At 45.4% G+C, this 70,776-nt stretch overlaps 2 protein-coding genes across 3 annotated transcripts in view; both read left to right on the forward strand.

The window, feature by feature from the left end:
- The first annotated feature begins 1,312 nt into the window (after nt 1-1,312).
- On the forward strand, nt 1,313-45,984 carry Mettl16 (methyltransferase like 16). Of its 2 annotated transcripts, none has more exons than XM_032912313.1 (10): nt 1,313-1,436; nt 3,687-3,814; nt 14,224-14,423; nt 17,702-17,842; nt 22,885-23,000; nt 26,033-26,175; nt 32,408-32,477; nt 33,551-33,640; nt 44,131-44,304; nt 44,444-45,984. In XM_032912313.1, exons 2-10 carry the CDS (start codon nt 3,687-3,689, stop codon nt 45,041-45,043), a joined length of 1,662 nt encoding a protein of 553 aa, XP_032768204.1. In that variant the 5' UTR covers nt 1,313-1,436; the 3' UTR covers nt 45,044-45,984. The 2 variants fall into 2 exon arrangements, with proteins under 2 accessions (XP_032768204.1, XP_032768205.1); XM_032912314.1 differs by lacking the exon at nt 1,313-1,436 and adding an exon at nt 1,497-1,718.
- Nucleotides 45,985-58,729: 12,745 nt separating this feature from the next.
- Mnt (MAX network transcriptional repressor) overlaps nt 58,730-70,776 on the forward strand; it is a 15,094-nt gene continuing 3,047 nt past the window's right edge. Inside the window, exons 1-6 of the mRNA XM_032912442.1 lie at nt 58,730-59,246; nt 64,373-64,958; nt 65,426-65,467; nt 65,605-65,716; nt 70,271-70,463; nt 70,665-70,776. The exon at nt 70,665-70,776 is cut by the window's right edge and continues 3,047 nt beyond it. Coding sequence (XP_032768333.1) covers nt 59,174-59,246; nt 64,373-64,958; nt 65,426-65,467; nt 65,605-65,716; nt 70,271-70,463; nt 70,665-70,776 — 1,118 coding nt within the window. The 5' untranslated portion in view covers nt 58,730-59,173. The remainder of the gene's footprint in view (nt 59,247-64,372; nt 64,959-65,425; nt 65,468-65,604; nt 65,717-70,270; nt 70,464-70,664) is intronic.

The raw sequence follows: 70,776 nt of genomic DNA on the forward strand, positions 1-70,776 counted from the left end.
GGTGGCTCAAAGTCCTGATTGCTTGAGGGAATCAACTGGGCTCCCAGAAGATAATTATTCCTGCTGCAGCATACAGCGCCCTCTATCCAGGTAATGAACCTCTGTGTGTATAGAAGAGGCAGTCCTGTCCTTCGAGGCCTAACATTGCTGCATGAAAGTACTTATTGATCAGTCCTATTGTTCCAGGAACACAAGGTGACTGACTCCTTATGAGACAACTGAAACGCTCTTTGGGCGATTTGGAACAGAACATTTTAAAAATTGACGATGAAATGCCTGAAGGTGCTAGATATGAAATGCCGGATTTTATCCTCTTGCCTTGTGAGTCCAAACAGATTCAATGCATTTTAGCCAAATCTGTTCCTTTTTGAAAAGAAAAATTAAAAAGGGGGTTTACTTTTATGTGTATGGGTGTTTGCCTGCATGTTTGTGCGCCACGGGCACGCGTGCCTTGTGGAAGGCAGTTGGGACTAGAGTTACAGTTCGTTTTGAGTCACCATATTGGGGCTGGAACTCGAACGTGGGTCTTTTGTTAGAGTAGCTAGGGCTCTTAACTGCAGAGCCATTTCTCCGTCCCCATCCCACAAAGCAGTTTTTTTTTTTTTTCTTTTTTTTTTGAATTGGGGAGGAAGACAGGGCCTTATGTGCTATGCTAGGCAAGTGCTCTACCACTGAGCTAAATCCCCAACCCCCTCAAAGCAGTTTTTAATTGCCATTTATCTGTCCATCTCACAGGTTTATCTGTAATTACTGTGTCATCACCACATAGGCTTGCTGTGCGGTGTTAACTGCCATCACACCCAAGAGTAGCCTTTTCTAGCCTTCCTATTTCCTGCCCAAGACTAGATTTAGTACGATTTAATAAGGATGAAGAAGGGGTTGGGGATTTAGCTCAGTGGTAGAGCACTTGCCTAGCAAGCGCAAGGCCCTGGGTTCGGTCCCCAGCTCCGAAAAAAAAAGAAAAGTTAAAAAAAAAAAAATAAAATAAGGATGAAGAGAGCTGATGAAAGCTACATTTAAAAAAAAAAAAAGTTTACAGCTTGGTGGAGTAGCTCACTCCTGTAGTCCCAGCACCCAGGAAGGCCAGGGGAGGAAGATGGTTCCAAGTCCCTGACCAGTCTCCATGGCAGCAGACAAGAGAGAGCATCCCTCCAACTGCCAACCGAAGACTCCCTGTTGACCACTCCCCCCAAGCCCTGGTGAAAACAGGCTTCCATTTCTAAGTATCGCGACAGTTCCTTCTTTCTTTAGGCTCGGCCAAAAGTCTCGCGAGAGTAGCCTATCCAATCACGGCGCTGAGTGGCTGCGCAAGATGGCGGCGCGCTTGGAGCGTAGCATCTGCGTCTTTAGGAGCTTGGCTGTGTGAGTGGGTTGGGATTCTGGGCTTTTGCAGGCCCAGCCACACACTCTGTCCAGCTACTACATTGGCCTACGAGGTGCGTGGTTCAAAATCTCTTATTCGGTTGCGCACAAGGATCGCGTGAGAAGTGGACCATCTGCTTTTATCCTCTGGTTCTCGGATCCTCAGGGGCTTAGCGTTGGATCAGAAGCCGGGGACCTGGGGCGGGTGTGTGCGTGAACGCAAGCGGTAGGTGGGAGGAGTTGAAGGAGAGAGTTCCTCATCACTCTCCTAGGCTGATGTTTAGAGAGCGCTGAAACCGAGGCGGGAAGACGTGGATGAGCCAGAGAAGTGGCGGAGGATAAGTCAAATTTATGAGGTGGGGGCGTGAAGAGAAAACGGAAGTGTTGGGGCCGAGGTGGGAGACATCTGTTGAGTTTTCTGTTCTTAAAACTTAAAAAAACAAAACAAAACTTTGTACGTATAAATGTTTTGCCAGCATGTATGTCTGCACCACGTGCACAGTGCAGGCAGAGGCCAGAAGAGGATGATGTCATGGGACTGGGTTACCAGATGGTCGTGAGCAGCCATATGGGTGCTGGGAATCAAACCCAGGTTCTTTGGAAGACTAGCCGGTGCTCTTAACCGCTGATCTAACTCTATAGCCTCCATAGAAATGATGTGTGGAAGAGATAAAGGCCAAGAGGAATCCAGGAAATATGAAGTTTTAAAGAGGAAAGAAAGAAGGCTGGCCTCAAGGCCTTTTGGATTTTGGACCCACTCCGATGAGCCTCTTTTTGTTATTGTTGAAACTCACCTGGGCTGCCTGTTCAGAAGGAGAATGCTATGTCTCAGCGGCATATACAGTGGAAAATGTTTCATAGTCATTCCTTCATTTCCTTTGGTGTTGATGACTGAACCCAGGGCCTTGCACGTGCTAGGCACATGCTCTCTCACTCTGAGCTACATCTCCTGGTGACTTTATATTCTTTCCAGTCAACAAATAGTTGAGTGCCTCCTCTTACAGACCCTGTTTTAAGTATTTGGGAACCTCAGCGAACAAATATATTCCCTCATTGAGTTTACTTGTAGGGAAAATTTTAAAAATTAAGGCAAATGTTCACTAAATGTCAAGTGAGTAAATTCCAAAGACAGAAGTTAGGATGGGAATGGAGTGTGTGTTCTAGCCACTGAACATTTTAGCCAGATGCCTAAGGAAGACTAAACTGGCATTTGACTGAAGACCTAGGGTGGGGATATGTTCAGGGTATGTGCATTTCAGTGGGGAGCACAATCCAGGCCAACTGAACAGCCTTGGGTACAGAATGAGTTCCCAGTCAGCCTGGGCTACTGGAGACCTTGTCTAACAGCAATAAGAAGAAAAAGACAAGTACAAGTAGTCCTGAGGCACTTGGTTGGGAAGTGGCTCAAAGGCCAGTCGCAGGAACAGAGTAAGCTGGTACTAGCAGACACTGTTAACTTTGAGGAGTGGGATGGATAGATAGAAATCCAGAAGTTAGTTATCTTGGGTGTAGCAGTCCTTGGTAGAATATGTGTGAGACATTGTGTTAAATTCCAGTTGAAAATTTTTTTAAGCAAAAGTTAAAGAATCAAAAGGAGTGACTTTATTGAGTGTGTCTGTTATAATCTGAACAAATAGTATAGAAAAATGAGCTGAATTGGCCAAGGTTGTAACTTAACTTGAGTCACATATGTTGAGAGTACGTACCTGCAAACTGTACTCTTTAATGTGTTGCAGAGTCCTAGCACATCAGCATCTCCTAAATTTGTTAGAGGAGCGCCTTTCTTTTTGCCCAGCATTACACTGAAAGAAAACCATTTATTTTGGTATTCTCGGGGCCCGGGCACTGTCCTCAGTTTATGCTGTTTTTTTTTTTACTCCCATGTCTATAAGGGGCATTGAAATTAGGGAATTGAAATTGCTATATAGTGAGTGTCTACCATTTAGTGTGTGTGTGATTCTGGAGATGGAGCCCAGGGCCTTGAACATGTTGGCAAGTGCTCTGCTGATAGCTATATGCTCTTGAGGGGTGGGGCAGGCTTACTGAGGGTACTGCACTGGCTGCAAGTTGGACTGACTTGCTTTACTATTTGTGTGTTACTTGCTTGTTTCTGAGGGGGGTCTCACATTGTAGTCAGACTGGCCTGGAATTCACTGTGTAGCCCAGGCTTGTTGCAAGCTTAGTGTGATCCTGCCTCTGCCTCTCAAGTACTGGTGTTACAGTCGTGAATGTACTCCTGTCCCCCATCAGGAGTGCTTTTTGGAACTAAATATGCTGATTTCCTCTCTATCTTTCTCACAATCTCCTCTTCTCTCTCTTTAAAGATGGCGCTAAGCAAATCAATGCATGCAAGAAATAGATACAAGGACAAACCACCTGACTTCGCGTATCTGGCGTCTAAATATCCAGACTTTAAGCAGCACATTCAGATAAATCTGAATGGGAGAGTAAGGTAGGTAACTCATGAAAAGTTATTAATCTGTATGTATCATTTGAGTATGATCTGAGTGGCTGTGATGTGACAGGAAGCATGCTGGACAAAGAAGACCGGAATGGTAGCTATGTACATCATATGAAAAATCTCACATGACTTTGGGCAAATGGATTATCCACCCTGGAGGCCAATTTTTACATCTAACAAATGAGAAAATTGGCAAGTCTCTTAATGGCTAACTTCCTACTTCTACAACAGAGATGCCAATGTAACTCGGGCTAGGATTGTGTTTTATGTGATCCCAGTGTTTGGTGAGTGTCAGAATGTCTTATTTTGAGGAACATGATAACTAGAATGTTAAGACTGTTGCAAGGATGTAGCTTGGTTGTTGCAGTTGACCTGGCATTCATGAAGCCCTATCTCTAGCCTTGCATAAACCAGGGGTTGTGGAGTACACAGTGGTGATGACAGCACTTGGGAAGCGGAGGCAGGAGGATCAGTTCACGGGCATCTTTGCCTACATATTGAGTTTGAGGCTATACTGGGTTATTTGAGACTATTTCAAAACCAAAGAATGCAGAAATGATGATAAATGATGTAAGAATGTGAGAAAATAAGTGTGCTATACCTGAGGTCATAGATGCACATAAGACCATGCCAGGCTTGTCAGCAAGTATTCTTAACCCACCCCAGCATGGTCTTCAGTCTTTTGTTCATAGTTTTGTGTACCAGTTGGCTTTCTGTTGTTGTAGTAAATGGCAGTCATAGGAAGAGGGAAGGCTCGGTGCTGGGACTGTGCTCTAGACAAAGTGACTTAGTTGCTGAGGTTTGTGTCATGACTAGAAGTGTCTAAGGAACGGCTCACCATAACTTAGGCACTGGGAAGTGAGAGGAAAAGGAAGAGGATCTCTGAGCCCCTTTGGAGGCCTGTCCTTAATGACTGAAACACAGGTGCTAACGCTTCCTAATTGTGCCACACTACGGACTGAACCCTGTTTTGTTTGTTTGTTTTAAATCTCTTGAGTTCAAGGCCAGCCTGGTCTTGACCAGACTCACAGAGTGAGTTCCATGACCTAGCTTCATGAATGCTATACTGAAATCCTGCCTGGAAAAAACAAAAACAAAAAAGTAAACAAACAAGAAAGAAATTCATAGTTCTGAGGGCTCATGTTGGGGTTCTGGCATCAGTGAACAGTTATTTATTTATTTAAATTCAGTCTTTATGACTAAAGAATAGTCCTCAAGGGCTGGAGAGATGGCTCAGTGGTTGGAGCACTGACTGCTCTTCCAGAAGACCTGTGATTGGTTCCCAACAGCCATGTGTTGGTTCACAATTGTCTGTAACTCCAGTTCCAGCTGGTATGACACCCTCTTCTGGCACTGCAAACATGTGGTTTAGACACACATGTAGACAAAAGGTCCATACACATTATAAAAATAAAGGAAATGAATAGTCCCATATCAGGGAAAGCTACTCTGTGTGTCTGTGGGGGTGGGTGGCTTTGTGCTTGCTGTAGCACACATATTGAAGTCAGAGGACAACTTGCCAGAAGTTGGTCTCTCCTGCCATGTGGGTTCGGGGATGGAACTGAGATTTTTGGTCAGGTTTGGTGGCAAACTCCTTTATCTCTGCCACCCTAAAATTCAGTCTTTTATTTTTAAAATTTTTTTATGCGTATGGGTGTTTTGCCTACATATATGTCTGCACCACATGTGTGTCTGGCACCCATGGAGGTCAGAAGAGATTCTGGCATCAGATCCCCTCAACTCGAGTTACAGACAGTTGTAAACTGCCACGTGGGTGCTAAGAATCCAACCAGGGTCCCTTTGGAGGAGTGGCCAATGCTCTTAACTACTGAGCCATTTCTCCAGTCCCCCTGAAATTCAGTCTTAATGATTTGTATGACTTTATCCACTTCTAATGCTAGTGTGAATACAGCTTATATGTGTTAGTTACTAAAGCTTAGTTTTGGGTGGCAGTCACATTGTTTTCTATGTATAAGTCCTTCTTACCTGCTGTCCTTAGTTTACTAGCAGTAGCTGTAGTCGCATTGTTTTCTATGTATAAGTCCTTCTTACCTGCTGTCTTTAGGTTACTAGCAGTAGCTGTACTAAATGTTGACAACAAATGGAGAAAGTCACTGACATGCCTTTTACTGCTTTGTATAACTGTGTTTGTTTTAATGTATTCATATGAGATGGACATAGTATGTGGGAGTTCAGAGGACAACTTGGTGGAATGGGTTCTCTCCTTCCACCTTTATATTGGGTGCTTTACCCAAGGAGTTGAATTACTTGTGTCCATGTTGTTGTCGTCATTGTCGTCATCGTCATCCCTTTCCCACCCCATGAGACAGGGTCTCTGTGTAGCCTTGGCTGTCCTGGAACTTGCACTGTACTGTAGACCAGGCTGGCCTCCAACTCAGAGATCTTCCTGCCTCTGCCTCTGCCTCTGCCTCCTGAGTTCTGGGATTAAAGGAATGTGCCACCATTACCTGGCTAGCTGTGCCCTTTAATTGTGTTAAAGAAACCACTTTTTGGATGAGGCTGTATTCTACTCCTTCTCGGTACCTCTCAGCAGACAGTGTAGAGCCATGGTGTCACAGCAGTGCTGTTGTCTCTTGCCAGCACTTCAGATTCAAAGTTAGTAGCTCTGGATTCTTCCTATGGATTTTCCAGTTTCAGTTCTCCAAAACTGATTTTAGACATAGCCTCTCCACCTGCATTAGGCAGGTGGCGACACGCAGGTAAATCTCAGGTTCAAGACCACGCTGGCTCACAGAGCAAGTTCTAGGACAGCCAGAGAAGCAATGTCTCGAGAAAAACCAAAAGGCAAGAAAGGAGGGAAGGCCCTCCCCCCTTTTCATAGGATATTGTATCATGGGCTCCTTAATATTGCTTAATAAACTCAGTAGACGGCTTTTTTTTTGTTGTTTAAATATGCTCCCACATAACTAGTTTTTTACAGTTGAATCTGGATTGAAAAGAATACTTTTTTCATTTCTTCAAATTCTACTCTTACAACATAGTCTTTACCTTGCACTGAGTTTACTTACCAGTTTCGTCATATAATGCCTTTCCAGACCATACTCTTTGTAAACATATACAAATCCCTTGAAAGTAAGCAGAGTGCCTTACTGCTTGCCTCAATAGTTGTGCATGCGTGCGTGCGTGTGTTTGATTGTGTGTGACCTCTCTACTTTTTAAATCTTTACTCCATAAATCTCTTTTTCACTCTGTATGGGGGAAGAGAATGGGGGGGGTGGACTTCTGTGTAGCCCAGGTTAGTTGTTTTTTTTTTTTTTTTTTTTTCGGAGCTGGGGACCGAACCCAGGGCCTTGCGCTCGATAGGCAAGCGCTCTACCGCTGAGCTAAATCCCCAACCCCCCAGGTTAGTTTTGAACTAGCAATTATTCTGCCCCAATGTCCTGAATCCTGAAATTACATGTGTCTGTGTCTAGCCTCTAATCTTACTCATTCACTCACTCACTCACTCACTCACTTACTTTCAAATTTGCACAGACCTGCCTGCTTCTGCCACTGCCTCCTAAGTGGTGGGATTAAAAGTATGTGCCATCATGCCCAACTTACCTTCTGTACTTTATCATAAGGAAATTGTATGTTCAGAATTGTGTTTAAAGAGATACATTGTTTCATTTGTTTTATGCCTGTGTGTGCCTGACCTTAGTGTACATATCTGCACTGTGTGCGTGCAGGAACCTTCAAAGGTCAGAATAGGGCATTGGATTCTTTGGTACGGGGTATGTTATAGATGACTGTAGATGGTGGGAATTGAACCTGGGTCCTCTGCAAGGACAGCTAGTGCTCTTAACTGCTGAGCCATCTCTCCAGCTCATAACAGATATATTCTAAGAACTTTGTAGAGAATGGATTGCAGAGAGAATTAAGGTAACTGGGAAATGAAATCTCAGATTAAGATATTAGTGGCCTATCTAGGTGAAGGCAGTAAATGAAACTCACAGAAATTCCCAAGTATAACCAGGAATGTGTGGTAGAAATTAGGAAGAGAAGAGCCAAGTGTGAAGCCTGAGGGAAGGTGGGAGAGCCATTAGTGAGTATAGAGCAACAGATAAGCTACTTTAGGAAGATGCTTTCAGTTGGGTATCTGAGGACCTTGGAACACCTGAGTGGAATATTTAATAGGCAATGGACAATAAGTTCAAAGAAAGGGGCACCATGATTGTGGGACGGTTGTTCGTTAAGGGCAGAAGAGAAGTGAAGCAGGAATTCCCTGTGTGGGAATGGATACAGTTGGTTTGGAGAACCGTGTGGAAATGTGGATATATATGAGGGTGCTTGAGAAGTAACAGACAGGAAGAAAGGAAAGACAGAAAGAGCAAGTCACAAAAACATTGAGGGGTCAGAGTTGGCTGGGGGATGAAGAGACCTGACACCAGTCTGAAGACTTGAGGGTGATTGCTAGGGCTCCACATGGCAGAAGGAGAGAAAAGCACCTGAGCGCCCACACATTTGACCTCCATGTGAACGCTGTGGCACATACACACAACATTTTAAATTAATATTTAAAAGCATTATATAGTATGTTAATTATTTATAGATGTAATTCTTCATATCGAGGAGCCTGAAAACAGTTGTTGACTTTGTGATGTAGGGCTTAAATAAAGGGTTTCATGCTTGTGCGGCAAGCATTCTGCCACTGAGCTATTCCCCAATCCTGGAGAGATAAACAGACAGACAGACAGAGACAGAGACAGATAGACACAGAGTGTGTGAGAGAGACAGAGAGAGTTATGTGTTTTGGTTTGTTTTTCAGGATAGACTTTTAGGACTAAAGGTGTGCATCATTGTCCAGGCTGCAGCTCCCTAAAGGTCCTGCAGTGTGGAGTACTAACAGTGTTCTATATTCTCACATGGGAATCTGTGCCTTTATAGTACACTTTGAATTGGCCTATTTTTTTTTTTAAGATTTATTTTTATTTATATGTAAGTACACTGTAGCTGTCTTCAGACACACCAGAAGAGGGCATCAGATCCCATGACAGATGGTTGTGAGCCACCATGTGGTTGCTGGGAATTGAACTCAGGACCTCTGGAAGAGCACTTAGTGCTCTTAACTACTGAGCCATCTTTTCAGCCATGGGCCCTTTATATATAGGCCTCTACCTCCCAAGTATTAAGGTGTCAATGATTATTATCTATTGTTTTGGGGTTTTTTTGTTTGTTTGATTGTTTGTTTTGTTTTCTTTTTTTTTTTTTTTTTTGTTTTGTTTTGTTTTTGAGTCTGTATTTCTCTGTGTAGCCTTGGCTGTTCTAGAACTAGATCTACGGAGATCATGTATATGTCTCCCGAGTTCTGGGACTAAAGACATGCAACACCACTACACTACCTGGCTCAAAATTAATTTAAAAAATTTATTTATGGTACTGGGAGATTACTTTAGTGGATAAGAGCACTTTTACTGCTCTTACAGAGGACTTGTATTTGATTTCCTGTACCCACTTGGTGGCTTACAACAGTCTAACTCTAATTTCAGATGATATAATAACCCCTTTTGGTATCTGAAGGCAGTGTATACATGTGGGACACAGTCATGCTTGCAGGCAAACACCCATACACACAAAACAAAAATAATTTTTTTAACTAAGAGTTCCTATTACATTTAGTCATCATTTGTGCATGCCCTATGCATGAGTGCAGTCCTGTGCCACAGGATGTGTGAAGGTCAGACAGGAACTAGTGGGAGTCTGTTTACTCTTTCTAGCATCCGGGTTTTGGGGTTCAAACTCAAATTGTTAAGCTTGGTAGTACCTGTCTTTATTCACTAAGCCATTCTGCCAACCCTTCAAAATGTCTGTTTTATAATAGATACAAAGAATTTCCTCCCTGGCAATAGTCAGACACCTTGTTTGTGGTGTTCTCTTTTTTAAATTTATTTATTTTTCGTTAGGAGTACGCTGTTGCTGTCTTCAGACACACCAGAAGAGGAGATCATATCCCATTACAGATGGTTGTGAGCCACCATGTGGTTGCTGGGAATTGAACTCAGGACCTTTGGAAGAGCAGTCAGTGCTCTTAACCACTGAGCCATCTCTTCAGCCCCTGTGGTGGTATTCTTATGTCCGGGGCGAGCAGGTGACAGTCCTTCGTTCATTCTAGCCTGATGGCCGGCTTGGTGGCCAAAGCTGCTTCATGCCTAGGGCACATGACAATTTTTTTTTTAAACTTTCACAGAGGAAAGCAAATATGCCTGTGAAAAGAAGACATGGCTGTTAACATTTTTCTTCAGTTTTTTCAATGTTGTCTGAGTGTGTTTGTGTCCCGTGATGCATATGTGTAGGTTAGAGAAGAACTTTGAGGAGTTGGTCCTCTCACTGTGGCATCAAGGGATCAGGACTGTGTGGCCAGTGCTTTTACCCTATCTTGGGTGTGGGGATGCTGAGGAAAGGGCAGTCAGGGAGGGTCTTCTCTAAAAATGAGCGTATTTGCTTTTTGGTTATCTGTTATGTTTCCTTATCATTTTAATTTGTGTTAGTGTGTGTATGAGGTGTCAGTGTTCCTGGGGAATGCTGTGGCATGGACACATTTCTTAAAGGCAAGAGGATGGACACATACTCGAGACAGAGTAGCCAGGTAACAGCTACTAACTTTGTAAATTTTTGTTTAATTTTACTTGGTGTGTGTACCTGCATGTGTGTCTCTGCACCACATGTGTTTTGGTGCCACTGGAAGCCAGAAGAGGGCTCAGCCCTGGAACTGGAGTTACAGATAGTTGTGAACTCCCATGTGGGTGCTGGGAATCAAACCCAGGCTTGAAAGAGCAGTCAGTGCTCTTCACTACTGAGCCATCTCCTGCCCCTCCAGAGGACAGCAGGTGAGAGTCAGTTCTTTTCTCCCATCACTGGTTGTGGGAGATTGATCTAGGTCATCAGGCTTATGTGACAAATGCTTTTACCTGCTGAGCTATCTCCCTGGACTGTTTTTTTTTCTTTTCTTTTCTTTTTTTCCAGAGCTGGGGACTGAACCCAGGGCCTTGTACTTGCTAGGCAAGCGCTCTACCACTGAGCTAAATCTCCAACCCCTTATTTATTTTTTTATTTTTATGTATATGAGTAGTACACTGTAGCTGTCTTTAGACACACCAGAAGAGGGCATCAGATCCCATTACAGATGGTTGTGACCCACCATGTGGCTGCTGGGATTTGAACTCAGGACCTTGGGAAGCACAGATGGAGTGCTTAACCACTGAGCCATCTCTCCAGCCCCCTGGACTGTTTTTTCCAGGAAAAAGAACACAAAATTATTATATGCTTCATATAATTAAAAAAAAAAAAAAAAAAAAGGACTGTCAGACTATAGTATAGCATATGTGGAAGGGGCTGAGATGGCCAGTATTGACAATGTGATTGATGATTGTCTTTCTTCTTTCCTATATCCCTCACTGCTTCGTTATAATCCTATCAGACTGCTGCGATTTAATTTTAGGTTTGTTTTTCATAGTACCCAACTCCATAGCAACAGCCTGCTGTTTCTGTGAGCTCTGTTAGTTGATCTTGAACATAGTGCAAGATTAAAAACAAACTTTTGTTTTTAAACCAAAGACTAACACTGAAGGTGGGTTGTAATTGATGACTAGTGTTTCTAGCCTCTCACTGATTATCCAGTGATGGAGAACAGTGTTGCAACAAGGCTGACAGGCTTTGGTGTTTATTGATACATTCGAGGCTCAGCTTCTGCAGTATTAGAATTATCCTTGTATAGTGGAAATGCATATTCTAAAACGCATCTCTAGAGATGATAACAAACAAAGTACTCATTTGTAGCAGAGAGGGAATCATTCTGGGGAAATCAGAAGCCTGTTGACAATAGGCTGTTTGTGAAGCTGCATGTGTTAAAGAAACAAGAAAGACTGGTGGAATGAATAAATGCTAATTTTCACGTGAGAGCTAATTTTAGTTCCTAGGCCTCCCTGTGATCTTGGAAATGAGAATAAAAAAGATCTTGCTTGTGCTCAGGATTTGCCGTGTCCCAGGGTGCTAATGTGACCTAGATATTTAAGCAGTGAAGTTGTGTGACTAGACTTTGCCCTACAAAAGATTTCTAACACTTGGACTAATGTCTGCCTTTTCTTAGAACTAAAAAAGGAACAGTCAGTTTTGTTAATAGAGTCTTAGAATCAGCTTTCATGGTTTCCATTTACTCCCTTCACTAGTTAGTCTTCTCTCTCCTTCATATGTAATGATTTTGGTGATAGGTTCCTGTGCTATCGTTTATTAGAATGAGAAAGAAAATATATGTGTGTGTTGGATCACTGTTCGAGGCAGTCATATTGTATACCTCTGGCTGCTTGATGTTCACTGTGAAATCCTGGTTGGCCTTGAACTTGCAAAGATCTTTCTGCTTCTGCCTCATAATTGTTGAGAATGCAGGTATATGCTTTCATGCCCGACAGATTTTGACAAACCCAGTGTTCTGGTGGTGGTGGTGGTGTTTGTGTGGTATTTTTGAGACAGGATCTCGTGGACTTCTGATCCTCCTGCCTCCCCTCCTCCCAAGCACTGAGATTATGGGGGTTCACTACCATGCCCAGTTTAATGTGGTCCTAGGAGTCTAATCCAGGGTTTTTCTTTGCAACAGGCAGGGTTTCATTATGTAGCTTTGTCTGACTTATACCTCACTCTGATCAGGCTGGCCTCAAACTGAAGAGATCTGCCTACCTCTGCCTCCCCAGTTGCTGGGATTAAAGGTATACACCACTGTGCCTGTTAGAAAATGGAAAAAAAATTTTTCTTTTTTTTTTTTTTTTTTCTTTTCTCTTTTTCGGAGCTGGGGAGAAAATGGAAAAATTTAAATATACCTTTTAGACCACTTAATGGGAAAAATTATAGAAAGTCATCAGTCCTGGATAATATAAGGTCATATGGCATGTGTGAAAAAAAGAAAAAAGTTGGGATTGAGAAGCTAGGTCAGTCAATAAGATGCTTGCTACACAAACACGATGACCTTAGTTTCTTCCCCTAGTACCATCGTGTGTGCCTGGTTCGCTGGTGTATTCCTATAATCCTAGTGCTTGAGAAGCAGAGAGGAGGAGTCTTGGTACTTGAACTCTAGGTTTAAGGGGAACCTGGAAGAATGGTAACCATCTGGCATAGTGCTATATTGGAACATGGTCCGTTAATGGCTACTCAGCCATGAACTAACAATTGTTTTTGTTCACAGGTATAAAGACCTTCTGTCATTTGATTAGTTAATGTATCTTTCCCTGAATTGTTATTTTGAAGGCTATTCCTGATAAATTTCCTAGATATGTAACCCTGGATTTTCACAGGTGGCCTGCAGAGTACCATTGAGAAGTTGTAAGACCGTAATTAAGTTACTGGTTATGCTCTTGAGAAAATGCTTTCAAACTTTGTTTTGGAAGGAGCCTCTAGGTTTTTAGGTTCCTTTAATTTCTAAAGTTTTACATTTGAGAACTTAAGACTTTACACATAGTATGATGGGATATTAGATCAGCTAGTATATTGGAATAGGGTGTGAATATGTTTATTTTTTACTTGAATATAGATTATTCAATGTGTAGGATTGAATTCTATTTCTGTCATTGAAGATGGCATTAGCCCACCCTTTTAATAAACTTGATTGGTTCCATAGGAGTAAAATAAAATAGTTTGTTAAGGTGGGGTCTCTTTTCTGGCTGGGCTCTGGAACTTGCTATGTAGACCAGGCTGGTCTCTAACCTAACAGGCCTGCTTCTGCCTCCTAAGTAGGGAGAATAAATGTGTATGCCACCACTTTTGGCTTTTTTTTGAGGCAGCATTTCCTGGTATACTTTCGGCTGTCCTGGAACTCAGTCTCTGAACCAGGCTACCCTTGAACTCGAGATCCACCTGCCTCTGCTTACCGAATGTTGAGATCAAAGGTATTCCCCAAAATGACATGGCTGGGCCCCCCTCCCCAATTTTTGAGTGTGTTTGAATATGTTGGTGTCAATGATGCTGATAGCTTTAAAAAAAAAAAAATACCCAGAGTTCGTAAAGCACTTACTATGTATCAAGAGCTGTATTCTTTTCAGAGACTGTTATTGGCATTGGTATTGGAACTCCTTCCTACCTTAACGGCTGAGAAAAGTGCCAGGCAGGCCCAAGGCTTGTCCAGGGTCTGTCTAAGACAAGCCAGACAGGGATTGGAACAGCACTCTGAACCCCTGTGCTTCATGCATGGAGGCTGTCTTTCTGTGGACAACTATTGCTTTTCATAGGCTGTGAGGGTCTCAAGTACCCCTGTGTGTCTGCTGTGTCCTATGCTGAATGTAACTTTTCATGTGTGATTTCTTTAGGAAATTCAAATGGGCATTGGGTCCCTGGTATAGCTGCTTGATATGGCAAAGATGCTAGTGTACCTCGGGGTACATATTAATCAGTTTGTGTTCTTTTTCTCTACTCCTCAGTCTTAATTTCAAAGACCCTGAAGCAGTCAGAGCTCTGACTTGTACTCTCCTGAGAGAGGACTTTGGACTTTCTATTGATATTCCTTTGGAGAGACTAATTCCCACAGTCCCCTTGAGACTTAACTATATTCACTGGGTAGAAGATCTGATTGGTCACCAGGATTCTGACAAAACTACTCTCCGAAGAGGAATTGACATAGGTAGGTGGTTCTTCCTTCCATAGGTTTACATTGTCAGACTTTCTAAGCTCTTCCAGTGTTAACTGCAAGAAGCTTTTACTTGGTGCACAAGGAGATTTCTGACAGTGGTTTCTCTTGAGAGGGGATGTCCAGGTAAGTTAGGTAGCAAGGGGTAAGTGAAGTGTGGAAGGAAAAAGAGGTCCTTGTTAACATAGCTTTCAAGTTTTTACCTTAGAATCTGTTTGTTGGGCATTTTCTGCTCTGTTATTAAATAATTTTTAATTAAACTTTATTATTTTATGATGATGAAGATAATGGTGGTGATGGTGGTGTTTTAAGACTGTGTAGCCGTGGGGCTGGGGATTTAGCTCAGTGGTAGAGCGCTTACCTAGGAAGCGCAAGGCCCTGGGTTAGGTCCCCAGCTCGAAAAAAAGAACCAAAAAAAAAAAAAAAAAAAAAAAAAAGACTGTGTAGCCGTGGGGGTTGGGGATTTAGCTCAGTGGTAGAGTGCTTGCCTAGCAAGCGTAAGGCCCTGGGTTCGGTCCCCAGCTCCGAAAAAAAGAAAAAAAAAGACCGTGTAGCCGTGGTGTCCTGCAACTAGCTCTGTAGATCAGGCACAGAGATCTGCCTCTCTGCCTACTGAGTGCTAGGATTATAGGATTAAAGATATGCGCCAACTACCAAGTTATAAAGTGCACCCCCATCCAGACGTCCTGACGTGCTGGAACCAGCTATGTAGAGCGGACCATAGCCCTGCCTCTGCTCCCACATGCTGGCGTTAAAGGTGCGACCTCAGAATTTCCATTGTCTGGTCTTTACTCTGTTCTCGAAGTCCCACTTAATGTGATGTTTCTTTTGTTTTCCACACTTGTCTTGTAGACCACCAGACCTTTTTATACATTATTTCCTGTGCCTCAAACTTCTCTCATTGATATTACATTTATCAATTCAAGTCTGCTTTCTCCATAAAAGCTTTCTCTGACCTTAAAACCTAAGAAAGGTTACCTTCTTGGTTTTAATACATGGTTAATATTTTTTATTTTTTATTTGCTACTAGACTACAAACTGTAATTACAATAATCTCTCCAGGCCAAATTGTTTTTTTTTTTCTAAAATAATTATTTTACACACACACACACACACACACACACACACACACACACACACACTGTCACTATCTTCAGACACAGCAGAAGAGGGCATGAGATCTCATTACAGATGGTTGTGAGCCACCATGTGGTTGCTGGGAATTGAACTCAGGACCTCGGGAAGAGCAGTCAGTGCTCTTAACCACCGAGCCATCTCTCCAGCCTTAAGGCATTATTCTTTTAACATTTACATTCTGAGTACTTCATGTGAGCTAAGCACTGGAGACGTGGTGGAGTTCAGTTATTTATGTTCATGTTAGAAGATGGCTGATGTGCCTCAGGAAGCTAAATGCTTGACTTGAAAAGTATGGTGGCAGGTGTTTGTGATCCCAGCACTTGGGTTATGGCAATGGGAGGATAGCAAGTTTCAGGCCAATGCTGGCCTGGGCGATGCAATGAGACCAGAAGTGGGGAAGGAAGTAGGGGAAAGGGACTCTAGCCTATTAGGTACTAATTGCATTTTAATTATGCCCCGAACCCACTAAAGTAACACTTGGGGATATATGAGGTTAATGGATTTTAGCTCTTCACAAGGGGCAATGCCTGCTGAAATCATGTTCTTTCTAATTATGATTCTATATAAATTCTTCCCCCAGACTCCCATCAAGTTGCTCTAATTCTATGACTCTGCTTTCCATTTTTATTTATCATTATAAGGATTATTACCCATTTAAAATGTCATTTGGTTTTCTGAGGATGTCAGAATTTTAGAACTCAAGTTTCTTGGTCTTTAGGATTGAGGGACAGTTTTAGAAGGGTAGGGGGATGGCTCTTTTACCTGGATATTTTCCCTTCAAGATGAGGAAGCCCCCCCCCCCTTTTTTTTTTTTGGATAATTCTCCATACTTTTCCAAAACATTCTAAATGACTCTAGTTTTCTGGAATGCCCAAATCTGAACAGTTGTGACTCTGAGGGACCTGGATATTCTCTTCCTTGTACCTCCCAAATCCCCAAGGACGTGTTTTCCTGGACAGCATCAGGGCCAGGAGACAGCATGGCTGGGAAAGAGGATAAGTAGTGCAGCGTTTGTTTCCTTTGCACTGTTTCCTAGCCTATTACGAGTGTGCAATGAGGAAGTGATGGGGCACAAGGGTTTGAGGAAGCACATCCAGACCCTGCAGAGCTACAGTGGGACCAGGAGAAGAAGCTTTGGAGTGGTGGGTCCAGGTTGTAGCTATCAGGAGAAACCCTAGCTTTCCTTCCCTGGATATATTCATTGGGATCTAATTGGTCAGAATTTGTTAGTGATTGTAAAAGCAGCATCTGAGGGGTGGGGGGTAGTAGAGCAGTCCAGGGTTAGGGGCCCTATGTGCAAATTTAGGAACAAATACTAGCTGTGGACGCTGATTGTTTGTTGTTGTTTTTCATGAAGCTTTGGCTTCTCAGTATGTCTCTTGTACCTGTGCTAGGGCTGGTGCCTGACATGACTGACATTCTACACAACCACCGGGAACTGGACACATGCACACATGCAACATTTGCTTTTTGAAAATGAACTATGTCTGCATGTTTTGTTTGTTTTCCTCCTTTGAGACAGGGTCTCGAACTCAGTCTCTTTGCATCTGCTTCCCAAGTGTTAGAATTACAGGTGTGTGTCACTACGTTGATTTGCTGTGAGACACTGTGGTGTTTTAACAAGTATTTTTTTTAAGATTTATTTATTTATTATACATGAATACACTGTAGCTGTCTTCAGACACACCAGAAGAGGGCATCAGATCCCATTACAGATGGTTGTGAGCCACCATGTGGTTGCTGGGAATTGAACTCAGGACCTTTAGAAGAGCAGTCAGTACTCTGAATCATCTCTCCAGCCCAGGAAATTGAATCTTGTATGGAATGTAAAGACTTTATGAGTTAACTGAATTTTACAGAATGAAGTGTTTTGGCCATTTTAGGTTATTACGTTGTGTTTCTGGTCCCTCAGTTACCCGCACTTCATTTTACACATAGCACACAGAGTGGGACATGGAGGTTTCTGTCCTCCAGGAAGGCTGGGCTTTGAGGTGTGTGCGAAGTGAGGAGGGAGCCTAGGAGCCGCTTGTGAGTGAAGCTGTGGAAACCTGAAAGAATTCTTAGGAAGAAAAGGGGTTTTATTGTTCTCACCTTCTCTTCTCATGTGGGATGTCCTTTGGACTTTTATTTTCTAGGTACTGGGGCATCCTGCATCTATCCCTTACTTGGAGCAACCTTAAATGGCTGGTATTTCCTGGCCACAGAAGTGGACGACATGTGCTTCAATTATGCCAAGAAAAATGTAGAGCAGAATAACCTGTCTGATCTCATCAAAGGTTGGTTCCTCTACATAAATAGCCCATTAAGCTGTGTTTGTTAAAGGTTCTTTACTATAACGTGCACTATTATTGTCTTCTGTGGGGTTTTGTTTATTTGAGACAAGAGTCTCTGCAGCTCTGGCTGCTCTGGAACTCACTTTCTAGGCCAGGCTGACAATGAACTCATAGTGATCCGCTGCCTCTGGTCCTGGATGCTGGAATTACAGACGAGTGCCACCACACCTGGCTTGTTATCTTTTGCTGAAGTGTGTAGACTTCAAACTTTAAATAATCTAATGTAATGATTTTGATTCCAGAATCAAGGGAAGGAATATAATAAAGTTGATCCTTATTATTTCTCTATCGTGATTTTGTGGATTTGTCTTTTGCTTTGGTTACTGTTCTATTGCTGTTGTAAGACACCGACCAAGCCAGCTTATGGAAGAAAGCTGTGTAGTTTCAGAAGGTTCATGACCATCATGGTGGCAGGCAGGCAGGCAGGCAGGCAGGCAGGCAGGCAGGCAGGCATGGTGCTGGAGCAGCATTTTGAGAAAACACCCACAGTGGTTGTTTTGAAACCTCAAAGCCCGCCCTCAGTGACCTTCGTCCTCCAACAAGACCACACCTCCTAATACTTTCAAGGGGAGAATGACATTTTTTTTTTTTTAAGATTTATTTATTTACTTAATGTATATAAGGACACTGTAGCTGTCTTCAGACACACCCAACCCCATTACAGATGGTTGTGAGCTACTATGTGGTTGCTGGGAATTGAACTCAGGACCTCTGGAAGAGCAGTCGGTGCTCTTAACCGCTGAGCCATCTCTCCAGCCCGAGAATGACATTCTTATTCAAAATATCACACCTAATTTAGTTCCATAATTTTTTTGGGGGGGTGGGTAGTTTTTAAAAATTAGTTATGTTGAGGCTAAAAAGATGGTTCAGGGGTTAAGAATACTTACTACTTGAAGCATTCACATGGTGGTTCACAGTGGTCTGTAACTCTTTAATTCCTGGAGATCCAATACCTCTGGCTTCTTGGGGCAATAGACATGCATATGATACACATCTGTATACACAAAGGACTTTCCCACATAAGTTAAAAACAAATACTAAGGCATGTACTACCATATCCAGCTATGAAATCATTTTAATCATATTATTTTTCTATATATTCTTAAGTGGTTTTGGTATATATTTTAAAGGTTTATTTATTTTATGTGAGTACACTGTTGCTCTCTTCAGTCACACCAGAAGAGGGCATCAGATCCCATTACAGATGGTTGTGAGCCACCATGTGGTTGCTGGGAATTGAACTCAGAACCTCTTGCAAGAGCAGTCAGTGCTCTTAATCGCTGAGCCATCTCTCTAGTCCCAGACATTTCTTTTCAATGCAGCTTTTCTCTCAAATCTATGCCGTGTAGTATAGATTGCCCTGAGACCTGGGATCTTTATACATAAATCAACTGCTGGGTCCTTTGCTGCAATTAGATAGAGGTCAGTGGCAGACAAGGAAGGCTCAGGCTGCTGTTGGGCAACTTTTGTTTCCCTCCCAAGTTGGGCAGCAGTAAGGGAAGAAGTAGCTGGTAGGAGCAGCAGCAGGTATGTCCTCTAATGTCCCTCTGCATGCTATATGTGAAAACCTGTGGTCTTCAGCTGGCTTTTAGAAGTCCTTAGTCCATCCTCACCAGCCATTGTGACAAGTTATAGCCCAGTGGTCTGATAGCCTGACGACTTGACAGCTGTCCAGAACTTACAGACCAGGGCTTGCATTTGCATCATTATGTAACCCAGAGTTACATAAGAAAGTCTCAGGCACAGGGGGTCATGAGCATTAAGATTTTAAGAAGCTCTGGCCTACATTTCATCAAGGATGGTGACAACACAGTATATGTCTGACATAAACTGTTTCAATAGCCCTGCCTATGGCTATGCCTGCAGAGCTGAGGCAACTACTAATAGTTGTAATTTTCTTACTGCATCTGTGGAACACAGTTCTGGCAAGTCCTCAAAGTAGCTATGGAGAGTCCTGTAGCTGGCACTTGAGTTACAGTACCTCATTTCCTGCCCTCTTTGGTTGTTGGCTGGGAAATGAACATCAGGTATACTTTCTGTATAAATTTAAGGTAGGTCTAGTGACACCTGGGAGACTGAGGTGTGAGGATCTATAATTTACAGTTCACCTGGTCTATCAATGGAGTTCAAGATCAGTTTGTGCACTTAGTGAGACCCCGCCTCAAAATGAAAAGGGCTGGGGATTTAGTTCCTTGGTAGAGCACTTGCCTTGTATTTGTGAGGTACAACCTGAAGTACTACAAACAAAAGCAGTTAGAAATCATGATGACTTATGAGCACTAATAACGAGTTTAAGCCATGCTTTAACAGTATAAAGCGCTTCCTGCTCATTATGCTAACAAGGGATGGGTCCCTTTCCTCTCCATTCAGTCATGAGCTCTGTCTAAACTTTAGAATCAGTTTGTTAGTAGCTAAAATTTGGAAGTGGTTTTATGTCTGGTCTTATATTTTGTTTTTTTTTTTTCTCTCTTTCCTCATCAGTTCCTTTGTGTTAGGCTGGGCACACAGCTGCAACAGCGTGTGCTCACAGGTTAGAGAAAGGCTTATAGAAGTGGTCCTCTCTCCACCAGAGGGGTGGGCTAGTCCTTCCTCCGCTTTGTGTTTCCAGTTGAGGTTGACAGTGTTGTAGTCTGCCTTCATGTGTTTTCTTTCTAGTGCTAGTTCATTGAGTGCATTTTTATGCTGTTTCTTAGGGACCTTGCTACTTCAAACGACCCTAGACAATGCTGAGTCTTGTATTTCTATGCATAATGGAGACAGTACATTTCACTTAGATGAGTTACAGTGAGTCAGCAGAATATATGTTTTTGATTTTTAAATTAAAACATTGTGTATGTATTGGTATTTAACCTGTATGTATGTCTGTGCCACATGTGTACCTATTGTTCAAAGAGGCCAGAAGACTGGGTCAGGTTTCCTAAAACTGGGGTTACAGACAGTAGTGCTCTGCCAATGTTCTTAACCACTGAGCTATTTTTCTAGGGTCCCCCCCTCCCTTTTTTGAACACAGGGTTTCACTCTGTAGCCTTAGCTAGCCTGTAAATCTCAGTGTGGACCAGCTAGTTTCAAACTCATAGAGATCTGCCTTGATTAAAGGCTTGTACCACTACACTACACCTGACCAACAATGTATGTTAAATCAATTCTCTTTAAGGAAAACACACCACAGATGAGGTTATGTATCTAAGAGGCTTGCAGAAACTCTACTTGTCCTGTGCTTCCCATAGGAATTTGTCTTCGCTAGTTCAGTGTTCATGGCAACTTCATAGACCATAGCTACCATGAATAATGAAGAATAGGTATTGATAACGTAACTTAGTCATTAATTTTTGTGTATGAGTGGGTGCACATGTGCATGTGCCTTTGGAAGCCTTCAGAAGTCTTCATCAGAGTGTTCTTCAATCACTTTCTACATTATTATTTTAAGTAGTTTCTGCGTGAGTGTTATCTCTGCCAGTGTGTCTCTTTGCACCCCTGTGTATAGGCACTGCCTGCAGAGGCCAAAAGAAGGTATTTAGTCAGCTCCCCTGGGACTGAAGTTATGGTGGTTGTTAGCTGTCGTGTGACTGGAATAGAAACCAGGTTCTCTGGAACAGCAGTTAATTCTCTTAACCATTAAGCCACATCTCCAGCCCCTTCACTGTGTTTTTGAGGCAGGGTCTTACACTGAACCTGGAGCTCAATGACTCAGCGAGATTGCCTGGCCAGCCAGCCTCAGGGGGATCCTTTCTTTTCTGTCTTTGTAGTATTGAGGTTACACTCGTGTGCTATCATGCCCAGTTTTTATGTGAGTGTTAGGGCTCAAACTCAAGTCCTTAATGTTTATATGTCAAGCACTTTACTGAATGAGTCATTGCCCAATTCCTGGGCGCTAATTTTTTGGGGGACAGGCACTTTTTTATTTTTAAAAAATTTTATATATATATATGTGTGTGTGTGTGTATGTGTATGTATGTAGGTAGGTATGTATATGTATAGTTAGCTAGCTGAGTGTGGTGGCATACTCCTTTAATCCCAGCACTAGGGCTGAGAGACAAGCAGATCTCTGCAAATTTGAGGCTAACTGCTTTACAGAGTGAGACTGTCTGGGGGAAAAAAAAATAGGGTCTTAGTCTGTGATCCAGACTGGCCTTGAGTTCTATCCTGCTTCTGTCTACAAGTGCTCAGATTATAGCCATGTGCCACCACTACCTGCTAAATTATAATATTTTAATTTTAGTGTGTAGATATTTGCTAGAACTAGTCCAGCTTTCCCTCGTAATCATTTTATGACCATCCTATGTTCACAGTTTTTCATTTTTTAAAGATTTATTTTATGTGAATGAATATTTTCCTGCATATATGTCTGTGCACCACACAGCTACCTGAGGCCTTCAGATGTCAGAGGGAGGTATTGGCTCTTTTAGAACTGGAGTTTCAGGCAGTTGTGAACACCATGTAGGTGCAGTGAACCGAGAAGGGTCCTGGGAGAGCTCCCCCAGTCCTTGTTATTGATTTTTAAAATAGAATTAGTTTAGTTTTTAGTAGAATGAACAAAAATTTATTGCAGAAAAGTTAGAACTCAAGAGTAGGAGGAATTTAGGAGAGAAACCTCTTGTTTTATTTTATTTATTTTTCTTTTTTCTATTTTTCAGAGCTGGGGACCGAACCCAGGGCCTTGTGTTTGCTAGGCAAGCGCTCTACCACTGAGCTAAATCCCCAACCCCACCTCTTGTTTTATTAAGCTGAGTTTTACTACGTCTCTTCAGAAAGAATGAACACTTTTCCTAGTAGTGTTAACACGTGTTGTTAAGAGGACCGTCAATAAGGTTAAAGCATCAGGTTTAACTCTCCATTCCTGTGGTTCTGCCTCTCACGGGAGTAGAGTGAAGGTATTTTATATGCAGGCTTGCTGTCATCTTCCTTCTTGGCTGGGTATTGTTTCGTGCACTTACTTTAAGACATTACAAATCAGTAGTAACTAACAGTCCTCGGTTTCTCCCCAGTGGTGAAAGTGCCGCAGAAGACACTTCTGATGGATGCGCTTAAGGAAGAGTCTGAGATAGTCTATGACTTCTGTATGTGCAACCCTCCCTTTTTTGCCAACCAATTGGAAGCCAAGGTAAAGTACCTTTAAAGTTAACCAAATACTTAGCTAGCTTCACCTCACTGCAGAGATAAGAGCAGAAGGCGGTTTTTCTTTAGAGTCTGTATAATTTAAATTGCTGTTGGTTTGAGGCATTTATGAACCCATGGACTTCCCATAGCTGAGAAGTCCAATTAATAAGGCTTAAGGAGCAGTTTGGTCAAGGAATTCACACTATCATAAACGCCAAGGCTTTTGTTTCTAATTTCCTCTTGACTCTAGCCTGGCTCTCTGCTATTTCTTCTTACTCTTACAACTTTTTTTTCTTCTTTTTTTGAGATAAGATTTCTCTGTGTATCCCTGGTTGTCCTGGATCTCACTCTGTAGATCAGGCTGGCCTAGAACTCAGAGATCTGCCTGCCTCTGCCTCTGCTTTCTGAGTACTGGGGTCAAAGGTCTGTGCTACCATTTTTAAACTTTAAATTTATGATTTATGTGTACGAGTGTTTTGTCTGCGTGGGTGTTTGTGCACCACAGGTATGCTCAGAGCCTTCAGGGCCTAGCCCTAGGTCTCATGGTTGTGAGCCTCCACGTGGGTGCTGGACTGGAACCCAGGTCCTTTGGAAGGGCGGCCTGTGTTCTTAACCACTGAGGCATCTCTCCAGTCCCTAAAGTTTGAACTTTTACAATCGAACTGAGCTTATCAGTCTAGGGACAAAAATTGCTATTTTTTTGTCATTTGGTAGTAGATTAATGGCTGAACGTTGAAAATGTATTTGCCTTTAGACATTGAACAAAATCTACTGGATAGAATAAACTGTTGTATGGAGAACTGTAATTCCCAGTACATGGGAGGCTGAGGCAGGATTGCAAGTCCTCGACTAGTTTGAATTTAGTAAGTTTAAACCTGTCTGAAGCAATTGAGTGAGAGCCTGTCTCAAAATTTAAAAGAGAGGGCTAGGAATATATCTCAGTGGTAGAGTGTTTGCCTAGTATGTGAGAGGCCCTAGCTTCAAACCTTAGCACTGTAACACCCAAAACATAATATATTTAAAAATTCAGTGTGGGGACCAGAAGTGACTCAGCAGTCAAGACACTGGCTGCTCTTGCAGAGGGTTTGGGCTCAGTTCCCAGCACCCACATGGCAGCTCACAACCTATTTATCACATCAGCTCCAGGGGCTCCAGCACCCGCGTCTGGCCCCTGGGCACCAGTGGTACACACGCATGAGTGCAAATACTTATACACATAACAAGTTGGTTTTTTTTTTTTTTTTTTTTTTTTTTAGAAAATTATTGCTTTTTTTAGACAAGGTCTTATAATTCAGGCTGCTGGAATTCACAGACTTCTTTTCAAACACTATGATTATGCCATCATGCCCAGACCAAAATAAATAAATCTTCAAAATAAAAGTTTGGTTTTTTTTTTGTTTTTTGTTTTTTTTTTTGACAAAGTCAGGAATATTTGCAGTAATTTATTATAAATACTAATATTCTTGATTAGAAAATAAAGTGAAGTACAATTTAAATAATTAAAAAGTTAGCTTTTGTGTAAATTTATGAAAAAATAACCATGTTCTACAATAACATTTGTTAAAAGTGTTGTTTGCCTAAATTCAAAATATATAGATAGGGCTTTGGCTTCCCAAACTTGGGGTCACAGTACTGAGAGCAGCAGGTGCTCTCACCTGCCGAGCAGCTTTTCAAGCTCCCTAAATATCTTCTCGTCTTGCTGTCTTTTTAAATTTGAGGTAGGTGTTCTAAGTTGCTTGCCTGGCATGCCAGAGTTTTCTACATCGACTGCTGCTTATGCTTCAGCCCAGTGTGAGGTTCCCCGGCACTCGTTGGCATCTGTAACTTTGGTGCTACCCCAGTGAGTGTGGAGCGGTGTTCCCTGACGGCTGGCTGTGAGCATCTTCCTTGTGCTCAGTGGCCCTTTGCCATCTGCCCTGGAACGATTTCATTTATTACTTTGCCTCACCTGTCCCCTGGGTAAGGGTCCAGTCAGCCCCTTATAGTTCTACACTGAGCTATTAGCAGCCCTGGGACCTTGCACATTCTAGGCAAGCCCTGTGCTAGTTACCCTCCACTTTGCCAATTTTTAAATTGGGTTACTTTTCTTCCTGTTAAGTTTTAAGGACTCCCCACCCCTATCCCCAACAGGGTTTCTCTGTATCCCTGGCTGTCCTGGAGCTCTCTGTGACCAGGCTGGCCTCAAACTCAGAGATCCTCTTTCCTCTACCTCTCAAGTGCTGGGATCAAAGGCATGTATGTACAGCCACTGACTGGTTTTTTGTTTTTTTTGTTTTTTTGTTTTTTTTTTTTTGTTGTTGTTGTTTTTTTCGGAGCTGGGGACCTAACCCAGGGCCTTGTGCTTGCTAGGCAAGCGCTCTACCACTGAGCTAAATCCCCAACCCCTCCACTGACTGTTTTAAGGACTCTCTGTATTCAGATCCTAGACCTGAGTCCCTTTAATTATAATGATTTGCAAACATTTTCTCATCCTGTGGTTTGTCTTCAGTTTTCCATGTTATCCTTTATAGTGAAACTGTTTTTAGTTTTTATAAAATAAAACTTATCTATTTTGTGTTATTCTTATGCTTTTTGATGTTACATCTAAGAAACCATGGGCTAATCCAAGTTAATGAAAATTTACTTTTATGTTTTCTTCTTGGGAGTTTTATAGATTAAGCTTTTAGATTTAGGTCATTGATGCATTTGAGTTAACTTTTTTCATATGAAGTGAAGTAAGGATGGATTAAATACTTAAATATAAGAAAGAAAACCATAAAAGTATTAGAAGAAAACATAAGTAAATATTTATTTAATCTTTGGGTAGATTTCCTGGCCATGGTATCAAGACAGAAAGCATAAAGGAAAAGCAACAGATTGGGCTATATAAAAGGTAAATGTTTTTATATTTAATCCCCAGGGCCTTGCGCATGCTAGGCAAGTGCTTTATCACCAAACTACAGCCCCCACTGGCTGTGTGTTCTTTTAAATCCTCAGTGTAGCACAATAATAAGTAGATTACATTCAAAGATGGTGGCTTTTGTTGTTGTTGTTCAGGGTGTAAACTCTCGGAATTCTCGAAGACCTCCACCTAGTTCTGTAAATACAGGAGGCATCACAGAGATCATGGCAGAGGGAGGTGAACTAGAATTTGTCAAAAGGATCATCCATGACAGTTTACAACTTAAAAAAAGATTAAGGTAAGTAGGAATTTTGTCTCATATGATCCTAAAGAAGTGATATCACTTTAAGGGAAAAAAAATCACTGAAATTGAAAAATAAGTAGATGACATCCACGAGACTGCCCAGAGAAAGGGAGAAAGATCCCAGACGAGCATATTGCTCCCATTATGTGGCCTGTGATGGAACGAAATCGACTCAAATGCGGTTTTTGATTAGAAAACAGATGGGCTCGAATCTGTACTGTGAACCAGAATGCATTGTGGCCTAGTCCTTGAAGCAGTTGAGGTTCTTGGACTTGGTTTCCTGAACAGTGGCAGACGAGAAGACATTGAGCTGTCTGGAGCTCCAGGAAGGGAAACGTTGCCAGCCATCTCGGAGATGGGCTAGGGCTAATTATTTTGGACAACACCCCTGTCATTAAAGTGTTAGATTCTCATGGGACAGCGTGTCTCTTGTAACTTTTCCACTCTGCGCATGTTATTAATATGATAGATAGTATGGTAATTAAAATATAAAGTGCTCAACCCTAGGATTGAGTTTTGTGAAATAAAGTGCTTATTTTTGTGTATCATAAAAGCATAATAAAATTTATTCTCCAGTAATTTGAGAAGATTTATATCTGGAAGAGGGCGTGTTGTAGAGAATGAGCTCAGGGCCTCGTGCACATGGCCCACACTGAGTTATATCACATCCTCACATTAGCCCCCCCCCCTTTTTATGTGTAGGTATATTTTGCCTGCATATGTATGTATGTGTAACAAATGAGTGTCTGGTCCCTGAGGAGGACAGAGGAGATTGTTGGATCCCTTGGAGTAGAGTTACAAATGCTTGTGAACTCATGTGGGTGCTGGGAATCGAACCCTGGTTCTCTGGAAGAGAAGTTGCTATTCCCAAACACTGTCCCATCAGATTAACAAGTTTTAAAGTCTGTACTTGAGTAGTGTTAAGAAGCTGGCCTCAAATTTACAGAGATCTGATTGCTCTTCCTTATCAGTATTGGGGGTAGAGTCATACACCACCATGTCTGGCCCCGTGTTGACTTTTGGGAGAGTGGAGACGGGGCCAACCAGGAAAATGGGGGAGACTGGAGATGGTTCTATTAGGCTACAGTTCAGTGGGTAGGAGCTGTTACTTTTTAGGAGTTCTTTAATACACATTTAACTCCACAGACTTTCATATGAACTACAAAAAAAAAAAAAAAAAGTTTTAGGCAGTGGCTTGTGTCCTCATGAGTCTGGCATTTCTGAGTTAGTGCTGAGGTTTACTGCCTGCCTGCTCAGGGAGTTTCTTTTTAAAACTGTCTTTGAGTTTTAAAAGAAGTTTAAAGGAACATTCTAAGAAATAGAAACTATTTAGTATATTCTAGGTTTGCTCACATCTGGTTCTACTGTGGCTCCAAAGGTGAATAAGAGGTGTAAAATAGGCTGAGAAGAGCCGTTGGCCTCTGGATAGTTGCCATTTGGGGAAATGCTACCACTTCCAGTCGCTGTAGAAAGTGTTCAGCTCTCTGTGGTCAGGACTCAGGCAGAGTGGCCACCATCATCATGTTAAATCACTAGTGACGACTCAGAATGCTGCGAAAGGTGCGTTCTGAGGCTCTATGAAGTAAGAGATTAAAAACAAGTATCTTAGCTCATTGTGGGGTACATGCCTTGTCGTCCCAGCATTTGGAAAGCAGAGGCAAGAGGATCAGGGGTTCAAGACCGGCCTTGCTACATGAGACTCTGCCTTGAAAGAAAAATCTCTTAAGCATCTCCCCCTGTATGCATCTAAAGGATTTGTCCTTGGGTTGGTCTTAATGTGTAAAGCACTGTTCCTCCTTCAGAGGACTCAGGATCATTCCCAGCACCACCTGGTGGCTTACAACCTTCTACAACTCCAGTTTTCTGACCCCAGAAAGACAACAGGCATGCACATTGTATTCTGGCAAAACACCCATTCTTATACATCGCTTTTAAATTTTAAATGTTAGTTTTTCTTATTTCTGAAGACATATAGAAATTCAGAAGGCTAAAAGTCATGTTCAGTAATAATTTAGTTCATGCCACCATATTTTGTTCTGCAGTTGAAAGAAACTTGAAGGGTAAAGTTATACAACTTGGTTTTACTTACAAGGCAGATTTTCTGATTCTGTTTCAGTGGTCTGTACTGCAGTTGCATTTCTAAGTAGATTACAGTTTCAGAATGTAGCCATCTTGGGCTACGGGAGATTTCAGGGGGAAATGTAAAAGTTGATTTTTAGCCATGACAATTTAGAATTTATGTCAGCTTAAATGATGGGTTTTGAGATAAAGCAAATCCTTCAGATGCTCTGGTGATTGGAGGCTTTTGCTCCAGCACTCTATGTGCACTAAGCTGTTGGACTCATGGCCATTTTCACTCCAAGCCTCTATTTGTAACTTGCTTTTCTGCATTACAACTTAAATTTAAAAATTGGCTTAAATTTCTAACTAACCTTTCCTCACTGGAATGAGACAAAGTTCCTCAAATTTCTTATTGGTTTTCCATGGGTCAGTCTTTATAATAACAGTGGCAAATTGGTACTCTTTCAAATAATTGATTACAGAGCTGGGTCAAAATAAACACAAGGCTATAATATCTTGTAATATAACTGTGTAATATAAGAATGACTCCCCCAAATGACTTATATTAGAAGGACAAAAGACCTAATTCAAGCCAAATTGTGTTGTGATGAGTAAGTCCATAAACACTGAAGCTAGAAAGGTCATCATTTTGTAGTTGTCATAGTTATAAATGATCCGGGAAAAGTCAACAGTGGGAAATTTAAAAAACTGGGTATTACTGTCTGGGGATATGTAGCTCAGTGGTATGGTGTGTGTGATGTGTCTTTCGGACCCTGGGTTTGATCGGAAGCATTGAAAAACAACAAAGAGGGGTTGGGGATTTAGCTCAGCAGTAGAGCACTTGCCTAGCAAGCGCAAGGCCCTGGGTTCGGTCCCCAGCTCCGGAAAACAAACAAACAAACAAACGAAAAACAACAAAGAGCAGGGTATTTACAAAGTATCTCTCCATAGAGTACTGACTTTCAAAGAGTGGGAAAATTAAAGTGGAAAGCCACAAGGACTGCCCCACCCATGTCCTAGAAGGACATAGGAGAACCTGTGTTTCCTTCACAACAAAAACAGGTACTCCAAAACTTACTCACGTTCTGACATGAAAGTAATGGATGATCAAGGAGCAATTCCAGACTCAAGAAACTCAGGAGACATGACAGATAACTGGAGTGCAAGCCACACACGAGTGTGTAAGGGAAGATTGGGATAATTGTGGGTATGGACTATATTCCAGTTCAGGCCATAATACCATGGGAACATTATAGTTTCTCCAATTTTGATAATTACTCAGTGTTGTCACCAAAAGGAATGCTCTTTTTTGTAAATTGTACATGCCAAAATATTAGGGTTCAGGAATGTTTCATAGCTGCCTTCCGAATAGCTTAGAAGAGATACAGAACAAACACATGGGGGGCTTGTTAATAGGTAAGCCTGGGTGAAGGGTGTAGGAGAGTCATTTGTAGTAATCTTGCAACTCAACAGGCTAGAAATTATTTCAAAATAATTTTTCTTGAAACTTAGCCTCTCAGAGGAATTGTGAAAGGCTGTAATGAGTAGAGCACTAGTTCCATGATTAAAAGCTGTAATGGGTTCATAGTCTCTTGGGGAACCAGAGCTTCCTTTGTTCCTTTTTGTTCTACTTGCATTTTGATGAGTTGTCACAGAGCATCTCTTGAGATTGTAGCCAGCATTTGGTGGTGAGACAGGTTCACATGGGAAGCTAGAATCAAGGAGGGGTGGTTATATTTGTCTTTGAGGCAATCTTCACATATCAGGCCAGCTTTTGAACTCATTATTTAGTGGGTGATTACTTTGAATTTCTGATTCTCTTGCCTCTGCCTCCCAAAGGTATGCACCATTGTGTCCAGGGCTTTGTGTGTGTTAGGCAAGCATCTCCCCCCACAGGCCCCCTTTTTGAGACGGTCTCATATAGTTCAAGTATGCTTGAGACTGACTTGATTCTGATGCTACCCCTCCAGAGTGCAGCAGTTAGAGCTTTGCACTGTACCCAGCCTGTACATCTTCTTTAAATGGACTCAAAAGTACTTGGGCCAGGAAGGGATTGAGTTTAAATTCAGCTTTAATTGGTACAGGAACCATTTGCGTTATCTACGTCTACTGTTGGAAGTGTGATAGTTGTGTCTTTTGAATAATGTGTTTTATCCAGTTGTGAGATTGTATAGTTAAATGTTTTTTTATTCGGGCTAATAAAAAAATGGGTAAATTGGTAGAGTGCTTGTCTGGCATGCATGAATGTCTGGGTCCAGTCCCAGCCCACAGCACTAAACATACCTAGCATAGTGGTACATGCTTATAACCTAACACTGTGGTGAGGTAGGATGAGGCAGAGGGTTAGGAATTGAGAGTCATCCTAGACTACACAACTTACACAGAAAGTTGAAAGATAGCCTGAACTAGAGTCTCAGTCTCTCTCTCCTCACACACTTCCCTCCCTCTGTGTCTTTCTTTCATGTCTGTATGTTCTGTGAAGATTTAATTTTAACTCTTTCAAACCTGATAATTTGTCTTCTTTAATGACTTTTCTTTTTCTTTTTTAAGATTTATTTATTTATTTATGTATATGAATACACTGTAGCTGTCTTCAGACACCAGAAAGGGGGTATTAGATCTCATTAAAGATGAGTGTGAGGCATCATGTGGTTGCTGGGAATTGAACTCAGGACCTCTGGAAGAGCAGTCAGTGCTCTTAACCACTGAGCCATTGCTCCAGCCCTTAATCTAATCTTAATTATTTTTATTTTTAAATTTGCTTTGTGGATCTTGACTGCTTCATCTTCTCAACTCTCATCTCTGTTCTATCAAATCAGCAAATTCACTGGGCTATGTTTGTGTGTCCCTTCCCTGTACTGCAGCTGGAAGTACACTTGGAGCAGTAAGCTCTGACAGCCGGGGGACTTGCCTTCTATAAGTTCTTTGCTTTATTTGTACAGTCTCATCACTTTCAACAAGAGGCAGTTCCCGTGCTAACCACTCTTTTTTTTTTTTTTTTTTTTTGGAGCTGGGGACCCAACAGGGCCTTGCACTTGCTAGGCAAGTGCTCTACCACTGAGCTAAATCCCCAACCCCTAGCTAACCACTCTTATTGGCTGAAGTGCAGTCAGTCTCTCCTATCCTTTCTGTATTTCCCAGGCTACTTAGAATAATCAGAAGAAATGACCTATATTACTTTACCTTTCAACCAACTCACCTATTTTTCTCTACTCGCCTTTAGGTCTGTGTTTACTGTTAGAGCAGTTCGGAATACAAGTTCTGAAAGGATTCTATGTTTTCTTAATATGGTGCCTATGGCCTTTAGGCAAGGTCTTTAGGGTCTTTTTTTTTCTCCCGGAGCTGGGGACCCGAACCAGGGCCTTGCGCTTCCCTAGGCAAGCGCTCTACCACTGAGCTAAATCCCCAACCCTTAGATAATTTTTTATTTTGAATTTTTGCCCCTGTGTATGTATGTGTACATTATGTGTGCGGTGCCTGTGGAAGCCAGAAGAGGGAGTCAGATCCCTTGCATTGGGAGTTGTAGATGGTTCTGAGCTACTGCTCCTGGGTCCACTGCAAGACCAGCAAGTGCTCTAAACCATCTCTCTTGGCTCTACCTTTTTGTTGTTGACTAATGATTACCCTAAAACAAAACAGCCTTTCTTGTATGTAAGAGAGGTGGGACTTGTCATCTTCACTCTCTTGCCAGATATAGTAAGCATTGGAGAACTTAGCTGTTTATTTATTTATTTTTGCTGACTAGGTTTTACTGTGCAGCACTGGCTAGCCTAGTCTACATTGCGAGTTCTAGGACAGCCAGGGCAATACAGGACAAACCTTATCTCAAAAACCAAACTGAAAACAAAAAAAGGATGCGTGCCATCATATCCCACCTGTGAGTAGTTTGTTTTTTTTTTATTTGTGCACACATGTGGTACAATGGTGAGTGTGTGAAAGTCAGAGAACAGCATCACTCTTTCCACCATGGCATCCTTTTACTGAACTTAAACCTTTATTTAGGAGGCCATTTTGCCAGCCAACATAGTTTTGTAAGCTGCCTTGGGCTTATATTTGTCTAACTTGTGCAATTTTTGTTATTTGTAACTTAATTCAATATTCGTTTGCTTCTGTTCTCATGAACAATGCTTATAACTCTCTTCATTTGTCTTGCTAACTTTTCAAGGTGGTACAGCTGTATGCTGGGAAAGAAGTGCAGTCTGGCTCCACTGAAGGAAGAGCTTAGAATCCAAGGGGTAAGGCTGTGTCATTACCGTTCAGGAGTGTCCTCTTAGGATGACATTTGGGTAGAGCAGCTTTCTTTATGCCCTAAAGCTAAATGTGTTGTAAATCTTTTTTCATGCATTTATTTTTTGGTATGAATGTTTTGTCTGCAGGTGAGTGTGCACATTCAAGTCCTCTTCTGGAGTTTTATAGGTAGTAGTAATCTACCCTGTGAGGTCTGGGACCAAGCTGGGCCTCTACAAGACAGAGCAAGAACTGCTCCTCATTGCTCAGCCATCTCTCTGGCCCAATATTTGTTGTTAAGGATATTAAAAGTTACAAAGTAGTTCCTTTTTCATTTTTGAAACCTAGTACATGAAAGGGACATTACTTTGGTTGGCTCTTGTCCTTAAAAAAGTAATCAAAGACCAAGCATGGTGTGTATGCCTTTAATCCCAGCACTCAGGAAGCAGAAGCAGGTGGTTTGAGTTTGAGGCTAGCCTGATCTCCATAGCAAGTTCCAGACAAGCTAGGGCTGCATAATGAGACTGTATCTCAAAACAGCAGCAGACAAAGGCTTAGGAGTGGTGAATGCTTGTCTGGCATGCTTGAGGCCATACTGTCAATCCCGAGCCGGGCCTGGGCTGTTTATATGTGCAGTCTCAGTACCTAGGAGATAGGAGCAAGAGGGCCACAAGTTGGAGGCCAAGTCCTCTGTCAAAGAAATAAAGAAAAACTACTTAAATCATTTTACACTGACTCACTCTCCAGAAAACTGTCCTAGATGTTTATTGTTTGAATTTATCTATAAATTTTAATATTTTATGAGAGGTAAAACTTCTGTATAGAGATTATATATTGATTATCACCAGCTGTATATACCTATTTTTTGAAATAATGTCTGTTAACAAAAGAACAGGAGTTAGCGGCTAGAAGCATTAGTAGAGAGGCTTCAGTTTGAAGGTGGGTATGATATCATCTTTTGTACTGTCAGTACTCAGGAGGTTGAGGCAGGAAGATCAGGAGTTCAAGGCCATCCTTAGCTACTTGAGACCTCTTAACCCAAACAAAACTTCATGTGAGATGTTGTGTTTGCTGGTTTCAGGTTCCTAAAGTCACCTTCACGGAGTTTTGTCAGGGTCGGACGATGAGATGGGCCTTAGCTTGGAGTTTTTATGATGATGTCACAGTACCAGTAAGTAAATATTTGCTTTGGCCTTTCGAAATGCCTGTTAATGTGATAAACCTCAGTAGATCATACATAGTCTGATTCTGTGCTATTCTATTTTCCTAAAGTTTTCTCTAGATGTTTATGGTAAGTGAAAAGTATTTATAAATTAGAGTAATCCTAGTAAGTATTGGTTAAAAGTTAGTGTCTTAGGGTTGCATTATTATCAAGGCATGGTGCAGGAGCTGAGAGCTCAACATTCTTGTTTCAAAGGCAGTCAGGAGAAGACTTAAAAGGGTCTTAAAGCCCGTGCCCACAGAGACACACTCTTCCTCCAACAAGGCCATACTTTCTAATAGTGCCACCCCCTGGCCAAGCATATTCAAACCATTACATTCCACTCCCGGGCTCACATAGACTTGTTCAAACATGAGTCTATGAGACCATTCCTAGCCATAGCATAATGCAAAATACATTTAGTCCAATTTCAAAAAGTTTCCATAGTCTATAACAGTCTGAACAATGGTAAAAGTTCAAAGTCTCTTCTGAGAATTATCACAGGCAACATAGCCTGTAGGAACACCTGGCCAGTGTAGCCATTTTGGTGGACATTCTAAGGTTGTTTTTCTGCCTGGCCACTGCTGCTGCTAGCCGTCTGGAGAGTTGCCATTGTGGTTGTGATCATTCTTTGTCCTGTTCTAATTGTTTTGTTGCTGGGGCTTGAACCCAGTGTCTCTCAGCACAGTAGGCAAGTGCTGTAGCCTATACTCCTAGTTCTGTAGCTGTATCCTTTTCCTGTGTAACACTCGGGGATTCAGCTAACCTCAGTAAAAGGCTCAGGCTCATTCTTATACCATTAGAAAGTATATGTAGGTAGCATGTGCTAGACCCATGACATGGGAAGCAGAGGATGAAGAATTCTGAGTTTAAGGCCAGCCCAAAGTAGTACCAAGTAGTACCAAGGAGATTGTCTCAAAAAGAGAGCAGCTGGGTTTGTGGCTCAGTAGGTAAGATTGCTTTCTGCCTTATCAGAGTGCTAGAGTTCAGACCTTTTTTTTTTTTTTTAATTAATCTATTTATTTTATGTACATGAGTACACTGTAGCTGTCTTCAGACACAGAAGAGGGCATCAGATCCCATTACAGACAGTTGTGAGTTACCATGTAGTTGCTGGGATTTGAACTCAGGACCTCTGGAAGAGCAGTCAGTGCTCTTAACCACTGAGCCATCTCTCTAGCCCTTGGAGTTCAGATCTTTTTTTTTTTTTTTTTTTTTTGGTTCTTTTTTCAGAGCTGGGGACTGAACCCAGGGCCTTGCGCTTCCTAGGCAAGCGCTCTACCACTGAGCTAAATCCCCAACCCCTGGAGTTCAGATCTTAATCCCCACATTTGACAGCTCACAACTCCAGAAACTATAGCTCCAGGGCCTCCAGTACCTTCCTGGTCCCCGTGTGTACCTCATGAGTGTGTGCATGTGCACAGATGAACACGTGTGTATGCTCACTTGTGTACTCGAGCACACAAACACACAAAAGCCACTCTTTTTTAAGATTTATTTATTTTCTGTATGTGAGTACACTATCTGCATGAACACCTGCAGGCCAGAAGAGGGCATCAGATTCCATTATAGATGGTCGTGAGTCACCATGTGGTTACTGGGGATTGATCAGCCAGTGCTCTTAACTGTTTAGCCATCTTTCCACCCCAAAACCCCACCCCCCTTTTAAAGAAGATTTATTTCTGTTCTTTGTACTGTTGTATCTACCAAGAAAAGATTTCTGAAGCTAGAAATAATAATTATTATTATACAGCAATAATCTCAGCACTCGGAACATTAAGAGTTTTAGGCCAGCCTCGAGGACATAGTAAAATGCTTTCATGCTCGTGCTCCTCACCCTCACCCCCCTCACCACACACACATACCACACCACACCACACCACACACACCACACCACACCACACCACACCACACCACACCACACCACACCACACCACACCACACCACACCACACATATACCACACCACACCACACCACATCACACCACACCACACCACACCACACCACACACACCACACCATACCACACCACACATATACCACACCACACCACACACACCACACCACACCACACATACCACACCACACACCCACACACCACACCACACCACACCACACCACATATACCACACCACACCACACCACACCACACATACCACACCACACATATACCACACCACACCACACACACCACACCACACCACACATATACCACACCACACCACACCATGACATCACATACCACACCACACCACACCCCCTACTTGGGAAATTGTGGTAAAACAGCATGTGTCTGTTCTTTTGTATCCCAGCAAGAGTGTTCTGCTGCTTGTTGCCTGGAGACACACATTCTAACCTATGTTCAGCTACTCAGCTCTTCTTACGGTGTGTATGGGCTCCTGTAGGTCTCTATCCCAGTCTGTATAGCAGGCTTGTTTTGGGAGTGCCTTTTCCAAGGATTTGGCCATTCTTGCCCCCAGGGGTATCCAAAATGTTGTTGTCTTTGAGTTCCTGTTACTAAGGACAAAGAGGTAGGTAGACGGGTGGGAGCACCGAGTGACCATTTGCAGATACTTCAGTGTGTCTGAGAACATGAAGTCAGACTTGAAGCCAAGCAAATTCTTCCTTCACGAGTAGTTGGACTGCAGGATTGGTACTGCTCCTATAGAAGGTCCTTTGTGTGGAGGCCTAGATTTGCATCTGGATTGTACAACAGGTTGCCTAAAGGTTAGTGTTTGATTTGATCACTAAGTAAAAAGATGCCTCTGCTTTCCATAGCTCCATCCCCCTCCAAATATTATCTTATTGTTTTCTAGACTACTAGGACCTACATAGCAGGTGGTTCAAATCATTAGCAGTGCCCTAAACTGTCCCTGTACAGACACAAACAGCTGTGGGAAATTGAAGCAGCACCTGCTTCCAAGAGTGTCTGCTTAACCTGCTGCCCACGTTTTTGACACAGCTGGAAGGAACTGAAAATGGGCTCTGACAGTCCTTACAGCAGCTCAGGGACATTTTCCTTTGCCCTCTTTGATAGAGGGAGTCATCACAGATACTAGTATTAAAGGGCAAGTATCTTGTGCAAAATCAGCAAGTACACATGCATCCATCCATCCACCCATCTACCCATCCACCCATCCACCCATCCACCCATCCACCCATCCACCCATCCACCCATCCACCCATCCACCCATCTACCCATCCACCCATCCACCTATCCACTTACTTAGCAAAGGAAACTCTGAGCAGCCTTTCTCCTTTTCAGGACATCTTGTAGCCCTGCATAGTTTCCAGCCATCAAAGAATGCCACTCAATGGAGGCCTGAGATTCCTTCCATGCCACGCAGTATTTCTCCCTCTGCACCACTGCCATCGTCCATCCCTAAGCTGCTAATAACGCATTCCCCAGTGTTCCATTAGATGCACTTACACTGCTGGGTGCCTGTGTCGGCAGTTTCTGATTTCTAGTAACCCAGCAACAGTTTCTTAGCACTGGCGATCTTGATCAGCGATGGCTTTTCCCGAGGGTAGATCCAGGTTACTCGGGAGATTTTGATTTGACTTTCCTTGTGGTTCCCTTCCTTGTACTTAGTCTTTCCCTCAGTCACTGCTTCTGTGGAAAGCTCATGTGACGTTCCTTTCTTGATCCTGTTAGGGATGGGGCAGGAGGAGAATGCTGTTTCAATCCAGGAGAGGAAGGCATGGAATAGAACTGGTTAAGCATAAATATTGACCTACTCCCCATCCCCACCCTGCCATTTAGCATGGTGTGCAAGTTCCTATGGTAACTTGTGATTTCACTTATCTTAGGCCTACTGACTTGTTTCTGTTGGTGCTGAATGCTAAAAATTCTAATTCAAGTGATTCAAGTGCTTCTACTAAGCCCACGCTATTGTCTGGACTCAATTTAGCAACAAAAAGACAGTGCTAATGTTGGTAGAATTTTTGTACCACCATTTCTGACTGATGAGGACCGGGGGAAGCAGTGAAGGCTGTTCTCCATAGGATGGCTGACAAGTCCCTTTTAGAGCCCCTTTCCCCAGGTCTCTAATTCTGCAAGGTGGGGCATTAGCTCTATTTTGCCTTCAGGAAGTTAGATGTTGTGAAGGGTACGGGTAGAGGATGACACATAGTTGTAGTAAATTGTGTACTATTGATGTGAGCATTGCCCAGGAATTATAAAGTATTCACAGGGCTGGGGAGAGGGCTCAGTGCTTACAAGTGCTTGTTGTTCTCTCATAGGACGGCCTATGTGACAAACACCTGTATGTGTCATTGTTGGGAATCCCCTACCTTATTTTAGTCTCCGTGGGCACAACGCATGCATGTAGAAGCACATGCATACATGCAAGCTAAATGTAGACAAAAAAACAAAAATATTTAGAGGGGGTCATTTCCCTGAACCTGGGCTTCCCCATGTAGCTTATTAACAAGAGGCTTTTGTTGAGTAGATGGGAGAGTTCAAAATAAAAATTTCTGGGATTTGAGTATTTCCTGGCTATACTCTATAGATTTTGTTTTAAGATTTATTTTTACTTTTAATTATGTGTGTTGGGTGTTGTGTGAACATAGGGGAATGTGCTCACAAAAGCCAGAGCTGGAGATACTCAGGAGCAGGAGTCACAGGCAGCTGGAGCCTCCTAAGGTGAGGAGTTGAACTCCTCACAAAGGGGACTTCCTCCTTTCCTTTTAACTCCTGAGCTATCTCTCCAGCCCTAGTTTTGTTTTTGTTTGTTTTAAAATTGAGACATAGTTTCACTATGTAGCCTTGGCCGGCCTGGCTTTCTATGTTAACCAGACTGACCTTGCCTCCTGAGTGCTGGGATTGAAGGCGTACACCATGTTCTGTTTAGATTTTCTTTATTAGAAAATTTTTATTTATTGAGATTGGAGAGATGTCTCAGCAGTTAAAACCACTACGGTTTTTCCCAACACATGGGTTTGACTCCTAGCATCCACATGAGGTTGCTCACAACTGTCTTTATAACTCTGGTTTCTAATGATCTGACACTCTCTCTGGCCTCCAAGACACCTGCGTCCATGTGGTAACACTTAAACTCACATAGGCATATGTACAAATAAATCTTTAGTATTTATGTGTGTGTGTGTGTGTGTGTGCGCTCACGTGCATATGTATGTATATGGGGTCAGAGAAAAACTTGCTGGAGCTGGTCCTCTTCTACTAACTTGAATCCCCCTTTCCCACCCGAGTCAGGCTTGTGAAGAGGCATCTTTATTTGCTGGGTCAACTTGACAGGCCCCTTCATAGATTTTCTTTTCTTTTCTTTTTTTAAAGGATTATGGTTCTTGTGATCTCACAGGTGACACATCCTTTCTCTTTTTTAAAAAATATTATTTATTTAATGTATATGAGTACACTGTAGTTGTCTTCGGATTCACCAGAAGAGGGCACCAGATCCATCTTTTGATATAAATGGTTTTGAGCTATCATGTGGTTGCTGGGAATTAAACTCAGGACCTCTGAAAGAGCAGCTACTGCTCTTAACTGCTGAGCCATCTCTCCAGTCTCTCCCCCATTTTTTAAATAATTTATTTAATTTTATTTTATGTGCATTGGTATGAGAGTGTCAGATCTCTTGGAACTGGAGTAGTCAGTTGCCATGTGGGTGCTGGGAATTGAACCTGGTTCTTCTGGAAGGGCAGCCAGTGCTCTTAACTTCGAGCCATCTTGCCAGCCCTTACTTCATGGATTTCCAGACAGATATTCAAGGGATTCTAAGCACGTGTCTCAAGGTTGACAGCGGGAAGTTGGAGGTAAACATCAATTTGGTATTTTAGGCTTCATTCTTTGATCTGTGTTTTTTTGTTTTGTTTTGGTTTTATCATATTTTAACTGGATTTTGTTGCTGGAATACTGTTGCTAAGAAATAGTCTGGGCAGTGGTTGTATGCTTTAGTGCTTATATGTGAGGGCTGAGTTTTTTTGGTTTTTTTTTGTTTTTGTTTTTTTTTTTTTTTTTTTTTTTCGGAGCTGGGGACCCAACCCAGGGCCTTATGCTTCCTAGGCAAGCGCCTACCACTGAGCTAAATCCCCAACCCGAGTTTTTTGGTTTTTGTTTGGTTTTATTTGTCTGTTATTTAAGGGTAGCAGTCTCATTGTTCTAGTTATGGCTGGCCTAGAACCTGCTATGTACATCAGGTGTGGTGTTTCTCCTGACTCTCCTTGGTTCTGAGATTACAGGCATGTGCCTCCACACTAATCTTTTTTTTTTTTTTTTTTTTTTTTTTTTTTTTTTTCTGGTTCTTTTTTTTGAGCTGGGGATCGAACCCAGGGCCTTGCGCTTCCTAGGCAAGCGCTCTACCACTGAGCTAAATCCCCAACCCCGATCCACACTAATCTTTAAACTAGTTTGTAAACTGGAACTGTATGCATCAGGCTCCGCAGTAGGCTGTGAACAGGTGTAGTGGTTAGGGAACTGAGCTCTGAGCAGAATCAAAGTCTGATCCTTGCTGTGACATAACAAAGAAATCCGAACCTTTTTAGTTCCTTGTGAGTTTTGTGGCAAAGCAAAAGAAACCTGAAACAATGTGTATAAAGATTGTATGTGCACAAGTACAGAGACAATGATAGGGATAAGAGCCTTTCAGAAAGAGAAGATTAAGACTGATCTGGTAATCAGAAATTACTTTAGAGAGGAAGATTCACCTATGTTTTTCTTTGGTAGTTTGTCCTAAGGAAGAATTGGTTGAATGTTTAAAGGAATAGCTTAAGACATACATTGAGGCACTGCCCGGTGCGTATGACATCAGCTGGTTTTGGAAGGTTTGAAGTACTGCTTACTAAGTCTCTTGCCTTCTCCTGAGCCTCCTGTGCCACATCCTTGCTGTGCAGCCTTTAGTCAAGAGTCTTGCTTAGGAATCATCCCGTTAGCTTCTCCTCTGGGAGGATAATAGTCAATAGTCAGAGCTCCTGAGCTGGGCGTGGAGCTCAGTGGTAGAATGCTTTCCTAGCATGCACATCCCACCCTCACAGCACAGTAATACTAATAGAATAGGAGTAGTAGTAATTATTATTATTCCTGTAGATATGAAATTCAGGATATAGATACAGAATTTATAGAATAGATATAAAAGAATTTGTATTTGTGAAGCAGTTTGGCCCCATCTCAGCCTTTTTGTATGATCTTATTCCCAAGATTCTCTTCCTCATAGTAGTTGCATCTATTGTGTCTTTTTTAGTTTTTTTTTTTTAATTAACATATATTCCGTGACTCCTTAATTGATCGACACTGTCTAATATGATAGTCAGAGGAATTGAGAATTTGAGATCAGCTTCGGCTATGTGAAATCCTGCTTCAGAAACTACAACAAGATCATTTCAGGGAAAATAACTTTTTTTTTTTTTTTTTTAAAATAACTTTTTTTTTTATTAGTGTCTTTAATAAGGTGTAAAATTGTCCTAGTGCCATAGATCTATTGGGTTGAGTAACTTACCAATTTCTTTTTTTAAGATTTATTTAATGTATACGAGTACACTTAGCTGTCTTCAGACACACCAGGAGAGGGTATTGGATCCCATTACAGATGGTTGTGAGCCACCATGTGGATGCAAGGAATTGAACTCAGGACCTCTGGAAGAGCGGTCAGTGCTCTGAACCACTGAGCCATCTCTCCAGCTTGATTTTGCATTTCTTATTGCTCTGTTTACTGGGTATTTTTAATTACTAACAAGACAGAGTGGGGTTTTGAATTATTACTAAGTGCCGTAGTTAAGTTAGTCTTTTATCATTTGGAAACTTCATTTGAAAAGTTCTATAATATGAATTATATCTCTTGAATGACTTTGTTTTGTTTTTTTGAGACAAGGGTTCTCTGTTTAGACCACGTTGACCTCAAATTTGAGATCATCTTGCTTTGCCTTTCAGTGCTGGGATTCAAGCAGGACTGACCTGTTTATTGTTGTTCTTGTTTTTTCAAAGATAGGGTATTTTTATGTAGCCCTGACTGTCCTATAATTCACTCTAAAGACTAGGCTAGCTATGAACTCAAAGATCTGTCTGCCTCTGCCTCCCAAGTGCTGGGACTAAAGGAGTTTGCCACCACATCTGGGCAGAACTTAATCTCTTTTAATTTCTAAAAATGATGGAGTTCACTGTTAACTTTCAAAGAATAACAGAGCAGAGCAGCTCCCCCATAGCAGAGGAGAAATGACAGGATCTTCACTGGAGATTACCCAGCACAAAAGATGACTGTCAGAAAAGATGGTGTGTGACTGTCCTTTTTGCCATTCTTGTAGTGTACGGGGTAGGCTGTTAGGACAGCCCTGTCCTGCTGTGGCTGTGGATGTTGTGCAGAGCAGTGTAAAGTCCCACTTTTGTCCCTCGTCATTCCGTGTGCCATTGTCTTTCTTCTCCCAGCTTAATAGCAGCCTCATGTCAGGGTCCCTGTGTGTTTGGCTCTCAGTCTTCTGTAGGAACCCTGTCTGTCCTCATGGGTAACAGTGGTACTGTCCTCATGCTACTCTGAACGCCCTCATCTTATCTGAAACCTAAAGGAATGAGGATCTACTGATTCTGAGGATAGTTTCTCCTACACACGTACAACCATTGGGTGGTTTTTCTTTGTGCTGCTTTTGTTTTCATCTTGAGACAGGATTCAGGGTATATAGCTCTGGCAAGCCTCAAACCTGTGATTTTTGTCTCATCCTCCTGAGGCTTTGATTCCGGGTGCATTTGGTATTTTTCTGATTTGTTGGTTTTGTTACTGCCTCTCCCATCTCTACTTCATCCCCCTCAAGCCTCCCCTTGCACACGCGCACATACACACACATACCCGTGCTGCCCCCCCAGGTGTATTGTGTGTGTGTGTGTGTGTGTGTGTGTGTGTGTGGTTTTTGGAGACAGGGCTTTTTCTGTGTATCCCTGGCAGTCCTGAAACTCGCTCAGTAGACCAAACTGACCTTGAACTCAGAAATCCCCTGCCCTTGCCTCTGCAGTGCTGGACTTAAAGGCATGTGCCACCACCACCCAGCTTATCTGAAATCTTATTGGTTAATTCTAGTGTGGAGAAATAACAGGACTGGGGATATAGTTCAGTAATAGAGCACTCATATGCAAGGCCCTGGGTTTGATCCATAGCTTTTGTCTGTCCCCAGTTGCCAGAAAAGAAATTAGAAGGTTGTTTCTTAGAAAAATGTTTCTGACATCACCTTACATGTTTCCTTGCATAGAAGCCACTGGCTGTTTTCTAAGTGTCTTCAGTGTGAGGTCACTGGTTAATGTGACAAACCTTTACTTGCGTGTGTGTGCACGGGCCTTGTGGGTGTTGCCAGGGAGAACTGGAGCTAGGGGTTCTCGAGGTACTTGTTCACAGGAAACGGTCTTCCACTTGCTTCTCTCTTTGAACTTTTCTTTAGTATCATCTCCTGGTCACTCTGTATGTGTCTTAATTTTTAAATGTTTTTACTTTTATTGATTAGCACAAATCTGTATAAAAGTGTATCTGGTGGAGTTGGGGATTTAGCTCAGTGGTAGAGCGATTGCCTAGCAAGCGCAAGGCCCTGGGTTCTGTCCCCAGCTCCGAAAAAAAGAAAAGGAAAAAAAAAAGTGTATCTGGCAACCACTCCCAGTCTTTACTCAGGAAGACAGGCAGTTGGATCTCTCTGAGTTTTAGGCCAGCCAAAACAACACAGTAAAACAGCACTGTCCCTTCCCCCAAAGGAAAGGGACATGTGTGTATTCTTAGCTAAATATAACTGAAGAGTTCTGTAGAGAGTTTAACTTTAAAGAAATAATGTAATTGCTGTCATGTTACTTTTGATGCTTTAAGTAGCACTTGGGTCCCTCCGGTGGGTGGGTTGCAGTCTGCTTAAGCCCTAGGTAGAAAGTTAGAAGGTGATCTGGATGCCCACGGCCCTGGCTTTCAAATGTAATGTTCTCAGTGGTGCCGGTATCCTCCATCCCCAGTTCACAGGCCCAACTTCTTCCACCCATGTGATTCTCAGTGGCCCGGCCATTCCTGGCTGGTGGTTTTTTTTTTTTTATAATGACCCTTGGGATCAGATGTACATCTTAAGGCTTTCGTGCTAAACACTTTACAAACTGTGCTGTCACTCCTGCCCCTGTGCAGTTGATTATGGGCATGCTTGGGCACCATAGATGGAAAAGTGGTTTAGTGTAGAGAATGTCTGTACTGGTAGCTGGAGTCTAGCAAGGTGATAGGATTTGAAGAATTTGGATTTGGAGTTTGAATCCCAACCTGCCATTACAAAGTATGAGTCTGAGCTATAATGACATAGCTTGTCGTAGTTTTCTTTTGTAAGGTGAAGGAAGTGGAAAGCTTTCTTCCAGAGCTGGCTTCAGCACTGGAAATGACATGCACAAAGGCCTTCATATTTTGGGTTCTGTGGTTGGGAGCAGAAACCCTGAAAAGGTCCCTACTTGTGTCCACTGTAGTGTACTTTCTTTAAAGTTGGGATAACTTTCTTCTTTTTTCTTTCAGTCACCTCCAAGTAAACGAAGAAAATTGGAAAAGCCAAGGAAACCCATTACTTTTGTAGTGTTGGGGTCTGTGATGAAAGAGTTATCCCTCAAAGCCTCGTCTTTGGGCTCCGAGACAGTGGAAGGCATAGTGGTTGTAACAACATGGATAGAAAAAATCCTCACTGATCTGAAGGTGTGTGGCCAGTGCACTGACGAAGCTTTACCTACATGACCTTTACGGGGTTTTGTTTGTATGTTTGTTTTTTATTGAAGGAGTTTGATAAATAGTGACAGGTAATTTCCTATAAAATTCTGTTTTTCCTTCCACATAGGTGCAACATAAGCGGATTCCCTGTGGAAGAGAAGAAGTTAGCCTTTTCCTGACAGCCATAGAAAACTCGTGGATTCATTTAAGGCGGAAGAGAAGAGAGCGAGTGAGGCAGCTGCGGGAGGTGCCTCGGGCTCCTGAGGACGTCATCTTAGCCTTGGAAGAGAGAAAGTCCACTCCCAAAGAGCTGAGTAGTGGCCAAGACATGACCCATTGCCTCCAAGAGAGTGCCTTGTGTGGGCTTGATGTGCCGGAAGGCGAGTCTGCTGCTGTTGGTGGCCATTGCCTCAGCCAGAAGTTACTGTGCCAGGAGGAAACACCGGAAGCTATGGAGGATGAAAGGGATGAGGAAAGGGGAGGGATGGAGGCCATGGAAAGTTGTAAAGGCTCCAGCAATGGAGCCCAGGACGGAGAGGCTTCTGAGAAGGGGGATCACCTGGATGGAGCGGCTGGACATTACCTGTTTAAGTGTTTGATGAACATTAAGAAGGAAGCAGACGATGCTGTTGTTGAAATGCACTGGGTTGAGGGCCAGAATAGGGATTTGATGAACCAGCTTTGCACCTACATACGGAACCAAATTTTGAGGCTTGTTGCTAGTTAATTCTTAGTTTCTTCGACAGTTAGAAAAGTGTCTGTCTGGGGCTAGGGATATGGTGCAATGGCCTTATGTGCTTAGTATCCAGAAGTTACCCTGTGTTGAGTCCCTTACATCTAACATCAATACAAGGAAAAAACAATCTATAAAATAGCTTGCTTTGGAGGTAGAACCTATTGGGAAGTCAGAAGACTTTCACCCCGTCCTTTAGTGACCCCACGTGGAGTCATCTTACAAAGCACACGTTTAGTTGGATGTGCTCTGTGACACTTGTAATCCCACTACTTGGAGGCTAAGGCAGGAAGACTGCTATGGGTGTAAGGTCAGTCTACGCTACAGAGAAAGTCACTTGTCTAAATAAAAAGAAAAGAGGAAAACAAATGAATCCATTTTTAATCACTCCGCTCTTAAAAGTTATCTGGAGTTATATAAATAGCACAGGAGGAATTACGATTATTGCAACAGTAGATAAACCTAGCAGGTCATCTCAGCCAAAGGCCAGAGGGGCTCAGGTGGCATCTGGTGTGGGTCAGTGCTGCCTAGAACATGTCTGTCACTGAGGGTTGCTTGGTGAAGAGGGTAGCCGTGTTCTCCAGTGAAAGCAACACAGCAGAGCAGAGGCCCAGGAATGCTCATCGTTGCCTTTAAGACACCTGCTTTCTCAAGGAACCTGGCTAGCCTGGTGATAGTGTGTCAGGGAGGGCATCTTAGTCAGGCCAAGCCCGGGGGACACACGGGAAGCTGCATGTTCATCGCTCACTGCTCTTCTGACACTGCCTATTGCAGAAGCAGACTTGAGTGAGCAAAACTCCGAGATGTAGCTGCGGCACAGCACAGTGCGCCCGTCAGCCCACCGGCAGCATCGTTTTGTAACAGTTGTACTGCTTTTTTTAAATGTGAAATGGAATGTTTTGTTTTTTAATATAAGACTTAAGAATTGAAAATTATTGACCCTGTTTGAATCCTGGAATTGGGGAAATACTTTCATGGATTTAAGTTGGGTAAGTGGTTGATGTGACAAATGAGAAACTAAGGTCCTAAGTGTACTCGGTGGGATGTTGCAGGGTGTGTGTGTGTGTGTCAGTGGAAGAGCATTCACCTCTAGTTCTGTCGTCAGTGCAAGAGAAAACAGGTATTGGTGTAGTGTGGACTGGAGTCTTCTATGCTGATAGTTGATTTGTTGACCAAATCCTGCTTTTTTTGGTAGCTGCCTCTGTCTGCTTATCTGTTAACACTGGACACTAGTGAGCCCAGAGTAACTGTATGCGAAACACTTCTAATGGGAATGCCAGGGCTCTGCAGAAGAGCCTCGGTCTCTTGTACTGGATTCTTGACTAGCAGCCTAGGGTTCTATGGACAAACCCTGTATAGTGCCTGGATTCTTCGGCATCCATAAAGTAGTTGAGCTCCGTTTTTGCGAGGTGGCCACACTTTTTTTCAAAAGTATAAGGAAATGTAAGTAGTGCAGTGGCCTGAACGCTGGGAAAGAACATTTTAGCCGTTGTCTTCCAGAGACTCAAGCATGTTGTCTTCCCACAACCCCTTCCCTCAGATTCTGATCTGTGACATTGTGATCACAAACCAACTAAGGAAAAGATTGTTCTAGCAAGCTGTCCGTCCACTGGACAGCATGAAGAAACCAGTGTCACAAACCACTCCCAGATTGAATTCAGGGCCTGAGAGTGCCTAAATCCAGTGGCGATGTCTGTGTGGGGTGTGTGTATGTGAGTGCTGATGCCTGCAGAGGGGTCACATCCCCTGGGGTCGGGAGCTGCCTGATGTGAGTGCTGGCAGAACTTGGTCCACTGCTAGAGTAGTACATGGTCCACTGCTAGAGTAGTACATACACTTAGCCACCTCCACAGCCCGTTGTTGCTTCTGAGACAGGATCTCTCTCCTGTATTCTCAGACTTGGTGTGTATCAGAGGTTGAATTTAATATCCAGTACCTAGTCCTGTGTGCTGAATTACAAGCCTGATTCATGTGGTGCTAATGCTCTAGTGAACCTAGGACTTCCTGCATGCTAATCAAATGCTCTCCCAACTGAGTCCCCACATCTAGTTTCCTTGGTGAAATCTTTTAGCTCAGTGGCAGTTAAATACCAGACAACCTGGCAGATGCTCGATAAGAAACCAATAGATGCCTCACCATAAGTGACCAGTGTCCAGTGATTTTGAAACAGAAATGGCTGGAGATGTGGCTCTGGCAATGCCTAGCCTGCACAGGGCCCTGAATCCAGTCCTTAGCTTTGCGAAACAAACACACGAGTTACCTAGGAGATTGGCCTTCTGACAGCTGTTAATAGTATTTTCCTGTTTTCTCCCGGTCTTTCTGTAGGTGGTACAAATGTGTATGTGGTTAACATGGTTTGTATTTATGTTGGAAATTTGGCTTTCTGTTGTACTTTTTGTTTATCTTACAAGTTTTTTTCATGTTTTTATAATTATGTATTTTTTAACTCATTTTGCCCATTTAAAATCCCTTTCCAGCACAGTGTTGACTTGTGTCTGTCTAGTTCCTAGAAATCATTAGAGAGCATTCTGTGTTACTGAGACACAATAGTTGGATCTGGCCTGTGTCTCAGTCCTAGGACTGACTCTTCATCGAGGAGGTGGTGTAGATGCTTCTGCTTCTAGAATGAAGACAACAAGGACAGAGTGTCATCTACTGTGGTCTTTGAAAAAACTAGAGCTGTGAGGATCTGCATTTTTGAATACCATTTTTTCTTATGTTGTCTAATGAGATGGCATTGTTTTGTTTTGTTTCTTCAAGATTTCTCTGTAGCCTTGGCTGGCCTGGAAATCACTCTGTAGACTAGGCTGGCCTGGAACTCACAGAGATCTCAGTGCTGAAATGAAAGGTGTGTGCCACCATCACCTGGCGACATTGAAGACATTTTAAAGGGACATCTGATGTTCTGGTTATATGTGTGCTTTATAAATGAAGAGGATCTTTTTAAAGAAGTTAGTTATATGTCACAGTATAGAATGACACTCTGCTTAAGTGTCTAGTGTCAACTTGTGTTGATGGATTGATACGAAATTTAATCTTTGTGGTATCATCTTAAATTCTATTCTGGTCCCTAGAATTGGCTTCTGATCCCCTGATAGCTAACTTGGGAACAGAAGCCGATCTGTTCTCCAGTGAGAACTAAGGTGTTTTTGTTTAGAGTCAGCTTGGGTTGTCAGTTTGCTTCCCTCGCCCATCCATGCTCTGCTGTTCTGCGTTAGTTAGAGCTTTGCTGTACTTGGAGGCCAAGTTGGCAACTCTGAGGAGGACTTTGCTAACCTTAAGTGTTCGGGTCGATTAGTTTATTTTAGAAAACAAAACCTTCCTTTTCGTGATGGAAATCAAAGCTGCTGTGGTATGACCAACCTGCCAGGTGTGGAAAGAGTAAAAGTCCCATGCTGCCCAAGGCCGCTTGTCTTATTTTATTTTGTTTGGTTTTTGAAACAGGGTCTCATTCATTCAGGCTGGCCTCAAACTTTTGAGGTTACCAAGGTAGACACTTAACTCCTGGTTCTCCTGCCTCCACCTCCACAGTTCCTGGGCTAAAATGTTGTCATCTTACGTGGTTTTATGTGGTTCTGAGGGTTGAACCCATGACTCTGTTAGTGTAGGGCAAGCCCTATACAGCCTAAACCTCATCCCTGGATTCCTCCCCGCTAGTAAGAGAAGGGAGTAAATTCTGGGTGTGATGATCTCCCCTGTAATATCAGCATGTGGGAGTTGGAAGTGGGAGCATCAGGATTTCAAGGCTGAGTTCCAACTTGAGTCTTGCCTGCTTTGTGAGTTCAGGGCCAGAGGGAGTTGTATGAGACCCTGTCTCTTCAGGAGAGGTGTGAGTGGAGCGCCTTAGTCTTTCTTAGCTTGCAGCACTTTCTTCTAGAACCACACAGGGGCAGCACCTTCACATCCTTTAGTCACGATCCTGCTGTGGGGATTTACTGTGGGGATGGAGAAAATTGTATCCATAGCTATATAGAATTTTCTTAAAATACCCAGTTGTATTCAGAGAAGTACTTATGCAAACAGGTACATTTTCACACAAAAAACTTTAAATGAGAGTATAAGGAAGAAAAAAGTTACTGCTATAGTCTTTATTTGGCCTAATTCCTTGCAGATGTTTTGTGTTCTTTCTGTATAATCTCGACTGACCAGGTTTTCTCTTTTCATATCTGTTGACTCTAGAATATACTCAGGGGGCCTGTCCTTTGAACCCATTTCTTAAATTGGTAGGGGTTAATGAGGACCCCAGAGGGGGTTGGGTATTAGTAACTTGTCCCAGGACTGGTAAGAGAGGTTAGAGAACTGGGTTTTCATCTTGCTTTGAATGTGATCCTGTTGCAGACTGACGTGCATGTGATGAGTTAGTTACTCATAGGAAAAGTGGTGTGGGTGCTCTGTTGTTGGTGTACGTAAACTAGCTGGGCCTTTTTCCTTACGGATGTTTCTGAATAGATTAGAAGGGGCGTATGACTAGCCTGGGTGGGGTGACTGTAGACTCAAGGAGAGATTCTTTGTCTCTTTATGCTGCAAGGCCAGATCAGCAGTGACCTTCTACCCACTTACAAAACTTAAGCTATTGCTATTCGAGTATAGAGGAGTTTCGAGGGTGCTGTCCGGAAGTGACCTGAGGAAGGGGCATCACCTCAGTAAAGTCCTGTCATGTTCATTAATAGAAGAAGTGGCTTTTGCCTTTTAAAGAAAGGTACTAAGAACTTAGAAATAATGCCAGTCATCCCATGTGCCTTGTGTGGGTACCACTGCAGTGTTAAAATGCCTGGCTCGGGGAACTCACGGCAATAGAGCTCACACATGCCTAAGATCCTATGCTGTTCTGGAAAGATCTGCAGTGACTCACTCAAATGACTAAAACAGCGGTTTGTTTCTTTAATTGCTGGTTGGAGCAGCTAATGCTGCCTTTGTGAGTCTGTGCTTTCACCCTGGGAAACTATGTTGTGACTGAAGACCTCGCACCACTTTGGGATATAGCCTATCCTCCTGTCTGAGTCCAAGCAGAAAGCTCAGGGCTTCTAGGCGCTCCTTGGGAGAGAGAGGATCATGGGTGTTCCTTAGCAGCAGGGAAAGTGAGCAGGAGAGGAAGGTACAGGCTGAAGTACAGCTACACTCAGCAGAAGTGGTTTGGAAGTAGCTCTGAGGAGGGCAAACATGAACTCCAGGTACTATTCACTCAGGGTGGTGAGCGGCGGGAGAGACAGCTTGGCAGCTTATCTGTCAGCACCGGGTTTGCAGTGCTGTTCCACTCCTCATATAGGGCACGGGTTTGGGCTTCAGCCTCGGGAGAGCTGAGGGCTGCCTGCTCTCCTGAGAAGTGAGAGAGGGACTCAGTAGTAGCAGGAGACTTCAGAAACAACGACACTTGCAACTTGTCTTCTTCCTTTCTGTGTGGAGGGTTTTAGAGCTTTGTCAGAAACTCTCTTGCCGTTGGACTTGATTGAGAAGGTTGGGACCTTGACTAAATCTGTAAGGGCAGGTAGGCAGGCGTAGAGTACCATGGACCAAAAAGCAAAGCCAACTTCCGTGAACTGACCTTTGGTAGTATATCTTCCATAGAGACTGTCTCTAGTAATCCTATTAGGTGATTCGGTATCCCTGTGTGGCAGCTGAAGGGAGCAGAAGCGTCAAGAGCTTAAGTAACTTTTCCTAATGTTATTCACTGAGCAAAGGGACAGAACAGGGTTTGAACTCAGGTCCAAGAAGCTAAGACTGGGCTGTAGCACCAAATCTAGAAATAGCTATGACAAATGATTCATTTAAGGTAAAAATGCACTTTTGGGTCTATTTCCTCCACCTCTGCTTGGAAGAGTCCAGTTACATGACACGGAAGCCAGAACAAACGCCACGTTTTCCCTCGTACATAGTTCAGCACTCAGGTAGAATCATTCTCTTGCCTATGGTCAATGAGTGAGATCTAGTAAGTGAGATTGCTTACAGTTACTTCTTATGCCACCAAATCTTCAGAGTCTTATATTTGGCAGTAATATAGATAATTAAGTAGCTAATGAAACCACAAAATCAGTGTCTTGTGAAAGCACGTTGGACCAGAATCAATGGGAACTAAGTGGTGATTAGGTAATGCCTCTTTGACAATACATAATTGTATAATAATAGAAGGAGATTTTATTCCGTTTTAAACACTACAGTTCCAAATATTTTACTGTGGAACTACACAAAACCCAAATGCTTTGCGAGCTTGCCAGAGAAGGTAGGATTGTCACAGGATCGTAAGTTCTCTCCCTAGGAAGGCAAGAAAAACAAACCATAGGTTTGAGAGCCACAAAGGCCTAGGAGTCTGGAAGGAAAGCCAGGGATCCCCAGCTGGGGGACTTGGCTAGAAGCTGTAGCTAGCAGACCCCCAGAGGAGATGGCAGCTTGTTTTGCTAATTGTGAAAAGAGCATCCTCCCTGGGGAGCGGGACCCTCCAGGGATGGGGCTTCCCTGCTGTTTCTTACTGGTTTGATCCTGTCTCAGGATTCCTGCCTGCAGGCTAAGGGAAAGTGTGCTGCTGTGCTTTGTGGACCAAATTCTGGTGAGGACTTAGACTGGATCTTCATTTAATAGGAAATTGTCCTTCCTTTCTGAGACTGGAGTTAGGCAAGAACGGGGTGAGAGCACTCCAGCTCTCACTAGCAAGGAACGAGAACGGGGTGTGTGCACTCCAGCCCTCACTAACAAGGAGCAGCTTTCACCAGCATCCGCTTACAATCGCTACCACTCTGGATGGCTTGAGTGGTACCGGAAATTTGGATTTATGTGAATCCTGGCAATTCACTATTTTATTTGAAAGACAAAATTTGAAAGACCTCTACCAACTGTTATTTCTGCCTCCACCTTCATAACTGCTCACGTGGCCCCTGAAGTTTTGTTACTGCCGGCCCTTTCTAGGGCCCTTCCTCCTCCTTAATTGGACCCATAGATCTTACTTGTACTTTTCTCTACCCAGTCTGCTGCCACCCACTTGTGTGAGTTAACCACACGTCCATTGTGCCCCAGTGTAGACAGCCTGGACCCGCATTGTAGCGCACCAGCATCTGCTGGACAGTAGGACTGTGGTTTTGGCGCCGTGACTGACCGCCCCTCCTGTGTTCTCCCATCACCCTCCTTGGGCAGTGGAGAGCCTTCTGCCCCTTACTGGCCAGCACAAAGCTGTTTCACTAACCTTGTCATTTCCAGAAGTAGAGTCTACCCAGACCTCACCAGCCCTAGTAGCACTGCTCCAATGTGGTTCCTATGGCTCCACTGAATAATTTACTCTGAAGAGAGTGAGAGTAATGATGCAGATAGAGCAGATTTAGATGGGGGTTGGGGGAGTGGTGGAGGGGCAACAAATTGAGAAAAACCTGTATGGGGATGTCCTCAGAAGAATGCAGAGTGGAAAACGGTGCCACAGGCAGTTCAGGGGAGATTAAACACCATGATATCTCAGAGAAAGGGTGGCCTTCCTAAACAGAGCAAAGGCGACCTTCTCCCTCCAAGGACATTTCCTCCAAGGCATGCTACTACATTCCCAGTCTTTCAGTGACTTCAGTTTATAATGTAATAAGTTTTCATATTTAAAATGAATAAGGTACAATTCCATTATTCAAGTGAAATTTCATTTTGTTGTGTTTGTATGTATATGTTTGTATGTATATGCATTTTAAATTAGAGGGTCAGTCATTGTACGATATACTTTTATAATCTTCTATTTAGCAGTATATTGTGATGTCTTCTCCCCCCCCCCTTTTGAGTATATAGCTAATAATGTTTTAGGAAAGCTGTGAAAATAAGAATTACAGTACCCACCCTGCCTGAAGCCAGCCAGTGCTGCTCTGCCCTGGAAGCCTGCTTGGTCCCATGCTCTGGTGTGTTATGAGCACACAGTGCCAAGCTGGTTGTTCCTAGTTGGAAATGTAGATTGTCACAAGAAAGGATTTCACTATCTTAAAAAAATATTTTACCATATGTCTTTGTATGAAAGTTTTAATGTAGTTTTCTTTTTGAGGGTTAAATTTGCCTGGAGTTATGGAAGCAGAGAGTACACCCCCTTACCTTGCCCACTAGAAAGACTCTCTGCTAAGGTACAGTTCTACGAGTGAGTGGCTGGTTTGCTATACCTGTGACAGTGACAGAACGGTGATCTTTATTCTAGTTGGGCCTGTCTGTGTCTGTTAGTGTTGGTGCCTTAGGAGGCCAGAAGCAGAGTGAGCTGCTGGGCATACATGCTAGGGACTAAACGCTGCAGTCCTCTACAAAAGCAGCCCATCCTGTTAGTCTTCGAGCCATCTCTCCAGTCCCAGAGCTATTTTAAGAAGATTATCAATTGATAGGGAAAAAACTGTTTCATGTTTGAATCTCATCGTGGGACTGACCCGGTATCTTCAGCTGTGTGTGTTGTTTCTTCATGAGTGTATCTGAAAGCTTTAGATTTCTGTATGTTAGCTATTGAAAATCGAAATTTCCTTTTGCAAGGATTCCTTCCATTTTGCCACTTCTTCCCCTTCCTCTTTTTAATCATGATTTTATTTTTACAGATAGGATTTTCTAGGGATAATCAAATCCATCATACTGTGTCTTTATATTTGCTTTTGTGAGTAGAAACCTCCATTGCTCTGGAGTAGAAAATGCTTGCCTACTTTCCATTGTAGGGGTTTTATCCTTTATACAAGACTTGACAATCTATAGGATAATGGTATTCATTTTAAGGGTCTGTTTAATGGTGCAGTTATCACAGTGTCTTCAGACATGGCCAATAAAGTACCAGGTAAAACCAAGAGGGAACAGGGCACAGGGCAGGCAAGGGATAGACACGTATACTGCATTCTTTCACTCCCTCCTCTGCCCATCCCCAACCTGGAAGTGGGAACTCAAGGTAGATCGTGGCCACTAGGCCCTGAAGAGTGACCCCAGCACTGCCTGGGGGAGACTATTCTAGAGCCTTGCCTGTTAGGTAAAAACCTGGTGGTTCACCTTTCACAGGCGCTGACTTTGTTCTGGCCCTCTGCCTTGAGAGGAGCCTTTCCTATCTCAACACGTCCCCACCCTGGTAATCCAGATGGCTCTTGACTCATACTGCATGACTCCACCTCTCTTTACTCAGAACTGCCCAGTCCCACTCCCTTGACCTGAATTAATTGACTCAGGAAGCCACATCCTTTTCCCTTCAAAGGAATGTCTGCAGTCCTCGTGCTTTTCCTATGCCTTTCCAATGCATCAGCTTCTTCCACCCGCTGGCAGCCACAGCTCCAACTCTAGACAAGCAGCAAGGTGCTTAGAGCGACCTAGTAAGAGCCTCCTTTGTTTCTGAGCTGCATTTCTTTATTACTCAGCACCACCCAGGACAGATACCTGGATAAAGGTCTACCCTTCACCTCTGTCACTGGTCAGGCTCAGTCAGAGGCTCCTCCAAGACTCACAGACTAAAGCTGCATATGGAACGGCACTAAGCAAAGTTAATGATTAGCTGTTTTAGCAACGGTGTGCGCACGCATGTGTGCTTTCCTTGTTCACTCACTTCCGGGAGACTTGCAGGGACTCTGGACCCCATGCAGATAGTACTTGCCCAGATTTGACTAGTCCAAGCAGAAAAGATGATCAGGCCACTTTTCAACTTGACAGCTTGGTGACCTTGGATAAGAACACCTTTTCTTGGGATCTTAGACTTTGTAATCACACTCTTCCTACTGTGACATCCAGTGAGGAAGTGCAGAGAAGTACGTTAGACAGGAGAAACCAAGCTGTACTCATTTAGTGGGTGCTGTATGATCCGGAAGGGGAAGTAACAGGCTCTGGGGAAGGCACTTCACTGGTGACTGAACAGATGGCCTTGCAGGGTATTTCTGTCAGCATAATTTAGAATTATCCTGATCTCTTTGGTAAGACTTGGGTTCAGAGTAGCCCTGCCCTAAACACACTTGATTTCTTCGATGCTGTTTTGATTTGTTTTGGAGACAGGCTCATTTTGTAGTCCAAGCAGGCCTCAAAACTGGGAAGCCTCCTCTGTGAGCCCAAGTGCTGAGGTGGTAAAAGGTGTGAGCCCATGCCTGATTGATTGGCTCTTTTGTTTGTTTGTTTTTTGTTTTGTTTTATGGTTTAGGAGGAAATTAAGGTCTAGGAGCCTGACTTAATCTTAGTATTTCATAGCCCTTAAGGGGCCTGGTATAGTTGTATTATCTCTTGTGTATCCAGTATGGAGAACAAAATGAATCTTTCCTGGTATGAATGTACAGGTCAGTGACAGCTTCTCATTAAAAGTTACCTGGCCTTACCTATAAACATACTCAGCCAGTTGTCTGGCACGTGCTTGTTAAAGGAATGTTACCTGGTGTGTCCCTGAACATAGCTGTCTGATGTCCCTTTACCTTATTTATAGATGGCTCTTTCTTGTTTTAATAATGGCTGGTGAAAAGTTACCTAAAACCAATTAAAGATACCAAGTGAAGGCTGAAAGGCTGGGGCATCTCCTGGAATAGTCTAAATATCTGTGTGGTGTTGAGCTCCACACCCTCTCCACATCCCATTGTTTGGGAGTTGTCAGGGAAGTGACTTCCTAGAGCACTTGGATCGGTAAGCGTATGGCTCTGTTGGGATGAATGGTGTGCAGACAGGAAGTCAGTCAGCACAGACAGACAAGGGAGGAAGGCAGGATATGGAGCAGGCATTGAGCACAAGGCAGGAGGAAGATGTTGAAAATCTTCATGAGAAAGTACACTGTGGGGGCTGGGGATTTAGCTCAGTGGTAGAGCGCTTACCTAGGAAGCTTAAGGCCCTGGGTTCGGTCCCCAGCTCCAAAAAAAAAAGAACCAAAAAAAAAAAAAAAAAAAAAAAAAAAAAAGTACACTGTGGTAGAAGACCCTGTTGCCCTCCTGACCCAGATATCCTCAGCATTAGAAAAGACACAACAGGACTTGAAGCATGTTCAAGGAGATGGCTGGCTCTGGGATCATTCTCTAACCCGCTAAGCTTTTGCTGAAACATCAAACTAGACTTTTTGCCTTGAGTGAATGCTTGCCAACTTATGCCCTAGCTCCACCCATTGGAACAGGAAACTAGAACATGTTAAAACAGCCCTCCCATTCATTTCTCTCTTCTGTGCCTCCATATAGGTGTCTCACCTTCCCACTGACCCCTCCTGAACCTCCAGAAATCTTACTTAGTGGACGAGAAGTTGTGGTGGCCATTTTAGGCTCCTGAAAGCAATAACAGGCCTTGCAAACCTTTTCTAAATCCTTGGTTTTGCCTGACATCTCCTGACTGCTGTCCCCATGTGACCTAAATAAACATGATCATGTGAAGCCTGTAAGGCTGTTTGTTTTAAATAGCAAGCATCTCCACTAAGCTCTGAAGCAGATGGGGTATTGGGGGCAAGGGAAAGGCCAGCATTCAAGTCTGCACTCACCCCACTTTCACTTCCTCCCCCCTGAGAGAAGGGAGGTGCTTTCAAAATACTGCTCCAAGAAGTAATTTCTTTTTTGTCACAGAACTGGTCCCTCACAAGAATAGAAGCACCTAGGTTTGTTATGAGTGCTGTGGGCCACTTGAAGAAGACAGGACAAGCTGGACAGTCTGAGTGAATGGTGCTGACTTCCATGCAAAGAACATTGGAAGCTCCACCTCCAGCTCCTCTATCATCTCCATGTTCTGCAGTATGTGTAGGTCAGGTCCAATAGCACCCAAAGCAGGTAGACACCAGGAAGGAAAGTCAGCCTGTGCCCCTGTAGGCTTCGGAAAAGGCTGCTTAGCCTGTAGACAACTGGGCTCACAGGGTCTCCTTTGCTTTGGCTTCATAGTGACACTGGTCATTTGCATAAGAGTTATTCATGCGGGGCTGGGGATTTAGCTCAGTGGTAGAGCGCTTACCTAGGAAGCGCAAGGCCCTGGGTTCGGCCCCCCCCCCCGAAAAAAAAAAAAAAAAAAAAAAAAAAAAAAAAAAAAAAAGAACCAAAAAAAAAAAAAAAAAAAAAGAGTTATTCATGCTCAGCTCCACATGTTAACAGTTCAATACATCAAGATCAAAGACTCCATTGAGCTGTGCAGGATAGACCTCTAGGGGAAGAGAGACCACCACCCTCTTTTGTTCTGCGCTTCTGGCTGCTCTAGCAGCTCCTGAAAGTAGGCACATAATGTTGTATAGGTTGGATTGCCAGGGTGGCCTGCTCTAACGTCTGGCGGATTGCTTCCTGGTGCTGTGTGGTGGAGTCCAAGATTCTGAAAGCACTGCCATGTCTCCACTTTCTTTGCATTGGCTACCAAGGAGGTTGACGCATTAACAGGTAAACTGCCTATTCCTAGCACTGAGACAGTAACTGGGTCGACTCTATTGTGCTCATGATATTCTAGTGCTTTCAATGCTAATTGTACGAATGGAGATTGTATGGCTTCCACCAAAGTAGCCATACAGTGTGGTTGGGTTTCAGATATAGGACATTTCTGTTGTCCTAATTAATAATATGTGAGTGCTCAGACCCTTCCTGCATTAGAGTTTGATAGTCCTTCACTTTTGTGAGGACGGAGGTGGTAAGAGAGAGGTTTGACCAGATTTCGATGGAACAAGGAGCAGTTGAAGTAGTCCCTTCACTTGGGTCTCAGTTTTCTTACCTGCAAAGTTCAATGATTTGGGCAGGCTGACTTCAAAGATCTTTTTGATTGTACCCAGGGAAGGTCCTCTAAACCCTGGAGTCAGGATAAAGGCTGACTGGCGAGCTTAGGAGAGAGCGCGGTTCCAGCCCAATCCAGTGAGCGACCCCGCCCCGCGCCCAGCAGGCAGCCAGGGTAGCGCACAGCTTCCGCCCTCCACGTTGTTGTTCCTGATTTAGGCCACGCCTCCTTGGCCTGGGTTTCAGATGCTTCGCTTTTTGACTACTGGGGCCGGGGCCCAACAACGAGGTGGCCTCTGGAGTGGCACACTTTTTGTCTCCACCCATATCAGAAACTGGTGGACAAAGAATTTAGAAGAAGGAAGACCTGGTTTTGAATGGGAGGGTGATGTAAAGCAGGGGATGGGCCTCAGCACGACTGCGGAATTCCCCTGTAGGTGTCTCACCTTACCGTCACCCGGTGGCCCTATCCGCACCCGCTAATACGACCCTGAAGACACTGGCCCTTTAAACCCAAGGCTGGCGGCGCGGGGTGTCCATGTGGAGCTGCTCCATGCCGTGTTGTCCTGCCCGCCCATTGGCGGGCGGCCTGGTGATGTAGCCTAATAGGATGCGAACGCACTGCGGGGGGAGGAACAGAGACAAAATCCGGAACGGGATCAGCTCTCCGGTCCCTCTGTCAGGACTCTAGCAGCCCGCTGTCAGCTCCGCCCAGGGGCGGATCCCGGGTGTAATTGCGACAGACCGGACGGCTGCAGGATTTAGGTCGTGTCTACGTGGGGTGTAGAGACCTGGAGGTTAGAATGTAGGTCTCCCTGACCTGTGTCACCACGTCTCAACTAACCGAAGCCTTGGGCTTCCCATTCTTTCTGCAGGGCAGATCCCGCCGTGAATGCCCCAAGCACGCAACCCCTGTTTAACTTGTGGCTGGCTACGGAGAGGAGGGGCAAATAGGGAGAGCGGAAACAGCGCGGAAGCCTGGTTCCATCTTCTCACCCCCACCCAAGCCACGTGTGCGCGCGCGATGGGCGGGGCTATCCTTGGCGCGACCCCGCCCTCAGTGAGACGCCGCGGCCCTGCGGGCGGGGGCTCCGGTCCGGGCTTTGGCTGCGGCCCCGGTGTAGTAGCGGGGGCGGCGGCCGGGGGCAGCGCGGCTCCTTCCCTTGTTGTGTGTGTCGGTGCCTCCTCGCCATCTTGTTGCAAAGCCCTTTCTTGTCGGCGGGACTCCGGGGGCCGCGGGGCGGGAGGCATCGGAAGAGAGGAAGAGGAAGAAGGAAGGAAGAAGGCAGTGCCGCCTTTTTTATTTTTTGCATCAAAAATTTTTTTAATTTGCAAATTTTTATTTTGCAAATATTTTGGGAGACATTGATTTTTCTCCCCGTGCTCCCCCGTTCTTTCCTGAAGAGTGCGCTGCTCCGCCCAGCCCTGTCGCCCCCCGGAGGTGATCCCTCCCTCCTGCCGGCCCGCCAGCCTGACCTGTGCTTGGCTCGCGGGCCGCAGCCTTGGCCCCGGCGCGCCCCCGGCTGCTCTCGGCGCGATGAGCATAGAGACGCTACTGGAGGCGGCCCGCTTCCTGGAATGGCAAGCGCAGCAACAACAGAGAGCACGTGGTGAGCGGCCCGGTTGGGCCCCTGGGGCACTGGGCAAAAGGGGAGGCCAGTGACCCCGATCCCCGAATTCACTGGAAATCCCAGGCAGGCCCCTTTACGGTGCGACCTAAAAAGCCGGGCACAGACTCCCCACAAGAGCTGCCATCCGGGAGGAGTGATGCGAACGTTGAAAATAATTAATGAATTCATTAACATGCAAAGAGGGACCCAGTTTCTGCGGGTACCACCCTAGCTGCCTGGCACCCCGTACACCTTCAGTGGGGGGCCCCTTAGTTGTGGGCGGGCGGCGCCCTCGCTACCATTGAGGATGTGTGAACCGGGGGATGGGGAGAGGGATGTTGATGTGTGGGGGTGGCAGACCCGCGTGTGCTTGCGTGTGTGCAGCAAGATGATGTGTGATGGGAGCCGAGAAAGAGCGGATGAACGGACGTGTACACGGGTGTTTGTACAGCACACGAGTGGGCGTGTGCGTAACTGGGTGGGGGTGGGGAATACTCTACGCGGATCCGCTCTTCGGATTCCCTGGCCCCGGCTAGAGGGTGCGGGGAGCGCTCCCGGCAGATCTACGCGCTGCTTGGGGCGGAGGCGGCCTTTGCAGAATGAAATGACATCGCGTGTCTTATGATCCTGGCCAGCCCCGCCTGACCCCGCCTCCCAGAGCTGGGCTGGGTCGCACGTCTAAGGTTTGGCTGAGAGCTGCGCTGATTGGGTGCATGTGAGTGTCCCGCGGGTCGCTGGGGCAGCCCTAGGCCCCCCTGCCTTGCCCTGCTTTAGCCGGTGTGGAATGTGGCGTGTCTGCGCGTTTCAAACCCGCTCTTGGCTGGAATGTTGCGTGTGCCTGCGTCCCAAGCCCGTTGGTTACCCAGAGTGGTGACGTAAGCAGGCTCCGCCCCCGACCACGTGCACGGGGGACACTCCCGCTGGGGACTGTGAGGCCCGGCCCCTCCTCACCTCCTCGCGGTTGCCCGGGGGCGGGGCCTGGGCGGGGCTGGCGAGGGGCCTTGAGTCGGGTTGGCCTCTAGCTCTGGTTGCTGGCCATCTCCCAGGGAGAGCCTTTGCCCTGGGTAGGAGGAGCTATATTCGCCTCTGCTCTTGCTGAAGCCTCCTGTTTTTGATCCTGTAGCGAGGGAAATCCTCAGAATCTCAGAGTGACATCTCCAAGTAACATCTAACTGACCCACTAACGGTGTCCCTAGGCCCTTCTGGCAACACCCCGGCCACATTGGAATAAGCTCGCATAAAAAGGGCCAACTTTGGCGCGCTCTCATAGAGGCTAAAAGAGGGTTTATGAGACTGTCACTCATCAGCTTTGGCGGTGGTCTCTGGCCTTAGAGTGCCTCTGAAATAGGGGCCGAAGAGGTCCAAGCGTCCGCTTTCCAGACGCTTGTGAGGGCGTCAGTTCTGAAAGTGTGTGTGCAGTTCCTAGGGATTCCTGGTTCCCCTGCCCCCTCAGAACCCTTCAGTCGGTAGTGCTGTGGTGTTCTTTGCCCTCTTTCCCTTTCTTTCTGCCTATTGTTGCTTCAATGATGAGTCATGCAGGAGGTAGTAGTGTGTGTTTGTGTGCGCGCGCGCGTGCGTGTGTGTGTGTGTTTGTGTGTGTGTGTGTGTGCCTGTGTGCGCGTTGTGTGCCCGCGCGCAAAGCGCGCGCCTGCAGCTTGTTTCCGCGGTGGGGCGGGAGGAGTGGTAGCCCGCAAGGGGCGGAGGAGCTGCAGGTTCGCAGGCCTAGTCAAACAGACTAGCCACTCAAGGTCAGGAGTCACTGGAGATTTGCAAGACCCAAGTGCTTAGGTTTTTGTAGAAGGGATGGTTGGGGTATCTGTCCATATGCCTCTCCCCTTTGTGTTTGAGTCCAGAGCAGGGTCAAGCAATGAACAGTGCTAGTGCTTGCTGGTGGTTAACCAGAATGGCTGGTATCCCCATTTCAGTGGCGGATGTGGGGAGGGGGAGAATTGAAGAGTTTGAGAGAACGAGTTACCTGCTGCTATCGTCAACACAATGCAGTTCAGGAGTACCAATTATATCCCCATTATGTAACCAGGCAGTCGAGAGGTGAACAGGATTGACCCTACTGTTGCCTCTGGGGAACTATTTCACATTAACCTTCCTAGCCATATAGAAAAAGGGAGAAGACAAGACCCCCTAGTGCCAAGCCTTCACCCTTGCCTTGAGCCCAGGTAGAGTGGGCTGGTGGATGCAGCTCTGCAAAGGAACCTGGGAAAAGTGCCTTAAGAAATCACACAGCCCTTTCCCAAGTATTGAATGCCGGGGAGAAGCACAGTTCAGCTCCCAGGTCCCAGCTGGTCGGTGTCGGATCAGAGTCGTAGAGGATAGGCAGGAGCTGGATCTACTCCCAAGGGCTCAAAACCAGATGTGGTTCCCATGCGTTAAAAACCCCCACAGGTGGGCTGGAGAGATGGCTCAGCGGTTAAGAGCACTGACTGCTCTTCCTGAGGTCCTGAGTTCAATTCCCAGCAACCACATGGTGGCTCACAACCATCTGTAATGGGATCCAATGCCCTCTTCTGGTGGGTCTGAAGACAGCTACAGTGTATTCATATACATTAAAAAAAAAAAACCTCCACAAGTGATACCAGCTTGCTGACCAGAACTGCTCATGCTCTGAGGTATTTACTTCAGATAACCAACTCTGAGCAGGATTCTCTTGTCCTCTCCATTCGCACCTACAAGGTCAAGCCTGTGGACCAGTTTGCTCACATGATGAACCCGAGGGTGTGATGCACATTTAACAAGGGGGAGAGAGAAGAGAGGGAAGGACAAAGACTCTGCTAGTGCCCAGAGGAGGCCTGAGCCTGGGCTTTGCCAGCATTTGTGGAGATGACTTGAATTGTCCTCGTCTTCTTTGTTTGGAGGGAGCTTGCTGTTGTGTGCAGAAGTACCTGGTATCTGTCCTGCTCTGGGCCTGCCAGTTTTCAGGGAGAATTCCTGTACACAGAAGGCTACAGTAGTTTAGAAAGGTTGCAGGCAACACGAGTCTGGTGCTCTCTCCTCCCCTCCCCAGCCCAGGTGGTTTAAGTCTGGAGGAGGTGTGAGTTTGCGTGTATGAGAATGAGTGTAGTACACCCATGGGCTGGAGCATTCTTTAGAACGACCTAAACACAGATTATACCTACAGGAGGCCCCAGCACCACCACTGTGCGTGGCCCTCCAGTGCATGCAGAGGACCCTGTGGGTGGGAAATGAGGCAGAATTATGGGCAGGAGCAGGAAACAGTGGTGGACTGGTGCAGTCGTACAGTGGCCTCTGCTGTCCAGTGAGGGTTGACAATGCTGGACCAGATGTGGTAGAGCCTCACTTAGTGAGTTCTTCCTAGTGTCTGGGAAGCCTGTCTGCTTGGTGGCTCTGAGGAGGTGGAAGGAGAGGGGGGTGCTGTTTCCTAGGGGAGCTTTAAAGTCCAGGCTTTGCTTCCAGTCCAGTACCTGGCCCATGGTCCCTCTGCCTGTGGTAAACTAAACCCTTGTTCCGGGGCCAGTGAGATGGCTGTGCTAGTGACTACTCTCAGAGAAAGCCCGACTGCCTGTGCTCCATCCCAGAAACCCATGGTGGGAGAACTCCTGAAAGTGGTCCTCTGGCCCGTGTGCTAACACAGAAAATGTAATTAAAGGAGCTGCGTTAGGCCCTGAGTTGGGAGGTATTTCAGGCCCAGCTGGAGAAGGGTTCTGAAGTTGGAATTCAACAGGCTTCTTTGCTACTGTGGTTTGTGGGAAGCTGGAGCAGGGGCTGGTTTTCTCAGGGGCTGTAACCTAAGTTAGTGCTGACAGGGAGAGCAAGGCCCCCTCATTGGAGCAAGCATGCCCTCCCCTTCCTGAAGGGCAGGAGAGATGGGAAGAGACCAACCATGGCAGCCCTAAACTCTCCCTGCTGGAAATCAGTTTATGACGCCGTCCAAATATTTCCCCTCCACTTCCTCCTCAGCTCCTTCCTTGTCTTGGGCTGGGGATGGGCCTGCTTGTCTCAAAGCTTTCAGTGCCCACGAGCATGGAGTCTTGAAGCTGAGAAGACATGAGGGGGGAAATGCCCCTCCTTCCTACAGAGGACATAAACACAGCCCCATATCACATGACCTTTTGGGGTGTGTCCACCCTTTGTGTCAACAGTTTTGAACACCACAGGCAGAAAAGCCAGGGCTCCTTGGCCTGGGGAGTGGTGATCCAGCCCTGTTGAAAAGCCATAGCCAGTGAACCTAATGATGGGGCCTAAGAGAAGGCCCTTTCCTGGGTGGGGCCCAGCCCCGTTTGCAGCTAGCTCTTGAGTAGGTCATGATCACAAAAGTTACCTGAGTCCAGTGGCCCTGCCTGTACCTAACTACTCTTCCTTTCTGCCTGCCTCCTACCTTTCTAATTTGTGCCGTGCCTGCTGTACAAGATGGTACTTACTGTATAAGGGATACAGACAGCAGACAAGACTAGAGAAATGGCTCATGACAGTTTGGAAGAAGAAACAACTGTGTTCATTGCTCTCTGGGGAAATTTGAGGCCTTGGAATTAGCCTGGGAGTCCAGGGTCCTTTTCTCATGAAGTAATGTCATGTGTTTGCCCAGTAACCTGGGGTTGTGGATGTGAGGGGACACCTAGTGAGCTTACAAGTACAGGGCATCCGGCTGGGGGTCAGACTGGCTATGTCTGACACAGTTTGTCCCTCTGCTCACTGAAACAAAGGTGCTGCCTGCTCACGAGCAGGTGCTTGATAAATTCTGTGGAAGGTCTCTCCTTACTCCGATGGTGATCTGGCCTAAGACTTCATCTGTCCATGTGCACACTTAGCTCTGTGTCCCTCTAGATACTCCTGGTCATCTGTCTCGCTCATCCAGCTCTGGGTTGCCAGGCCCATAGCATCTCATCCTGCTCACCTTCTCGTGAAACTGAATTCCCCAAACCCAGCCTGCAACTCCCTGCGACCCATCCTTTTTGTCTCCCACTTCTTGCCCCAGGCTGTGAGTTCCCCAGTGGTAGGGACCAGTGCTACCTTGGCTGGGCATGCTTGACTGTATCTGGGTGTCAGGCTAGGCAGAATGTCGCTGAGCCCTGTCTGGGACAAAGTTAAGGTTGGAGGCTAGGGGTCCAGGCTTGTGAGCTCTATTAAGACCCTTGTGTGTTCTCTTCATTTAGAGGAGCAGGAGCGTCTTCGTCTGGAGCGGGAACGTGAGAGAGAGCAGGAGCAGAAGAGGGCAAGTAACCTGGCAAGGTTGGCCCATGCCCTGCCTGTGGAGGAACCCCGAGTCGAGGCTCCACCACTACCTTTGTCTCCACCGGCACCACCGCCTGCACCACCACCACCACTTGCCACCCCTGCTCCACTGACTGTCATTCCTATTCCTGTAGTGACCAATTCCCCACAGTCCCTACCCCCGCCTCCACCTCTGCCCCCCGCAGCCCAGCCTCTTCCCTTGGCACCTCGTCAGCCAGCCCTGGTCAGCACCCCTGGACTCAGCATTAAGGAGCCAGTCCCCCTGCCCACCAGACCACAGGTGCCCACCCCTGCTCCCTTACTGCCTGATGCGAAGACCACAGTAGCCCCCACTGGCAGTCCCAAGCCTTTGCAGCCCCTCCCTACGCCCATCCTAACCATTGCACCACACCCTGGAGTCCAGCCTCAGCTGGCTCCCCAGCAACCACCCCCGCCCACACTTGGAACCCTGAAGTTGGCACCAGCCGAAGAAGCCAAATCCAGTGAACAAAAGAAGAGGCCTGGGGGGTGAGTGGGATGGCCCTGTGGGATGGGAGACAACTGTTAATCTTGGGCTGGGAATGCAAGGGAAGGTACCCTGACCAGCTAGCCCTTTTAGGAATGTCTCATGCCACTTAGAAGTACCTCTCATAGGAAACCACTATCCTGCTGCTCTTGGTCTCAACTTTCCGTGTTGTCGGACCTCAGCAACACTGGAGATTTCGGGAGGCATTTCCAGACCTTTGCAGAAAGATTCAGAACCCCCACACGATCCCTTGTGTCTCTGAGTTGGACCAGTGGAATGGAGGGTTCCAGAGGCAATGAGTTACGAGCATAGATGTACCAAGGGTTGGATGGGCTCAACACAGGGCCAGCACTTTTCTAATTTATAGAAAATGTTAAGGCCACCTGGTTAGTGGTGGTATGGGTGATGTGGGTCCGGAAGGCTTGATTTGGGCCTTCCTCCCTGAGCCTCCTATCTGTCTGGGTTTCAGGATCGGAACCAGAGAAGTCCACAACAAATTGGAGAAGAACAGGTGTGTGCGCGCGCACTTACAAGTGTGACTCTGGGCCTGTCCCTCCTGGTTCCCCAAAGCTTCCATTGGGTTTGTCCTTTCCTCCAGCTCCTGTGTACTCAGGCGTTGGCTGACCAGTGTTAACCCCCTTTCCCCAGGAGGGCCCATCTGAAGGAATGTTTTGAGACTCTGAAGCGCAATATCCCCAACGTGGACGACAAAAAGACTTCAAATCTGAGCGTGCTGCGGACGGCGCTGCGGTACATCCAGGTATGGGGAAGGGAGGCAGGGCTGGGCGGTGCCTTGACGGCCGCAGCGCCAGCTTCCTCCTGCTAGGGGCAGGTTCCCCCGCCCGTCTCCACGCGGGCGCTAAGCACATGGCCTGGCTGACGTCAGCGGGGCTCCCACCCCAGGAGGGGGCGGGCAGGAGGGCGCCTGCGCGAGAGGGCGGCGGCGCTGCGCTCTTCAGCCTTCCCCTCCCCCACACACCATGTCTTCTCAGCCCGCGGTTGGCGAGGGGACGAAGCGAGTCCAGCACCTTGCTGTCCGCAGTACCCGGGCGAGACCGGGACTCGGGCCAAGAGGGGTTACTGGGAGGAGTGGGGGGAAATGAATCGAGAGGGACGGTGTGTCTGCTGTTCACCTGGCAGTGCTCAGGATTACTGTCGGGTGGGGCACTGAGGCAGCCAGAGTGACAGCGCGAAGCCACTGAGCCTTAACTATTTCCATTCCGCGAATGGTGGGAAGGGGTCCCCTCTGGCTGTGTCTCCTCTCTTCGTGGACACTGGCTGCCCTCTGCTGCAGTGCGAAGTTACTGTCGCCCTGGAAACCGCGTAGGGTTCCGCGTGCCCGGGAGGCGGTGGGGGGATGGGCGCGGCCAGGCTTGGCGGCGCCGGAGACCAAACCGTTGGGGAATGGGAGGGACCAAGCGTTCCCGGCCGCGCGCGGGGGCAGGGCAAACATCGGGGTTTCCGTCCGCCCACTCGGGATGCTCGCGGCTGCATCAGAGCTTCCGTGGGAGGGGTGCCCGCACTCCAGGGGGGTTCGACCGCTAGGTCACAACCTGGAGGTAACCGGACCCAGGGCTTGAGTCCCCAGGCCACTCCTCCGAGCCCCCAGCGGACGCACGCCTTTCCGCCCGCCTCCCGGCGCTTCCCGGCAGCTAGGGGCGGGGCCAGCTGCCCGTGGTGACGCTGCGGACCAGTCCGCGTGGGTGCGCGCGTGCTCTGAAGGGGCGGGGCCTCGCTTGCGGGCCAAGGGGCCCCGACAGAGGCTGTGCAATGTCGTGTAGCCTATTTCCGTGATGATTTTACTGACTTTAGGCTTGGGCGTGATTCACTTGTTTTTAACCAATGCAACCTCTTAGCAGACCTCTGCGGTTATGCCGCGACATTTTCTTTGAATATTAGTTTTCTCATTTGATGATGCAAAGTAGAATAGATAATACTGTAGAGATGGTGGCAGAACTGAAGTTTATGCAAAAATTTTGCAGTCTTTAAACATTAATAGAAATTGCAACTGCGAAGTAGGAGCTGGAGCAAGTCAAGTGCCTTTTTATAGATGTGTACTTGGGGGAAAGGAGCCTTGCATAATGTGTGGATTTGAAAATAGCTCAGAAACAGCCAAAGGAAGTTCCCTAGGATCAGGCCTGATCTGACGAGGAAGTGGGAGGGGCCCCAGCCTGTCGCTGAGAATGCTTGCTTGGTCACAGAAGTAGAAACAAGTCACAAGATTCTGGAGCTCCTCCTTGGCACCCACTCATTTATTTCGTTAAATATTTTTAGTCTTGCTCTGGGTTTACTTCTGAAGACCAGAGACCAAAGAAAAAGGGATGAGATGCGTCCTTGCAGCAGATCCTAACTGAACATTTGAGGACTGCCTTAAGGAGTGATGGGTTCTTTGGAACATTTGCAGGATATATCGAGGTGAATAAGGCAAAGTGGAGGACAGCGAGGTTGTTTCTTCAGCAGGAGGGAGAGAGATGATGGGATGCTTTGTCTTGCATAGAGGCAGCAGGCATTACATGAGGTAAAAGTTGGTCCTGGAGAGAACAGTGGCATCCTGAGGACCTAGGACCTTGGTAGTGAGTCTGTCCAAAGGAGAAAGGTTATAGCAATGCATGTGGTGGCACTAGCAAGGCCTATCGTGGTCTGAAGGGAGGCTCAGGTGATCTGAGATCCAGGCCACCTAGACTTATATAGTAATAAGACCTTGTCTTTTAAGGGAAGGGGGTGTTGTAGGAGGGGGTTGAGGTCCCAGGTGGCCTCCAGAGTTGTGTGGAGGTAGTAAAGGACTTAAGAAAGCCACACTTGAAGTGGATAGGGACAAGAGAAAGGGACATGTATCTAGATTGGTACCTAAAATAAGTGGGTTTAAAACAAAGCCTCTTAGGCAGGAAGTGTTGGCTTAGAAGAGTCCTTGCCCAACATTCCTGAGGCTGTGCACCTAGTTTCCAGGGCCACAAGGCAAACACAAGCGAAACAGTAAGGACTAACCTTTGACTCTGGGGAAACTGCAGGGGTCTCTAGGCCCGCGGGCTGACCTCTAGAAAAGGGGTTTTGGCCCCTGACACTTTGTCTCCCTGACCCAAAATATAGCCCTCCCTGCAAGCAGTGGATAGAGTTCAGGATGGCACTTCCAACCAGGAGCCTCAAGGTGCAAGTGAGGACTGAGTCACCAAGGGCCTGTGGTTGATGTGGCCTCCTCTGATGTCATGTGCAACCCTCAGGGACAGAGCCAGGTGAGAGGACACACAGGTGCCATGTGTGATTTCGTGTGTAGGGTGAAGAGAGGGTCTTTCCTGCTGATTATAGGAGAAATGTGGAGAGAAGCAGATTAAACTTAGGCCAGTAGAGGGGGACCGTGGTGTGGAACTAGCGCTAGGCACGTCGAGGCCAGCGTGCCAGCTCTGGGCCTTGTGTTGTGGGCATCGACAGTTTGAAGCTTTTGCTCACTGTGTCAGGAATGTCCAAAGCTTGGGGTGGCTGGAGGAATGTGGGTAAGTAGGATCTAGGGGTGCGGGGGTTGGATGCTTTGCTGTGTCTGTCAGGAGAAGCCGCTGAACTGCTAAGGTGTAGAAGCAGGGGACACTGAGTACTGGGCTCCCATCTTACCTGGTAACAGGGAGACAGACTCCCAGATCCTCTGGTGCCTGAGTAAGCACACCGCTGGCCACTGGTAGGATCGGGTATAAACTGATTGTGGAAGTACCCTTATAATTTCTCACAGGTTGGACAGGGGCCATGTGTGATGAAACACTCCATGGTTGTATGAGCCAGGGCTAATGAAGACCCACCACAGACTCCTGTTTAGTCTCAGATAATCTCACAGTAGGAACGCTGGGGAAGACGGAGGCAGGAGAGTATGTGATTGGGACTCCAGGGACTGGTTGTTGAGGTGGCTCAGAGGGTAAAGCAGCTAAGTGTCAGCTGTGGCCTGCACTGCAGAAGTTGAGCAAAACTTAGAAGTCATTCTGTGCCTTGCGCTGAAGCACGTGTCTCCTTGCCCTGTAAGCCAGTCAGTGTCGTTGAGAGAGGGAGAGACTAGACAGACCAGCTCCGCACAGGGATAATGGCAGGGGCTCCATGTGTGAACAGCAAGGCAGACAAGGTTCAGAGATAAGCTGGTACATGGAGTGCCCATGGTCTCTGCACTTGGAGGTGACCCCATGCTTTAGAAGGTAGACATTTACAAGCCAGTTGAGAAGCGACCTCTGGACGCAAAGGGTGAGAGGGTCTACCTTGACTTATGGACAGCAGGATTGACGTACCTAGGCTGTAGTGTCCGCCCTGGAGGCCATGGAAGCACTGGGCAGCTGAACACTGGCACATGAGCTGGCCTTTAGGACAGCGACCTAGTGAGGGGTTTGACTAGGGCGGGGTGGAGTCTAGCAGAGGCACTGTGGGTAAGGAAGACCCTCCTGTGTTCTGAGGGAGGCAGGGATATTTGTGGTGAGGACAGTGGTCTAGACTTCGAGGTGAGAAGTCTCGGGTGTGAAGTCAGAATCGGAGTGCTAGAGAGCTTCCCAAGATCCTTTGTTGTTGGGCTGTGGGGCACACCGCGGAGTTTTCAACATCCTGTGAGGTCTGGAGGGTTGTAGGTAGGGTCCTGAGAGGGGAGCAAGCCAAATTACAGGCTAGAGAGGAAGCACGGGGGCTAAGGTGCAGCTGAACTCGGGGCAGAATGGAGCCAGTGTTGCTGCCAAGAAGACAAGTCTGTGATGGAGACCGCACTGTCACAGTCTAGCAAGTAACCCTCCAAGGACAGAGGCAGCGAGCACATGTGAGTGGAGGGGGGAGCGCAGGCCTTGTGGAGCGGGCACTAAGAAGAGTCACTGTGGCTTTAGAATGAGGTGAGGAGTGAGAGACTGAGGTCCCTGGGGAGCCAGTTGAGGCAGTGTGGGGAAGGGCCCCAGACTCCGATGTGTGCTACCCTTTAATGGTGCCTGCTCAGGGAACCATAGTGACTTAGATGCTGGCCCTCACTGAGCAGAGTGATGGAATAGGAGGCAGGTATGGCCTCCCAGTTGGTCTGATCACTGCAGATTGTCTCAACTTGTGGGTCTTGATTCCTTTGGGGGTCGTATATCAAGATGTCCTGCATGTTAGATATTTACATACAGTTTATAACAGTAGCAAAATTATAGTCACGAAGTGGCAATGAAGTTGTTTTACAGTTGGGGGGGTCACCACAGCATGTGGGACCATATTAAACGGTTTGTAACCTTAGGAAAGTTGAGAACCACCACTGGTCTAGAGGTTTTGAGGGCCGCAGAGCCTGTGACCGTTGCTAAGGACACCCTGCTGTCACTTGCCCTGTTCCCAGTCCCTGAAGAGGAAGGAGAAAGAGTATGAGCATGAGATGGAGCGGCTTGCACGGGAGAAGATTGCCACACAGCAGCGCCTGGCAGAGCTCAAGCATGAGCTGAGCCAGTGGATGGATGTGTTGGAGATTGACCGTGTGCTCCGGCAGACGGGCCAGCCTGAGGATGACCAGGCCTCCACCTCCACAGCCTCTGGTGAGCCTGATCCCCTGTGCTGTTCCTACCACTCTCAGATGCTGTCCTTGGCTTCTCTAAATAGGTTCTTCCCTGCTAGAAAAGAAGCCGTCTGCCCTACCTAGTTCCCTTGTGTTCCCAGACTCCCAAGCACCCCTGTGTCTCCAGCCACTTGTTTCCCGACCTCTCTTGACTTGGTCCCTGCCCTGTGCTCCCTGACAGAGGGCGAGGACAACGTTGACGAGGAGATGGAGGGAGACCGGGCAGGCCTGGGCCCACCTAAGCTGAACCATCGTCCCCAGCCGGAGCTGCTGAAAGCCGCCCTGCCAACCCC

Source organism: Rattus rattus, chromosome 9 (assembly GCF_011064425.1).
Source record: "Rattus rattus isolate New Zealand chromosome 9, Rrattus_CSIRO_v1, whole genome shotgun sequence".
Taxonomy (NCBI): domain Eukaryota; kingdom Metazoa; phylum Chordata; class Mammalia; order Rodentia; family Muridae; genus Rattus; species Rattus rattus.

Bases quoted from the DNA above. Each gene is read 5' to 3' on its own strand.
- Mettl16 (XM_032912313.1), top strand. From the start codon at position 3,687: ATGGCGCTAAGCAAATCAATGCATGCAAGAAATAGATACAAGGACAAA. The intron at 32,478-33,550 runs GTAAGGCTGTGT...TGCTGGTTTCAG, and splicing joins AAGAGCTTAGAATCCAAGGG to GTTCCTAAAGTCACCTTCAC. The intron at 44,305-44,443 runs GTGTGTGGCCAG...CCTTCCACATAG, and splicing joins AAATCCTCACTGATCTGAAG to GTGCAACATAAGCGGATTCC.